The sequence below is a fragment of the Diceros bicornis genome, chromosome 13 (assembly GCF_020826845.1).
Source record: "Diceros bicornis minor isolate mBicDic1 chromosome 13, mDicBic1.mat.cur, whole genome shotgun sequence".
NCBI lineage: Eukaryota > Metazoa > Chordata > Mammalia > Perissodactyla > Rhinocerotidae > Diceros > Diceros bicornis.
In genome coordinates, this window is record NC_080752.1 from 49,907,192 (window position 1) to 49,979,280 (window position 72,089).

A 72,089-nucleotide genomic window follows, 5' to 3' on the forward strand; every position below is an offset into this window, starting at 1 on the left:
GACAGAGAACCAGTTCATTCCTGGTGAGGCTTGGATGCAGAATAACAAGTTTACCAATGATTATATACTTACCGAGCACTTACTTGCCAGGCCCTGTTCTAAATGCTTTACATTATCTCATGGAATCCTCATAACCTCCCCCAGGGAATAGGTATAATTTTGACCATCTTATAAATGGGAAAACCATGAAGCAGGATTGCCTATGCTTTAGTAGTGGTACTCAACTGAGGCAAGCATCAGCATCACCTATGGAGCTTTAAAATGGATGCCTTAGAAAGATACTCAGGAATCTAGCCAAAAGCCCAAAGCCATGCATATTTATAGTGGTGCTGGAGGTTGAACCAGCTGTGGTGATGTGAATCATCTTTCCTCCCATTTATTCAATGATTAGCTTTCTCCTTATGGTATAAAGCATTTACCACTGGTGTATCAGAAAGTGTATGACAGGGGCCGGCCCTGTGGCCTAGTGCCTAAGTTCAGTGCACTCTGCTTCGGTGGCCCAGGTTCGGTTCCTGGGCCTGGACCTACATCGCTCGTCGGTGGCCATGCTGTGGCGGAGACCCACATGCAAGATAGAGGAAGACTGGCACAGATGTTAGCTCAGGGTGAATCTTCCTCAAGCAAAAAGAGGAAGATTGGAAACAGATGTTAGCTTAGGGCAAATCTTCCTCAGCAAAAAAAAAAAAAAAAAAAGGGTATGACATTCAAATCTGATGTTAACTCAATACTGTTAATATGAACGTTCTAGATAGGTAGTGTCTTAGAGAGTTGATATATTTCACTTCAGATAAACCAAAAACCTATCTGTATGTGATATTAAGAGTAGCACAGATTTAGATAAAGTAGGGCTTATCTTATTTAAGACCAAATGGTGCTCGAAGTATGGTTCTCAGACCAGCAGCAGCAGCAGCAGCAATTGGAAATGTTAGAAATACAAAATCTCAGGCCATACCCCAAACATGCAGAAACTATAGGGGTAGGACCCAGCACGCTGTGTTTCAGTAAGTCCTCCAGGGGACCAGGATGCATGCTCAAGTCTGAGGACCACTGCTCCAAAGAAGCTTCAATCCAGTGATTCTCTATCATGACTGAAGAGAAGAATTACTTGAGAAGCTTTAAAAAAATATTCCTATGTTTAGGCCCCAAACCTACTTAGTTAGAATCTGGGAGTGAATGTAGCCTAATCATTTACACTAAAATAGAAAACTCCCCAGGTGATTTTTTTTTTTTTTTGTGAGGAAGATCAGCCCTGAGCTAACATCCATGCCAATCCTCCTCCTTTTGCTGAGGCAGACCAGCTCTGAGCTAACATCTATTGCCAATCCTCCTCCTTTTTTTTCCCCCCAAAGCCCCAGTAGATAGTTGTATGTCATGGTTGCACATCCTTCTAGTTGCTGTATGTGGGACGCGGCCTCAGCATGGCCGGAGAAGCGGTGCGTCGGTGCATGCCCGGGACCCGAACCCTGGCCGCCAGTAGCGGATCGCGCACACTTAACCACTAAGCCACGGGGCGGGCCCTCTCCAGGTGATTCTGATACAGATATCTGGTTAGGAACCACTGTTTTAGTGGCACCAATCAAAAAACGTCTCTTCATTTCCAAAAAGCCAGATTAGGAAGTAAAACAGATATCTGGTTAACTGCCTCTAGTACATCGATTCAATGGAGTATCATGCAACTGTCAACAATAAGGTAGCCATATAGGTACTGATATAAAACAATCTCTAATAGAGTGTTAAATGAAATAAGCAATATGTAGAATTTAAAAATATCTTTAAAAAGGGAGGAGTATGTGCATGTACACACCCATACACATGCCCGTTCTTTATACAGTAACATCGTGTCTCTTAAAGGATAGATAAGAAATTAGTAGCTGAAGTTTCCTCTAGGAGGGGAAGCAGGTGATCAAATTATAGGGACAGGAGAAACATTTTTTACTATGTGTTATTGTACTGTTCACATTTTTTACTAAGTGCATGGCATTGCCATTCAAATTAACTAATTGATTTAAAAAATTTTAAGTTTAGGGGCAAAAAGAACCACTGCTTTAGAGGGAATGAGACATTAGCAAGCAAGATATATGAAACAGCTAGATGGGAAGGAAGCTGGGTAGCGAAATAGAATGTGGGGCTGTCAGCTGCTAAAGGGCAATTACAGCATTAATGAAGGGAAAGGGGCGGGAGGAAAGACAGTCCTGTAAAAAAGTCCAATGCAGACAATCCTCCCTCCTAATGTGGGAGGTGTCCTTGAGGTGACATTAGGTAAACCAAGACTCAAACCAGAGAGCTCAATTTGTCCATATTCAGCTTTATTTTGAATTAACCATCTATCAAGAGTGCAGGTCAAAAGAGTAGAAAAACATAAAGGAGCCCATCAAAAAAAGTTTCCTGGCAAGGGGTAGGGAGGGCATAATGTTAGGAGCCCTGTTTAGGAAAAGAAATGTTGTCCAGCTCATGAATGCCATTTTTGTCAATGATTCGAACACTGAAGGCTGGCAGATTCAGGATGAAGCGCTTCTGGAGCTGCAGAGAGACATGAAGGAAATCAGTCAACAAATATTTACTGAGCATTAACTAGGGGCCAGGCTGTGTTCTAGGCACTGGGCATACCAGCAGATAAGAGCTTACATTCTATTGGGGGTAGTTGGTTCTAGGACACTGGGGAAAGCCCAAACTGCAGCTGGCAGCTGACTGCAATATAGTAAGCATGAACTGGGAGATGCAGCTGGGAGCTTGTCTCTGGTCAGTTAGCAGATGAAAGAATGAGACAATCCAATGCTCCAAGGCTCTATTCCCCACAGTCTGCTACCCATCAGCCTGGTAAACAGACTTCTCTTTCAAAATGTCTCAAGGTAATAAGCCAAACAAAGGAGTGACTGCCCTAGGAATAAGCTTTGGACCAAAGCAACGCGCTCTTAAGTCTCAATAGTTTGCTCCAGTCACCCACCCACATTATAAAAACCGTGTGTGAGTGTGTGTGTTTGTGTGTGTAGCCGGAGGGGCAGTGGGAAGGATGTCAGTAGAACTGCTCTTGGAACCACCTCTGCTTCTGTCTCCTCCAATCCAAGCTGACTAGTCATTAAAGTAATATCTCTGCACTCTCATAAGACTCTGCTTGAGAGGCTGTTGCAAAGGAGCTGTGATCTACATGCATGGAAGCAGACAGCCCCACTAACCTGGCTGGAGACCACCGAGGAACACAGCTGGAGGAAATCTTTGCTTCCGTGGCTACCGTTCCTGGACACCTCACTTAGTCTCCAGAGAGAACGCACAAAGCTCTCTACCTGCTCCCTTAGGAGCATATCTCAGAAATGTCCACCTCCCCAGGCTTAAGCCCTCCCTCCCTTGCTATTTCCCATCTCCTTTACAGCTGAGGACTGGGCAGCAACAACCTATTCCATTCCAGAATCCTCTCTGGCTGATGACTCCTATGTCCAGAAACAAGCTCCAAGATCAAGAAAAGGTGACAACAGGAAATATGGGTTTCTAAAATGATTGTCTTTAGGATCCCTGGGTAATAAAGTCTCAAAGCACTTGATATTCCAGTGGCTTCTTCCTGACAGCCCCTTGTAACACTTGGGGCTGCTGGACTAATACGGCCTCTCAGCTGAACGGTAAGAAAAGCACATGAGTTTATTCTCAGTTTCTGCTTTAGAAAGGGGACTTACAAACAAGAGGAAGAAGGGCGCACTGTGGACTGAAAATGACAGGCCTGTGTAAGAGGCAAACTGACATTACATCCAGTGCTCCCACCTGCTCTCATTCTCCTCCTCTCACTAGACCATGAATTCAAGTTCATCCTTACGCCACAAGAACAGTTAAAGAATGAAAACAGACCTGCTTTCTTTTCCTCCTCATTCTCCATTTATATCCCAAAGCCTTAGACTATTAGGAGTAGTGCTGAAATGGGTGAGTCGTGTTCCTGGTCTCCTAAACTAAAGGCTACTCTCTCCTTCTGCCCAAAGCTTCCCAGTTGCTTTCTATGGCCTCCTGAGTTCTCTTTCTCTCGAGGACTCATGCACTGTTAAGGGAACAGTCAGTATGGCAACTCTAGGTGGCACAAGAATAGAGCAGGTATAAAGGCTAGGGCAGTAGTTCTTAAGGTATGGCCCAGCTACCACCTGCAGCAAAATCACCTGGGACTGCTAGTTCAAATATTCTCAGGCTCTATACCAGTACAACTGAATCAGAATCTCAGGAGGGGAGGGGGCGGGCATGAATCTGCCTTTTTCTTTTTTTAACAAGTTCCCCAGATGACCCTTATACATGCTAAAATTTGAGAACCACTAGTCTGGATGAACCAAAAAGAAAAGTAATCAAATTGTTAAAATTGACATTGATGAGGAGGTGACCCAGGAGAGAAAAAATAAGCTTGTTACCCACCAAACTCTATCCCTGGTAGCAACTTCACATCTGGTTAATGGGTATTTATTACACCTTCTGGCAAGGATTAGAAAAAATCCAACCAAGGAACTGGAACAATATTGGCAAATAGAGAGATGAAACATTCCTTTCAGGATCCCACGGGAGCTACTCACCTCCTCCAGACATTTCCTAAGAAGCTCCACTGCCCTGTCACGTGAGATAGCTGAAAGAGAACACAGAGGCCAAGCACTCAAGGTGCTGCCATTAAGTCCAACTCTCCGCCGCAACTGCTGGTTAAGTTTGAAACTTCTTCTGGTCAGCGTGCCATACAAATGAAAAAGGCAAAAAAATGCCTAGCCTTCTAGCTTGCAACAAACGTATTCCATATGCAGGGTGCCCCAGACCCAATGCTCTGGCAGCCACAAGCCATTGAAAATTGATTTGCTATAGAGAAGGGTAAGCATGACGGAATTCCGCCTCCCATGGCCAGGGCCTGCCTCTTTTTTATAGCCCATCCCTCCCCAACCCCCGCTTTAGGCCAGGGCTTAAATCAGCTCCATCTGCCCTAGCCAGCTGCGAAATCAGGGACAGGGAGGACAGGGCCAGAGTTTTAGCCTCACTGCCCCAGCTGGGTCTCAGTTTAACAATGGAAAGAGAATTCATAGGATGGGGCTGAGACACTCATAAAACAGGAGTCAAAGGAATAGTGCCTGGGCATGACAAACTGAGATGACATATTATGCAGTTAGGCTTCAGGGGTGGTTGGTGGTCATTTTGGTGGGCAAATAAGCTGTATTACTGACAGACGCCAAATCAAGAAACAGTCACTAGGAGGCTAGGCTAATTCTTTTCAGGATGTGGCCTGGAGCTCTGGTGTGTCTGAGGCTGAACGAGAGGGCAGCACCAAAAAAGGAATGAGCAAGCCAGATTTTTACTATACTGACCAGGAAGAATGGAATGTAAGGAAAGAAGTGGTTATCCGTGCTGCATCTATAGCCTGTGAAAGCTAAGAATCTCAAATGCCTATTGCTCACAGTAGCTCAAGTTGAGGTTGGGACTGGGGTCAGAAGACAGAACTTCGCACAAAAGCATCCCTGTCTTAGAAGCTTTGCCAAGCTGACAGTTTATTGACAAGTAGAGGGCCAGCTTCTTCTTGCAGGAGGGGGCAGCCATTAGGTAATAAGAACCCAGGGAAGGGCACAGGCTTGTGGCCTTCAAAAGCTTTGACATCTAAACAAAGAAATCTTCAGTTGTCACGCTGGGGACCTGTCCATCCTCACAAGCTCAAAACAAACACACAAACCACTTGGTTTACTTGTTCATTCTCTAAAACTTAGATGCTAATAAGCATCTAGGCAGGGCAAAATGAGTAAAAAAAACTGAACTTCTGTAACTGAAGAATTATAGTTTTACTTACTACTCCAGCCCCCCTTTAAAACAAAACAAAACCCAGCTCTGGACGTATGCTCCTTTTGTCTGGCAAAAGAGGGACTTTTATCAGCTTTTCAATAACCCTACTGACCCACAGGAGCTTCCAGAGGATACCTACATGTGCTTCTTAGGATCCATCCTCTCTTCAAGCCCTGGCCACCCAACTCCAAGGGGTAGTGCACAAAACCAGGAAGCAGCTGAGGACAGGGCTCTACTACTCCCTACCTAGAGTGCTGGAACTTACTTGGTGTGTAGTATCGGTCCAGGATACTGAGAGTCAGGAAGGCACCATAGCCGTGGGCTGCAAAAGGGGCCTTGGCCAAGGCTGCCAGGTAGTCCATGTAGTAGAGCGCCGGACCCTCATGCTCATCATAGCCAGCCAGGAGGAGGTTGACATGATATGGGGTCTAGAAAAGAAAGACAGGGCAAAACGATGGTCAAAGCAGTAACACCAACATCTCTTCCCATGGCAAATGGGAGCATCCCCACTCTTGATGAATAAGAAAACAGCAGCAGCTAAGTAAATCAAGATGAAAGTAAAAATTTAGAGAAATCTAAAGAACCTAGAGGGTGGTTAGAGGTAAAGGGAGGTCGGCTTGTTTTCTCTGAACAGAAGAGCTTCTGGAACACTTTAAGGTATATGAAAAAGCTGCTTTCTTCTTCTTCTTCTTTTTTTTTTTGTGAGGAAGATCAGCCCTGAGCTAACATCCATGCAATCCTCCTCTTTTTGCTGAGGAAGACCGGCTCTGAGCTAATATCTATTGCCAATCCTCCTCCTTTTTTTTTAACCCAAAGCCCCAGTAGATAGTTCCTTCTAGTTGCTGTATGTGGGACGCGGCCTCAGCATGGCCGGAGAAGTGGTGCATCCGTGCGCGCCCGGGATCAGAACCCAGGCTGCCAGTAGCGGAGCGCACGCACTTAACCGCTAAGCCACGGGGCTGGCCCTGCTTTCTTCTTAAAGCCTATGGACAAGAACCTGTTACAATAGGCCAGCCTGGTGGCGTAGTGGTTAAGTTCAGTGCACTCTGCTTTAGTGGCCTGGGGTTCACGAGTTCAGATCCCAGGCGCAGAACTACACCATTCATCAGGCCATGCTGTGGCAGCAACCCACATGCAAAATGGAGGAAGACTGTCAGATATTAGCTCAGGGCCAGTCTTCCTCAAGCAAAAAGAGGAGGACTGGCAACAGATGTTAGCTCAAGGCCAACCTTCCTCACCAAGAAAAAAAAAAAGAACCTATTACAAAAGCATTTCAAAGGCAAAGCATGGGTGCTCTTGTGTCTTTCCTAATTACTGAAACCAACCAACATAATTCTGTGAGTGTCAGGCCACAGACTAAAGACAGCAGCAGTTCCAACCACATCATCCAAAATAAACAGGCTCAGGGGCCGGCCCTGTGGCGTAGCAGTTAAGTGTGCGTGCTTCGCTACTGGCGGCCCAGGTTCAGATCCCGGGCACGCACCGACGCACCACTTGGCAAGCCATGCTGTGGCGGCGTCCCATACAAAGTGGAGGAAGATGGGCACAGATGTTAGCTCAGGGCTGATCTTCCTCACAAAAAAAAAAACACCTCAACTTGAGGCTGACCCGGTGGCGCAAGTGGTTAAGTGCACACGCTCCGCTGCGGTGGCCCGGGGTTCGCTGGGTGGGACCTGGACAGGCACCGACGCACTGCTTGGCAAGCCATGCTGTGGTGGCATCCCATATAACATGGAGGAAGATGGGCACGGATGTTAGCTCAGGGCCAGTCGTCCTCAGCAAAAAAAGAGGAGGATTGGCAGATGTTAGCACAGGGCTGATCTCCTCAGAAAAAATAAATAAATAAGTAAATAAACAAACAGGCTCAGTCTGGGCACCTGGACCAAAATCTCAAGTGGTAAACTGTATGTCCCACTATTAAAGAAACAACTATTGGGGTGGGGAAAGATAGCAGGTCTCAAATATTTAAGTCAAATCACTGAACTTTTTTTTTTTTTTTTTAAAGATTTAATTTTATTTATTTATTTTCCCCCCAAAGCCCCAGTAGATAGTTGTATGTCATAGCTGCACATCCTTCTAGTTGCTGTATGTGGGACCCGGCCTCAGCATGGCCAGAGAAGCGGTGTGTCGGTGCACGCCCGGGATCCGAACCCCGGCCGCCAGCAGCGGAGCGCACGCACTTAACCGCTAAGCCACGGGGCCGACCCAACTGAACTTTTAATATAGACAGTAACACTGGAAGTCCATAAATAGAAACATAGTAATGCTAGATGAACTGTAGATTTAGGTGAAATGCTAACATTTTCTAAGATAACTAAGAAGTCATTCTTATCAATGAGACAAAAAGTAACTGTAACTTGGATTTATAGGTGTCCTTTCTTTGTATTACCTGCAAGTCTAAAAATGCAAGTTTCTACAAACAACCTTGACAAAGTCACCTTACTCTTCATGTCCAAATGGATGATTATTTTTTTCTACACCAGCTAGGCCATTTAACGTGTTCAATTCAGTCTGTGTATGTGCCAGGCATCAGTGGTGAGACTCCCATTTTACATGGCTTCCTTTTTCTCTGCAAAATGTGTTTTTCCTTTTGCATTTGCCTCAGTGGGTAGTGAGCAGGCCTTCCCCATGGTTATGTGCCCATCCCTAAACTTATGTATTCAATTAAAGGCACATTAAATGAAACTGAATACATATATGCACCCTATTATGCAGCATAAATAACAGCTAATGGTCCTAAAAGTGATATCATCCTTTGAACACTGATTAACATGAACACTTGGCAGCCTGAAGAAACTCATATCAGAGGAACAAATGAAAATATTACATACATACTTGGAATTCCAAGCTAGCTGTGCTAAGTAACATCTCCTGAAGATTACAGAGTAGCCCTAACCTGCAAACAAGTTTCTGCTTTGGGGATAAGATGGTCGAGAGTCTCAGAGGAGTAAGAATTGACAAGCAGTAGTCAATTCTTCTGAGAAAATAATTACCTGCCTATGACATTTCCCAGGGGGTAGCGTGCTATACTCTGCCAGGCCCTGGAATTCTCTGCTGCATTCTGTGACTATGTTCTTAGTAAGTCTGACCTTAAGCAACACATTTAACCCCTATGAGCTTCTGTTCCCTTGTGTATAAAACTGGGTTAATTAATCCTTCCCCTTTCTGTCTTCTAAGGAGTATGGTAAGAAAAAATAATATAGGTGAGGCATCCCAAATTCTGGAAGAAAAGATGCTACCTAAATTCCTAGTATATTAGCTACACCCTAGTCTCCTTTTGATAGCTTACCACTTTAAACAACAACAAAACTGTTTAAATTAAAGATAAAAAATATATAACTAATGGCATGTTTTTTGTGTGTGTGAGGAAGACCAGCCCTGACCTAACATCCGATGCCAATCCTCCTCTTTTTGCTGGGGAAGACTGGCCCGGGGCTAACATCCGTGCCCATCTTCCTCTACTTTATATGGGATGTCGCCACAGCATGGCTTGACAAGTGGTGCGTCGCTGCACGCCCGGGATCCGAACCTATGAACCCTGGGGCTGCCAAAGTGGAGCACGCACACTTAATCACTACACCACCAGGTCGGCCCCTAATAGCATTTTTTAAAGTGTGAAAACAGTACTGTAAAATCAGGCAGACAGAATATCTTGGTGTTCTTACAGTTAAAAATTAGAATAGCAAAAAGGAGAGAGAGACAGAGACACAGAGAGAAACACAGCAAGGGGATTCTAACTTGTTTCCCTCCCCAAGAGATTTAATAATATAGTCTATTACCTATCACAAAATAAGTTCTTCCTTTTGCTAAGAGGGTAACTCTACTCTTCTTCATTCACTGCCAAAACACTCACTGTATGGTTAACCAAAACACTTTTATCAAATTGCAATGGTATATTAAGGATCCATCCAGATACCCAAAGAGGCCTTACCAGCAGAACCCAGATATGTTCTGTCTCCAATGAGGATCTTGCCCATACTATGAGATTAAACTGTGTTTAAAACAATTAATGTGATTTTAAAAGCCACCACCAAAAGATGTTACATGAAACTATGCTAATAGAACTCCAAAAGCAAACTGTATTTCTTACTTGGTCTATATAATATCATTTATTTATGCTTAGGCATCTGACACACCCACTCATCAAAGCTGGTATCAGAAGCTACAACACGTGGTAAATAGGAAGATAACTCAAATTATTGTGTGACTCTGAATTACCAACTTTTGCAAGTGTGAGATGCTTAAGCATAAATAAATGGTGTTATCTAGACTAATTAAATCAATACATCTGTGTAACAACTTGCAGTTTCTTAAATTCTTCTGACAATGCTTCATCAAAGATGTCTGGTTTACACTAGTTTTTTAAAAATTTCAAATAAAGTCTTACGTACTGTCATTTTCTCACTCCTCTAAGACTTATGGCATTCAAAATGACAAAGCCATAGTTATGAATTTCTTGACTGTTACATTCCCTCATATTCTTGATTCATTAGTGTTTTCCTGGAATGAGACAAATTCCAAGCCATTCAATTTTGTGCTATTCTTACAGCATACACAAGTGTGACTGTTCGTGGTGTGTTTAGGGAAATACTTAGTAAGACACAATCCACCTATTCAAATATTTATACCAATTATAAGCTCCATGAAGGCAGGACTATATGTGGCTTGTTCAATGATGTACAAGCATGTAGTATATGCTCAATAAATATTTGTTGAATGAATGAGTAATAATTATACCAGAAAGCATTACATATGTTTTAATATATATACAGCTAACTCCTTATATCACGAGAAGAAAGACTAAGAAAACCACTAAACAAATGTTAGAAAGTGATAGTCCTACTTCTGAAAACTGGTTCAAGTTTAAATCGATTGCCAGCATCTCTTTGAATGCATATATATTATTTCTTTTTGCTGGATTCCTGGGTCCTTCTCTTTCTACTTCCTTTTAGACATGGATTGCTAAGTAAAGGAAACTTTAGGATACAGGTCAGGCATTTAGAATTGAACGAAGGAGAGAATAACAGCATAAAGAAATATCTGAGGAAAAAACAGCTGGGCTATACTGCAGAGTTAGACTTGAGTGTGAAATCTGGCTCTATTACCAGATGTGTGGCTTTAGAAAAGTTGGTCACAACTTCTCTGAATTTTAATGTTCTCATTGAAAACATGGGATAATACCTACTACAAAAGGGCTGCAGTGAAGATTCAAAGAGATAAGGCATATAAATGATAAGCATAGTGCCTAAAACATAGTAAAGGCTGGATAAATGCTAAAATTATCACTAGAAAAACAATCATCTACGAATTTCATAGTGTCCATGAAACAAACATGGCAAGTACTCAGGAGAAGCCCATCTACTCCTGGCACTAAAATACAAGATAAATTCCTCATCTATGTCTTTATAAAAGGATACAGAGGGATGTTTATAAAAAGTGCCCAGTATACTGCCTGACACACAGTAGAAATACAGTAAATGATAGTTTCCTCCTCTCTCCTTCCTGGACTCTCTTCAGAGTCCCTAAAGGTGATGGAGTTCATCGTCAAAAACATTCACAAGCATTGACACTTACAGCATATCTGCTTCACAGTCAATGCCCCCTAACCTATCTTGAGACTGACATAGGCATGGAGACAGAGAGATTTTCTGGAAACCTGAAAAAACAAAAACAAATCCTACATCCAGATTTGGAGAGTAAATTACCATTTATTAAGTAGCTTCACGCTGTTTCCGCCCTTACAGATATGTCCCTCCTGAAGGTTAAGCCTCACTTTCGAGCTACTTTTTCATCAGTTCCCTTCCTTCCCATGATCAGTATTACATGTGAGAATATGCCAATGATTGGGGAAATGGGAACACTAATCAATCATGACAGAGTAGCCAGAAATCCTCTATCTTTTACAAGTAATCCTTAGTCTGTGCATGACATAATCTAGTTTGTGCTTGTCTCCACTATTCCAATTGTTTAACTAGCAAGTCTAGGTAATAAAGTTATGAGGTCCCCAAGGCGAAGAACTGTATCTTACATGTCTAGGCATCTTCCACAGCAAAGGCTAGGACTGACTATATGTATAATTTTGAATTAACCTAAACATACAAATGACCAGTAAAGGAATCCAAACATTTAGCTGAGACACTCTCTGCCCAATGGCCCTGAGAATCACCATCAATGGTTTGCAGTGCAAATACCAACATGCTTAGGTTTAAAGTTGTACCCAAATGATATATATATAACATTTTTTTAATGAACAATCCTGGGAACTCAAAATGTATTTTAGCTTCTAAAATAAAGTACCATCAAAATTTTGCCTCTTTTTACAAGTGGGAGAAAAAAAAAAAAAACTAGACAAATGTAGTATCTTTTTCTCCCTTAAAAAATACATGATATAAGCTTGTTTTTAAGGTAGAGAGCTTTAAGTCATTTTGAGATTTCCTCATCTATATAACAGGGATAAAACAGTATCCATCATTACAGGGTTATGGCAAGGTTTAAATAAATAAACATAAAGTGCTCAATGCAATGCTTGTCACATAGTAATAACAGATTAGTTATTATCATCATCATTACCATCACCACCATCATTTTTAGGATCTGACTACATTATTTACAAATCTAACTAGATAAGAAGATCAAGAAGATGTACCACAGAGAGCCAATAAAATTATCCACCTGTTTTTGGTTGCTAAAAGGGATAAAATTTAAGCCAGGGGAATGAGCCAATAAGCACATCTCTTACTTACTTTTCCCTGGGATTGAAATGGACATCGTAAGTACCTCCGGGCCCTGCAGAATTGAGCTCGGTTCCCTTGTACATTTGGGAGTAAGGGGTGTACATGGCACACACATGCAAACTTTCCTTAAGTTAGATGGAGTGTTTCCCTCCCTCCAACTTTTGTGCATACAAGTCCTTGAATATTCCCTTTCTCATGAAAAAGAAACACTGTAGTGATTAAGAGTGTGAAATTCCATAAATTTTACAGCTAAAGAGAACAGTTGTGATAAATACACTGAAACAACAAAATCAGCGACGAGAGTCTGGGCGGTGACAAGCAGCGGTGTGACATCTGGCGGAAGCCAAAGTCACAGCAAGGGGGAGAGATGTGGGCGTGAGGAAGCATCCTGCCGAGCGGGGACACAGAAAAAGAGAGGAATTGACAGTCTTCCTTTGGAGCCAGGCCAGCCTTTGCCACCTCTAATTGAAAAGGACAATGTCGCTATGAGTGAGGTGCCATGGAGAACAGTGCAGGTTCTTTTGCGACGTGCAGCACCTTGGAATATTAAGCAGTATGTGAAGCATACTTCCATTCCTGGAGGGTCAGTAATTTGGAAGGAGATGCAGAACCACCAACGGGACAAAGGAGTTGGTCTAGTGATGACAAGGTTTTAATAAATGAACTTCTAAACACACTAAACAGAGAATGAGTTTTGAAGAGAACAGTGCTTGCTATTTCTTTTAGTCCAGCCAGTTGTCAAAGCGGCCTAAAATTCCATCTTTGGCACTGACTATCTCACAAGAATGCTGTTTATAGAGTTAGAAGGGATCTAAAAGCTCAACTAGTTTATATAACATCCCTTCTACAAACGTGGGAACTCAAGTTCAAAGAGGGGACAGTGACTTGCCCTAAACCACCCAGCTAATTGGCATTAGAGTCAGGACCAGGCTTCCTGATGCCAAGTCTTGTGTGCTTTTCTAGGAAACCGTGCTGCCTCCACAAAATGGAAATTAGTGTGAAAATATGATTCACTATGTAAATGCCAGTTTCACACTCAAATATTTCAGAATGTATTATTTTGCATACCACATCTATTGTCCTCTATTTCATATATCACATCTTATATGACGAATAATATTTCAAGTTTTAAAAGGGCAGATTTAATTTATTTATTAATTTTTAATTAACAAATCAATTATTATCTTCTTACACTGGTGCTCTGAACTCGGAATCAGGAGCTTGTTTCCAATAACCAACAGAATTTACTAGCTATCTGCTTTGGGTGGGTTTGGTGGTATAACTTTAAAATTTCAATGTCAATTTTGCCGTTTTAATTAAAGAAGGACTTTGTACCTATATCGGAATTGCAACGTTCACTATTTCAAACACCTAAAAAAAAATCTCAAAGATTTCAGCAATGTCCAACTGTCCTCATGACCTAACTACCTTTTCTAGCTCTATAAGATTATGATTTTAGGATAGGGATGAGGCTGGGGAAGAACTCTCTATCCCTAATGCCTAAGCAATACAGAATTATTTGTACCTTGACTTTAATCCTCTTTGACATAGTCCTTTTTAAGGAAACTCATCACTCTTTTTCTAATAACAATGGTGACTATGCCTTAAGTATAAATGTACACAGTTTGTAAAAGGCTTCAACCAAATCCTCTGAGAGTTCTCTGAGACTACAACACAGGATAATCATGAAATGGGCTGATATTCTAACCAACTTCACCTGTGCATTTGGAATGTGAATATATCATAAATTCGAAAAATGTTATTTGGCATTTACTATGTGAGAAGCATTGTGCGAGGTGATGAAGATGGAAGCCTGGATCTGGAAGGAGCTCACAAGGTAGACAAGGTTAGGAAGGATTCCAGATAGAGGAAAAGGTAAAGAAACGTAGGATCATGAAATGTTTGGGTATTGGTGAATATGGACATGTATACGGAGTGAGTTATGTGATTTCAGCAGGAAGCAGAGAGGACTTGGGATGATAGGAACTTGGACGATACTATCATTGGCTTCCTAGACCAACGAATACGAACTTCACCAAGTAAAGCATGGAGGAGCCAGTGAAAATCACTCCCGTTCTCCTGCTGATTCAAGCCTTTTTCATGTCTTAGATAATTGCAGAAGCAGGAGGGGTGGAGGGGGAGATATGGAATGTGAGATGCATTTAGAAGGTAGAACTGATAGGAATTTATAACCACTAGAATAGAAGATGAGTTAAGAGGACTCTCAATAAGGGGAAAGGTGGTAGAGTAAATGTAAAAAACTCAGTTTAGACCCAGTGCTTAAGTTGTGCTGTCCAAAGGCAGCTGGAAAGAGAAAACAGTGTGCAGCCAAAATTATGAGACTGAATGAAGAGCACGCCAGTTAGGAGGTTATATTTACACAAACACACATTCCTATGCTCACATGTGGAAGACAGTGGAGAAAACAATTACAATAGGACACTATGACAGAGGCATTCCTAGGTTGCCATGAGAGCACAAAGAAGCTGAGGGTAACGTAAGTGAGTGGGAAGCACAGAGAAAGTTCTCCTGAAAAATGCTGAACTGAGTCTTAACCAACAATTAAGAGTTAGTCATTTGGAGACGTGGAAGTACATTCAGGGGAGAATGACAAGCAAAGTGGTGAAGTAGGCAACAGCAGAGACAGAAGAGAGGACACACAGCAGGCTAGGGGAAGTGCAAGTGATTCAGCGTGAAGTAGAGAATGTGAGTAAGAAAGGAGTGAGAGGCAGGTCTGGGGAGAGAGCAGGGGAAGAAGAGAAAGAAGAGAGAGGCTAATCTCTAAGACTGTGAACTTCTAAGTTTAAGAGAGCAGTTCTGGGGAGCTAAGAAGAAACTGGACTTTTTCTCCTTCATGATCACAAGCTGGAACCAGTCCTGTTATATATTGTTGCTACTCAGAGGAAAAAAAGAGAGAGAGATGAAGTTGGAAGTTGAAAACAGTTTCCTCTTAATCCTGTGACTGAAAACAGTATCAGTTTAAACAGATCAGAATCAGAGCTTCAAAACAGGGAAGTTAAATTAAACTGACTGCCTGACTTTCCTCACTCTCTCGTTTCAGATATATTTATCTTTTGTAGCACAAAAAAACAAACCAGCCCATGTTTATAAATTCTCACACTAACTTGAGAAATAAGGAAACAAGAATGCCTCAAAACAAAGCAAACCTTTGATTTTCAAAAGCCCAAGACAAAACAAAAGAAACATTAACTCTAGGTCATTCTCTAAAAGTGTATTTGGTATAACTGATGCTGGCAGGTGCAAAATCATAATTGTCTTCATTTTCCTTTAATAATGATTAGCTCAGGTACAAATGTTTTTGCTTAACACACTGGCAAAAATTCTTATAATGGTTGAGTTCTTGAACTTAAGCTCAGGAATGTTACTGCATTTACAACCAACATTTTAAACTTTAAAACAAAACATCTTTAAAATTATCTGAAAAAACTATGATTTTTTTTCTTTTTTTGGTGAGGAAGATCAGCCCTGAGTTAATATCCATTGCCAATCTTCCTCTTTTTGCTGAGGAAGACTAGCCCTGAGCTAACATCTGTGCCCATTTTCCTCCACTTTGTATACGGGACGCCGCCACAGCGTGGCCTGACGAGCAGTGCGCGGGTCCACGCCTGGAATCCAAACCCACAAACCCCAGGTGACCTAAGCAGGGCACGCAAACTTAACCACTAGGCTACCGGGCCAGGCCTTGAGAAAACTATGCTTTTAAACACTATAAGATAGGCATTTATTTTTGTGAAAAAAAGCAATGAAGACTGGAGATCAAATGTGGCTTTATAACTTTACATTTGTGTTACCTGAGATAGTCATTGGGCCCTGGAGCCTCAAGTGCCCCCTTTGAATGTGGGGGATAGTACTGCTTGCCTGACAGTTGTGAGGAATGACAAGTGCTCATTTGTGTTAAAGTTCCTGGAAGAAGGCCTAGAAAGTAGTAGATGCCCAATAAATGTCAACTGAATCTGAATTTTAGAAGCAAAAGAATTAAATATTGTGTATATTTCAATTTTTATAAAAATTAGATTTTAAAGTTCCCCTTCAATAATTCCCAAATTTCTGTTCATTTTACTTCTCTAAAGCCACCACTAACCCCAAGTTTGAATGGTTCTCCTATTACAGTTGTAATCTTATCATAATTAGAAGTTTAGAAATTTAATGAGTTGAAATGCGACATGGCACAGATGCCTTATTATACCAACTAGTTAACACGGTATTTGTTTCCTACATTAATTTTACTTGCTAATCAAAAATACTGCTTTCTCCCAAATAACATCAAACTAAAATTGCTGATTGTGCAATGGTGAAACCAACACCACCATGTCTGCAACAAGGCCAATTGAATTCTTTTTTTCATGAGCTGGCAGTTCCCAGGGAAAATTTAAGACTCCATATACCTTTAAGTCAGTTCTCAAAAAATACAAGTGCAGAAGCCATGCTTTGTACACCACAAAGCCTACATTAAGTTGCACATGTTAAGCATGACCATGAATATCTATGAATGTTGAACATCAGACCTGATTCATCTCCCTGAGTTAAAAAATAGAGTTTGCTGGAAAAGACTATGTAGGACTATATACAATATGTTTTTGGATGTGCACAGCAACTAGATATAGAATATTAAGAAAATCCTGGGGAAAAGACTATTTAGCCCTTCTATTAGAATACAGCACTCTCCATTAGCAGCCTAGGTCCAACACAAGTTATTCCTACCGGTTTAATAGACATGAAAGCTTCTCATTGGTCTCCCTGCTTCCTTCTTCTTTCTCCAAATGCTCCACCAAAGAGCAGCCAATGGTCTAATCAAATCTCATCTGATCGTGCTTATCTCCTCTTAGCCAACAAGATTCTGGAGAGTCCCGCTGCTTTTAGCGTAAAGCTTTTTCATCAAAGTCTTCATAACATGGACTACACCTTTCTAGTTTCAATCTCTTACCATTCCCCTAAAACTCTCAGCCATATTTAACAAACTACTTTAGATTGTGGATTTTATATATTATATGTAGAAAAATCCATATAAAGACATTTACCTATATTTGTTTTTCAATCAGTAGAGCCCTAATTTGCATACAGTACCTCACTAGTTAAAACAGATAAAAAATTAGGAGTAGGAGGCTCAGAGAACTATTTGTCCCTGCCCTGAACATCACTAGGAAACCACTGTGCCTAACCTAATATACTCTCTTGCACACCTCCTTTGCCTTAACGATAACTGGTCCTTCAAGGCACAGGTTACGCTCTGTTCCCAGAGCACTCATCTATCTGGCTATTGTAGTACTTGTCACTCTGCAGTACAATTGACTGTTTACTTCTCTATTTCTCCATCTGAAGGCACAGACTGCGCTTTCCACCTGTTTCCTCAGCCCCAAGGACAATGCAGGCTGTAGATTTGCTGAATGAATGACTACCAGCACCTACGAAACTTCTCAGCTCCAGGAGGCATCAGAAACAGAAATGTGGAATTCTGGTGGGTTATTTCAGTTTATAAAGATTCAGAGATTATTATTTCTTCTCCTTTCTCTTTTACTTTCCAAGCTAGTTAATCCTATTTGCTCTATTGTCTACACTCAAAAGTAATGGTAAACCTGAACTTATTTTTCTCATTTTTAACTTTTCAAAACATGTGTTATGCTTTCCTGCCCTTTTACTCTTTTTATTTTCTTAAACATTTTTGTGAAATACACACATATAAAAGCGCATAAAATAGGGCCGGCCCTGAGGCGTAGCGGTTAAGTGTGCGTGCTCCGCTGCTGGCGGTCCGGGTTCGGATCCCGGGTGTGCACCAATGCACCACTTGTCAGGCCATGCTGTGGCAGCGTCCCATATAAAGTAGAGGAAGCTGGGCACGGATGTTAGCCCAGGGCCAGTCTTCCTCAGCAAAAAGAGGAGGATTGGCAGATGTTAGCTCAGGGCTGATCTTCCTCACACACACACACACGAAAAAAAAGTGCATAAAATATACATGTATAGCTTAATGAATAAAGCGAATACACATGTAACTACCTCCCAGGTCAAACAAAGACTTCCCATCATCCTTCATTATAGATAACTTTTCTTGGGGAGAGAACAAAGAAAACCTCAAGAAGTTTTTGGGATCAGCCACTGAATTCATATCCCTGCACGATCCTGGGCCAAGGCATGTAAAAACAGGCACCAAGATGCCAGGGTATATGTGTATTTGTATCTGTAAGTGTGTGTGAGGGCATACCCACATAGACCAAGGCGCTGGTTTAAAGCAATCTTAATGGTAAACAATTTTCAAAATAAAAGCATCTTTTTACTAAGCAGACACAGTATTCTGGTGCTCCCAGCTTAAATCAAACCTTTAAAGGAAATCACATAATTTTCAAGATGCATGTTTCAAAACCATACAAATTTAGACCAATTACCTATATTGCTTCAGCCCCATTGTGGGTAAGAAAGATGCTTTAAGTGAAAAGTTGGCATTATGGGGTTGCACAATCCCAGCCACCCAATAGGCTCATTCCATTCAACCAGAACTGGGGTTCTCTCCGCTCACAGCAGGCATCCAACAGGGTAGCACATACATGCTCTCTGAGTGAGAAAGCAACACCTTCTCACATACAACCCCCTGGAGAGAGATGGGGAAGGGGAGGGGGTAGGACTTTACACCTGCAAACTCCTAACTCTATCAGCACTAGGGCTGGGAAAAACAGCACATATTTAAAAAAAGGAAAAAAAAGGTTTCCTGATAAAGCCAGTAACTTTCAAAGAAGCATCTTCTTAAGCCATTTTTTCTTAGGAGACTAGTAAGTGTAATGATTCAACCTCTAACTCTTTATCTTCCTAACGGACTTAGTCAAGCCCTAATGACTGTATAAGCAAACTGCTTAAAAGGGCAGCTGTCAGAATTCTTATTCTTCTTGGTAGAAAAACACTATAAGCACAGAGTGTTGTCATATTAATTAAGGCATCTCAACTTCAAGGTACATCTGTCCCTGGGCCTTTGGATAATCAAAGTGACCACTAAAAATAGAACAGCGGTATCTCCAATGGGGCAGACACGAGCCACCCCCAATCCTAAGAGACTCCTGTGAGAGGCAACCTGGGATGCACATGTGTTTTGCAGTACCACTGAATATCCATCCAAATGTAGCCATGTTTTCAGTTTTTACTTTATGTCCTATTAAGGCTAGGAGACAAAAATAATTAATAGACATATAACTCTTGGCCCACAGTGAAAATCCAGTTAGCTGACTAGGTCCAGTGGGGAAGAAAACTGCTCTCCAGGTCTAAAGGAACTGCTACTTACACTGAAATTTCAAGAGTTTCACGATGAACATCTTGATTTTTTTTTTTTTCCCAATTTCCCCATCACCAAAAATAAGCCAGCTCTGTCTGTCAAGATGCCCAGGCTGTGTGGCAGTGGTGTCAAAGGCTGCCATTTGCTCCAAGGCACTGCCATCTGCAGCAGCACAACATTTTGTCTCCGGAAAATAAACACATCTGCCTTTGCCAGTGTCCTCCCACTGAGTCGCCCATCTGGAGCAGGTGAGCTGGAAGGCAAGCCTGGGCATGGGTGAGATGGGGCCAAGCAGAGGAGATGAGGCCTCAAGGGAGATGGCACATGGAGGAAGAAGGCAGTACTGTGTCATGTCACATCCTGCTAACCACATTCGCCAAAAAGCATGTGAAATTACCCTTGTTAGTGATATTTTAATCATATGTAACAAATGGTTGGTCGTGTTTAGGGGACAAGACTTGCAAAGTCAAGGCTTCACCTGGACCATCTGTTCACAAGGTCACATGACCTCACTGATACCAATAAACAGATGATGTCTTTGTGCCAGCCACCAAAGGCATGAGGACAACAACTCTAGTGGTCAGAATAGAAGGCTCAAAGCAACAAGATTCTTCTAGGACAGGAACACACTAAACATGACTACTATTAATCAGACCAAACACACTCACATTCAGGCCAGAGTGCTGGGACAAGTCATGGCCACTTCTGGAAATGACTAATACCTGAAATTCTTTCCCACTTATTCTTTCCCTTTCATTGAAAAAATAAACTTGAGTCTGTTTATAGTCTTGACACCAGATCTTTAAATCATACTATTTGGGGGCTGGAAGAAATCATAAAAATTATTCAATCAAATTCTCTCTTTCTCCCAAGGCTTTTCAACTAGCTCACAGGAAAGCTAGTGCTAAACCTCTTGGAGCAGAGCTCTTCCGACCATCCCACTAGTTTTCAAATTTGGTGAGAAGTGAACACTTTTTTCAAATAAAATCTTGCATGGATTCCTAATATATAAAATAGATAAAAGTTGAGTTGATCTATAGGAAGCAGAGCTAAAGTTTTGCCACACTGGTCTTCTTTGGTGAGTTTCCTGAGGCAGCTTCATGGAATAAAGCTTAAAAACTACTACATCAGGCTGGATGATATTTTTCGAACTCATTATTTCTATTGTTTACTTGCTAAGCATTTAAAGTATAGCTCTATAAAAAGATAAATTACCAAAGGCTCACCATGCACTTCAGAAAAGGTTCTATGAAAACACTTTGGCCAGTGAGTAGCAATAGTAAAGCCCTGACGATTACACACCATGGAGGAAAGCATTCTACTCTAAGCTTTGCCACAAACTCCACATTACTCAAGGATATCAGATTTGGCTGGTTCACATCTCAGTCTCCACATATATAAAATGGAGATCTTGGTGGACAACAACAGATGACTTTAGGGCATTCAGATGGGCTACACCAAATATGCCACATAATTCATTCAAGCAAGAAATAGCCCCATTATTTATCACTCTTCCTTCTATAGCCCATTAATCAAATCATAAGGAGAATTTAAACAAGTACTGTGCAAACTAGGCCTATAAGTCATTACAAAATTTTCAAAATAATCCTGTTAAAAATCCAAATAGCAGTTCCTTAATGATGGAATTACTGATCAACTACTTACTATTTTCCAGGGACGTTATCATTCACTCACCAGCCCTGGTGGTCTAGTGGTTAAGATTCGGCGCTCTCACTGCTGCCGCCCAGGTTTGTTTCCTGGTCAGGGAACCACACCATCCGTCTGTCGGTTGTGATACTGTGGAGGCTCCATGTTGCTGTGATGCTGAAAGCTATGCCACCAGGATTTCAAATACCAGCAGGGTCACCCATGGTGGACAGGTTTCAGCAGAGTTCCAGACTAAGACAAACTAGGAAGAAGGACCTGGCCATCCACTTCTGAAAAACCTGGCCATGAAAACCCTATGAAATGGCGCATTGTCTGATACAGCACCAGACGGTGAGAGGATGGTGAAAAAAGACGGGGCAGGGTTCAGCTCTGCTGTACACAGGGTCACTAGGAGTCAGAATCGACTCGACAGCACTAACAACAATCATTCACCCATTCAAAATATATTTTATTGGGTTAATTCTCAGTTCTCCTAATTTGCCACATCTCATCACTCCTTCCCTCTTAACAGACAAAGAAAGTGAGGCTCAGCAAACAGAAGTAACTTATTCAAGATTACACAAACTAGTATATACCAGAGAAAAGACTGGAACTCTGGTATATCTGACTCTAAAACCCATGCTCAAAGAAGTCTCATAAATATTTGAAATTGGGGAGTAAAACCCATAGCAAAAGCCTAATAAACCCTTTTTCTGCTCCTTGGGGTATAACCAGGAGCAAACCAACTTAAATGTATACATGCATTCAAGTAAAAACTAAAATGAAATCTCTTGCTTTTCTCCCCAATCTGTGTGTCTTTTTTCATCTCCTGCTCTTTACTTCTTACATGAGAAATAACATCCGTTCATGAAGAATACTTTAGGGGCTGGCCAGGTAGCACAGCAGTTGAGTCTGCGCGCTCCGTTGCAGCGGCTGAGAGTTCTCAGGTTCAGATCCCGGGCATGGACCTACACACCGCTTATCAAGCCATGCTGTGGTGGCGTCCCATATAAAGTAGAGGAAGATGGGCACAGATGTTAGCACAGGGCCAATCTTCCCCAGCAAAAAATAGAAGGACTGGCAACAGATGTTAGCTCAGGGCTAATCTTTCTCAAAAAAAAAAAAATTCCCTTCCAGCATATAAATGTACAATAACATTTCAGTGGTCCATGTGGACCTAACTGGATGACATTTATTCAGTAAGTATTTATTGTTATAACTTATCTATAAAATCCTATGTGGAGATCGTGACATTTTAATAGAACTGAACATTTTATGCTTCCCCAAATGCACAAACATACATGTACATTAGTCCAATAACGAATAAAGGAAACAGAATGAAAAGAGTATAGTATCTGAAGTTAGAATAATACCTCAGCCTTTTATAGGCTATATATGTGCCTTTGGTATACTTGGACACATAAGAGAAATACTTAACCTCTCTATTAACCAGCCCTAGCATCCCTATAAATAAATTGAGGATAATATTCATCTTATGTGTCATAATAAGCATTAAATAACATCACATATATAACTATCTAGAATAGCACTGTCCAAGAGAACTTCCTATGATGAGGAAAATGTTCTATATCTGCAATGTCCAATAATGGTAGCCATTAGCCACACGTGGGTATTGAGCACTTGATATGTGACTAACGTGACTGAGGAACCAAATTTTTTTAAGGAAACAAAAGTTTATTTCTCATTCAAAGTCCAGGAGATTCTCACCCAGGAACTGAATTTTAAATTTTATTTAATTTTAATTATTTTAAATTTAAATAGCTACATACGACTAGCGTCTACCATACTGGACTGGGTTGATCTAGAAAAAAGCCTAGTACATAACAGATGATCAATATTGTTTACTTCTATTTTCCCTATGAATATCAGTAATTTTTTATATCCCACTCTTTACTAGCAGATCAGGTCAAGTAAAATAGCACGACAAAGAATCTCCCATAAGAAACTAACTTATAGCTATTAAATTGCTTCTTCAACCAAAAAGCAATAATAGCATAATAACAAAAGTGATTCATTAATTAGTTATATGTGCCATACACTGAGCTAACAGCTTTGCATGATTACCTCATTTAATCTTTATACTAATTCTATGAAGTAGGTACTATTTTTTTCTAAGTAGGGAAATTTAGCTTAGAATTTGTCCAAAAACATATAGCTAGCAAGTCAGTGAGCAAAGATTTAAACCTAGACAGACTAAATCCAGAGACTGTGCTAAACCACCATGCTAAATTGCCTACATCTTAAAGTACCAGTTCACATAAGATTCATTATATGCTCTGGGATAAATAAATGTCCTCCAAACCAAATACCACGTATACACACACACGGCAAACTGGAAATCAAACAATTTGAGCCACGGACACAAAATTATGCATGGTAACTGGCTGACCCAAAATAAGTCTCACATGCCAACCGGTGTAACTGTGTAAATGTACTAAATCTAGTGACTTGCACTCATTAAAAAGACTGAAAAACCACCATCGCCTTTCTCCTCAGAATCAAATGACTAAAACATAAATTCATATTTTAGAACTAACAACCTATTTTGATAGGAGGGTGGACACCCAGGGATTAGACCTAGAAGCACAAGGCAGAGGTAGTCAATATTTACTAGAGCCCCATGTCCCTGTCTACAAGGGATATTTATGTGTTAAGACATCAAACATTTCTCCTAGGAGATTAACTGGATTCATTATACTGGCACAAAGCACACTGCCACTCTTATCTCAATTCTAAAAGGAGCTTAATTCATTTAATGTCTGTAGCATCTCTGACAAAGTGTTTACTGTGCCCAAAGCTGGAATTCTTATTCCGGTTCTGCCTGACGAGTGAGAGGAATATTTTACATAGCAAGCCACAGCATACTCTTTACTGAATGTCACAGGAACTTCTGGGTGGCATGAGGGGTCATATCTGACCCATTTTCCTCTCTCAGGGAGGAGTGAACCAGAAAAGGCCATTGACCTTTTACCCAGATCAAAACAATATACATAAATTTGTCTCCTCCCAATCCACCTCGTCTCTAGTTTCTCTTCAAACTTCATGATCCTTCATATTGCACAAGCCCCTTGGTCAAAGCTAGCACTGAGGAAAAGGGATTCTACTTATTCAGATGTTCTCGAACTAGTATTATTAGGTACCAGAAAATAAACTGCTTTAAAGATTTGCAATAAGTAACTAAGAAAAACATAACACTGTACTTGTTTAGATTTCTGTCGTAACTCAGCTTAAGCAAATGCAGATGAAACTAAAACCATAATAAAAATATAAACAGCACCTCTGTTCTAGAAACACTACTGAAAAACCAAGGAGCTGACGCAAGGCAGAACAGTCAAAGTAATTACGGCACCATTAGCGTAGCTTTGCCTGACCTGCTGTGACCCGGAGCTAGTCCTTTTGCCACTTTATGCCTTTCATTCCATATCAGTGATAGAGAATTAACTACTATATCTCAGTGGAATAGTGAGGAGATTAAATTATTAAGCAAAATGCTTTGGGCAAAAGTCATATGAATGTTAAATATTATGATTTACAAGCATTCATTTCCTAGCACTCCTGTGGGGTTAGGAAGTTATCTTGATTTCATAGATGAGTAAACAGGCACGGGGGTAAGGTCACATGGTAAGGCTCCATTTACTTAGTCCCTGTGGGAAGGGAATAATACACACCTTCAGCAATCATATGAACTTTCCTGGTACATCCTACACAATTTTTAATACATTCAATCCTTAACTTAATGTTGCATTTTAACATGCTGTCAATGGAACAAAGACAGCTCCAAGATAGCAACAAGGACAGAATATGTGAGGAGGAATAATTTTGTGTACTTTGGAGAGAACAGTCATAGAAAGACATAATCTCAAGATGAAATTTGCATTATTATTTTCAAGGTTTCACCTCCACTGCCATGTAGGGACTTTCAGCCACAGGAATTAAGAAACATGGTTTGCTATGAAAACACTGAAAAAAATTTAAAAAGGCTGTCACATGCCTTCATGTTGGTGTGCCTCATCCAAATTCTCTGGGAATGTGCATTTGCTGGGCTTTACTCAGCAACTATGCAAAAAGAGAAAACAAACCCAAAGAGACTGAAGAAGGATGAATAGCAATGGAAAGGGCTCAGAAAGGCCAAAAAGGGCAAAAGTACTACTCACGCATAATAGGAATATAAAAGAAACACAGAAGATTTTTCTGCTCTTACCTAAGGCTGCCTGCTATATTGCTTACCCGACTCCGAAGATAGTCAGCCAGGTTTCGGCGTGTGAAATTAGCCGCTGCTGTGGGAGACAATTCATAACCTGGTACAAGAGATAACAGTCATACTTAAGTGAAGCAGAAGGAATAACAGTACCCCAATCATTCCACAATCCTGTTCGTGCAGCCTACCACCCATTGTACACTCAGAGCATATAAAGTACACAGAATGAGGAATACAATCCTCCTTCTTGTCCCTTTCCCCATTCAACAGTCGTGAAATAGCTGGTCAGTACTGACAGTAATTCCTGGCCACAAAACAGAACCAAGGTAACTATTCTACGGTGAGATCAAATTCACAGCCTTGCTTAAGTTATTCATTCATCAACAGACTGTGGTTTCCTCTGTAGAAGGAAAGGGGTACAAATACACAGATGTTGGAAAAAAAAGAGGTCTTGAGATGCCAATTTTTTCAATTTGTTTAAAAAGGATATTGGCAAAAGAGAGGCTGGAAGTTAGGACAGCCTCAGAGTCATACTTTATAAGGTTTTCTTTTAAAAAAAAAGTAATTTTATTAAGAAGTATAATATGATTTTTAAAAGTACAAGCCACAGAAAAAGAATGTTTCCATCACTAACTAGAAAATTTTTAAAACTAGAGTATCTCAAAAATAAAACCTTTGAAAAAAGTTTTAATGCCAACAAAAGAACAGCCCAGAGGAGTGGCATCACGTGTGCATCTAACAGTGCACTCATTTTGCAAATTAACCCCCCAGTAAAATGGAACTAGTGCCAGAAGACACAACAATGACCCACAACTCAGTGGACCCACGGAGAAAACGACAATTTAAAAAGACAGACAGCATGTGGTTAAGTTAGTCCCAACAACAGTTCAAACACCAGTGTCATACCAGGTAAGATTTAGATTAAAAGTCTAACAAATATTTATTTAACAGCTACTATGTTTCAGGGTCTATGCTAGGAGCTTTCACATATATTATTGAATTTCACCCTCACAACAAGTCTATTAGTACATATTAAATCATAATGGAAGCAACTCTGGACAAGCAGGAATATTTTTAACTCTCCATCCAATCCCCTGAACACCACTAAGGATCTGACAGTTTTCTTAAAGGCAGAAAAATCTGATGCCTGACCATCTGCATATAGATTTTTCTTTCTTTCCCTTATTTTAGCTCAGTTCTTGAACTTTAATATGCAGAAGAATTATTGTGTAGGGTTGGTTACATACACAAAACTATACTTGACAGGTAACCTATGGGGTTTTAAGGACAATTTTAAACATACGTGATTCTTGTTTACGCACTGACTTTAGACCCTAAAACCCATGTAACAAGTAACTCTCTTGACTCTTGTTTACTCTTCCTCCCTCTCCCAGGACAGGGGAGTAAAGTATTGCTGTACCTACTGTACTTCAGAAACATTATTGGCATCCTTCACCTGCCATGTAAGCAAAAAGTAGAACCATTAAAAAATAATTCTTGAAATACTCTGAACTTGCTTAAACCTAAGTACCAAGTACTTTAGGTTCCTGAACAGAGCAGGAGCCTTGTTCATCTTTGAATTCTCTGTGGTACCAGACAGAGTGCTTAACATAGATGAGGCCCTCAAAAATACTTATGGAATTGAATGTACGATGCTAAATTTGCTGCCTAAAAAACTGTATGAATGGATCATATCTAGTCATTTTACACGTACAATTATATTCAAATTAACTTCCTTCACAGCTCCGCATTATACCAGTGTGTATAACAGTGTTTTATTAAACTGTGAAGTAAGTTTCTTTCTGCTAGAGCATCACTGTAAACTCTCCCGGATTAGAGGGCTGGTGGCTAGTATTATTTGATAGGGAGGCTTTCCTAGTGGATAAGACTATCTCTCTGGGGCTATCTCAGGGAGAGCTCACAAAAATCTTAATTATCTCCCTAGAAAACAACCTACTAGTGAGGCAAGGCAGAACTCTTTTATGATACAGTAAATCTCCTACAATTACACAGTTACGTTAACAAACCATTTTCATACATATTGTCCATTAATATTTCGATAATCCCATTTTAGAGATAAGGAAAATAAAGGCCCAGACAGAATAGGTGACTTGTCACACACAAAAAAATAGTAAAACCAAGTTTAATTTAGGTCTTTTAGCTCTGAGATTCAGATATACTTTAGCTCAAATCACATCCTCTGAAATATCTAACACTTAAAAAGTCTGATATTACCATGCTCATCTACAAGATGGTGTTAGTTTTATCCCGCAAGTATCAGTGTTTTAACGGTTCTCTTCTCTGCTCCAGGATTCTTATAGAAAAATCTTTAGGATCAGAAGGAGGATCTAGACAAGGTTTTAAAAATAGGAAGACTCAAATAAAAATATGACTACATCGGTCCGCTCATGTGTAGAAGTGCTAGTAGAGAATATTCTTTTTCAGTACAAATTTAAAGATAAACCAAAAAACGCTACATTCTAACTATTACCCACCATTTCGCATCTTATAAAGTTGCACATTTTTCTGAATGTATTCTGCAAACTGTACAGTGTCTCCAGCCTCTCCAACACATAGGAGTAAGATTTTTTCACTCATCTTAAACATCTTGTCATGATCTGCTCAAAGAAAAAAACACCCACTGTTAGAAATTACTTTATCAGAAATTTATTGCTTTTATATAGAGAGTCATAAACAGGTTTATTAATTACTATACAGAATAATTTTACTAATCACTGTTTTTAGAAGGCTTTAATGGGCAACTGTATTAATTACTCTTTTTCACTCTCCATGTTAAATCCATCAGCATATTAATGTCAATTTCAGTTAGAGAACACATAAGAAAGCTGATAACTGAAAATGTTAAAAACATTTAAAGGCATTTGAAATGCAAAGAACAGAACAATCAAATAAACTGAAGGAATCAAGCCAATGGCCATTATCTTTAGGTTCATGATTACAAAGTCCTGAAATGTCTCTATAAATACAAGTGTTGATTATATTTATACACATACAAAAGCGTGTATGAAAAGCACAGGTGCTACAATTAAAATTAAGGAGGCACCTCCAGAAAGAACAAAAAATTAACTGAAAATATAAATCACCTTAAAAAGTAAACCAACTCCATTTACAAAGCAAAGAGAAAATTAAAATGACTGCCAAAGCAAAAATCATAACGAATATCATAACACTAAGTTTTTAAAAAAATACCTCAAAAACCCCAATATGCTAATCTTATCTAGCTGAACCAGAGTCATTCAGATTAGACAGATAAATAAATATTCAGACAGCAATTAGTGCCTAAAGAAGAAAAATCCATATTCAGTCTGTAGCTTCAGAAAAAGCCTATCTCCCTATCTTACTCTCACTTTCACTTTTCATTTTTCAAATAGTGCTGAATAATCTTCCCTGGGAGACATGTTTCCTGTTTAAACGCTTCTGAAATGTCAAAATCGCTTAATAGGATTTAAAGAACAAAATGCTACAGTCAAATACTTTACAAGTGTTTGAGTTGTAGATACCAGTAACACGGCTTCTTAGACTTTGAGGGAAAAAAACACAAAAAATGTGCCTGTGGACAGTATCAAATTGCCCTGAAACTCCTAAACAAACACACTTTTATGTGTTATAGGCTACAGGAGATTTAAAGACTATTAGTTTGCAAACTTGTTTATAAAAGAAAAAAATTCACTTATAGATATATTATCTATGCAAAGAAAAAGGATCAGATGCCGCTGGCATCTAAGTTCTTGCCAGTGGCAAGAGTATGGGCAATTTTTATCTCCTTTTTGCTTCTCAGTATTTCCTAAAATGTCTATACTTACTATGCATCATTTTGGTAAGAAAACATTAAAAATGCTGTTCTTATTTTGAGGGGAAAAAGCTTGTTTACAAAGAATTTATGTCACCATTTAGAAGAAACACTAAAATTCAAGGTAGTAAAACTGTTCAATTTTGAAATGAACTCAATACAACACGTAAAGTGTTTTTTAAACATCTATTACATGTCCAGTGAGTTGTCAAGGGGGATATAAAAACAAGAGTGACAGATGCTAACGGTTCCCTGAGTTGTACAGAAAAAAGCCTATGTGGCTCTAGGGAATTTCCGATCCTTGACAAAGAATTCACAAGATCCACATACATGAAACAAATGGACAATAAAATGAACATCAGTGTACTGTGGAGAGCCAAGTGGACTAGAACCCGACAAACCGTGGTTATAATCTGGGCTCAGCCCTCTGAACTTGGGCAAATGATTTGCCCTCTCTAAGCCCCAGTTTCCAAGTATGTAAAATGGTAATACTATCACTTACTCTTGCCTAACTTATAGGTAGGGAAAACTGTACATGTACAATATTATTATACTCAGAGTTAGACAATGGAGTTCAGATTATACATGCTAGAGGAATTCAGAAAAAAGAATTCTGTGTAGGCTGAAGTACTGAGGAATTTAAAAGAAATTCTATATAAGCCAGGAGACAAGAGACATGAAATGCAGCTCATAACCAAACTGAAGAGTTGTGCCACTTCAATAAGCAAGCAATCTCTGGGAAATATCTTCTCTATGCTATCAAAATATCTTACAAAGTGACAAACCAAAAAACTGATTGGAAGTATCATTCTCATTTTATACTTAGAGAAAACGAATTCCAAAAGGTTACCCATTTTCAGCATTCCTGCCTATCCTACACAAGTTCCTTCATGAAATGAAAGATACGAAAAAGTCCTCATACAATTTCAAAGCTGCTATAATAAAATTTTTTACACCGGGAAAGACTATAGGGAAAATTAGAGAGAGCTGAGTGCAATTATTTCCAACCATCTTTGAAGAACTAACTCAAATTCATCTTTCTTCCACATCACAGTGACCTTTCTTTTAGGATTTACTCCTGAAATCATTAATTTAAAACTAACCTAGGGGGCCGGCCCCGTGGCGTAGTGGTTAAGCGGCGTGCTCCACTGCTGGGGGCCCGGGTTCGGATCCTGGGCGCGCACAGATGCACCACTTGTCAGGCCATGCTGTGGTGGCGTCCCACATAAAGTGGAGGAAGATGGGCACGGATGTTAGCTCAGGGCCAGTCTTCCTCAGCAAAAAGAGGAGGATTGGCATGGATGTTAGCTCAGGGCTGATCTTCCTCACAAAAATAAATAAATAAATAAAAATAAATAAAAACTAAAACTAACCTAGTACTTACTAGTGATACTTCTTTTATCATACAAAACCATCTTGTCGTATTTATTTGTTTTCTTAATGTCTTAGACCTTTCTATGGATTATATCTAATACGTTGCATCCTCTATAACAGCTAGAAGTACATTCTACTCTTCGAAGTGATTTCAGATACATTATTGTGATGACACAGAACACCTGTAGAGATACTGACTTGGTTATTGCTCTACCTAGATACTACTTCATGCTCAAATCACTTCCATGTCAAAGGCTTTAGTATTCAAAATAATGGACAGATTTACTCTCAAAACAAATTTACTCCTTTGGAAAGCATGGTTTACAAATAGAACTCCTACAAACTAATCATGGAATTTCATAAAGTAATTTGACTTGAAGAACAATCCACATCATAGATGTTTAACAAACCACTTTTAGGTCTCTCTTTCTTCTTCATAATTTTATTTATTTATTTATTTTTTCCCCCAAAGCCCCAGTAGATAGTTGTATGTCATAGCTGCACGTCCTTCTAGTTGCTGTATGTGGGACGCAGTCTCAGCATGGCCGGAGAAGGGGTGCGTCGGTGCACGCCCGGATCCGAACCCGGGCCGCCAGCAGCGGAGCGCGTGCACTTAACCGCTAAGCCACAGGGCCGGCCCTCTCTTTCTTCTTCAGAAAGAAGAGAACTCAAGCAAAGTCCCTCAATTCTTCCCATCTTCCCAAGTGATGACAGCCTGACCATCAGACGCCTGTCCCTTACACAGGCAGTGGTGGATACTTTTTTGCCTTTGTTCACATACTTCAGGAAATCCCAGATTTGATCATTTTTCTTTTCCTTAAACCCAAAATGAACTGTTATCTGCCCTGTAAACTTCCCCTAATCTCTACAACTAGAAAGAATCTCTTCGTCTGGATTGCCTAAAAACAATCTCTGCTTCCTGTGCATTATCTGATAAATTTCATTGTACTTTTCACATGCAGCATCATTTTCCAGCTTGTGTTATAAGTATTTGTACACGAGTCCCTTATTAAATTGTAACTTCTTTTAAGATACGAGCCACATCTTATTCTTCTTTGCATCCCTTCTGCACCTAGCACAGAAGTGCCCAAAACCTATTTGTCAAGTGAACACGAAATCATCTGAGCCAAAGCATAATACTTTTTCAACAGCAGCATGTCTACCACCAATTATGAAAACACAATCTTAGATTCTGCAGATCAACAAGCAAAATCTTTTTAAAATTATTTGGGGCCAGCCCAGTGGCAGAGCAGTTAAGTTCACGTGCTCAGGTTTGGCAGCTCGGGGTTCGCAGGTTTGGATCCTGGGCGCGGACCAACGCACCGCTTGTCGAGCCGTGCTGTGGCGGCATCCCATGTAAAGTAGAGGAAGATGGGCACGGATGTTAGCCCAGGGCCGGTCTTCCTCAGCAAAAAGAGGAGGGTTGGCAATGGATGTTAGCTCAGGGCTAATCCTCCTCACAAAAAGAAATTTAAAAAGATTATTTATTGAGAACTGACTATAGGGAGACAGTACAGTATAGTCGTTATGGGCAAAAGATACGTAGTCAAATTGCATAGGTTCAAAGAACCTGGATTCTGCCACTTGGCGCCTTAAGCAAGTTCCTTAACCTCTACACCTCAGAACTATCACCTGTAAAGTAGCAATGTAATAGCGCCTATCTCAAAAGGTTAAATGAATTAATGTAAATCGCTTAAAATAGCACCTGTACTTAGTATTTCTATTACTTAGAAATTCACTTAGAATTTAGTATTAGTATTTCTACTTAGTATTTATTAGTATTAGTACTTAGTATTTCTACTACTTAGTACTTACTAAGTACTTCTATTTAAGTAGTTGGTATTTCTACTACTAAGTATTTGTCACTGTGCTAAGCATTTGCACAAAACTTTTTCTCTCAAACCTCCCAACAAGCTTGGGAGGCTGGTATTACTAACCCGATTTAACAGATGAGGAAATCTGGGAACTGCGAAATAACTTGTACAAAGTCACAAAGCAAGTAAGTGACAGGGCTCCAGTCCCCTAACTCCACTAACTACTTAAATATAAGGAAAACTTGCCAACCAGTGCCCTGGAAAAGGAGAATCAGAGCTGAGACTCGGGAAGACACAGGCAGCACAAGGGAAATGCCAGGTTTCTAGTCCCACAGTCTCATTCTCCCCAGGCTCCCACCTTATGCCGCCAGCAAACTAATCTCAGTAGTAGCGACCACAGGAAACTTATCAGCGATTTGCGAGTCTCTAGGGAGCCTGGAGCCCGGCAGGCGCTTAAACACTTGAAAACTGAATTCCTTAGGCAACTCTCGCCCAGCAAGCATTTGGCGAAGGCCAGAGCACAGCACTGACCCAGGAACCCTGGGGGAAGTGAATGTCTAGCCCTACGCTTGTCTGCCTGTCTCCTAGTTCCAAAAAACAAGCAAGTGCTGATCAGGGCAGACGGGCTTCCACCTCCCTGGTACTCACCCAACACCCCACGAACTCCCTCCGACTGCCCCTACACCCAGGCCCGGCAGGGCCTCCCCTACTTCCTCTCACCGTCCTTCATCTGGACAATATTGCTAGCGGCCACCCGGTCGGAGGCGACAAGGACATAGTCGGGGCCCTGGATGCCGATGAGGTACTCCATGGTGGCAGGAAGCCGGCGGCTGCAGCTTCGACAGAGCGTGAGATTCGCCGGCTCCTCGGCCTCACCAGTGAGACAGCACCACCGAGCGAGGCGTCGCGCAATGCAGGCCGCGCGACGGCCCGGGCCACCGGCGCTCTCGGATGACGTAAACCGTCGCGAGACGTTGGAAAGTGGGCGTGGCGTTGGGTGTATTACACTCTGTGCTCGCCTGTTGGCCTGTCCTAGATTTTTTGCAATCCCGGGTGTAAAGGCGGCTGATGTTATGTAGCGCCCAGTTTCTTTATTTATAAATTGAGAGCTTAAAACTCGCTTGAGGATGAAATTACGCACTATATATGAAGTGCCGAGCCCACGCGGGTGCCAAAAAGGCGTGCATGCCTTGATGGCCGTTTCCCTTCGTTGCTCTGTAAAATATCGCCATAAACTCCTTCTCTGCAAGCCAGATTAGAAAGAGAAAAATAAACTTTAAAAATAAACTTAAAAAAAAAAAAAGACAGGAGCCCTATTTACATGTTTCACAAAAATAGAGATCTAAGCATAAAGACTAAAATCATAAAAGACCTATTTACAGATGTTCCGACCTCAAATTATATGCAGTTGTTACCTTTGGTAAAAATGATTTGAAGGGAGGACTCACTTTTTATTTTATATGCATCTGTATTGTTTGAATGTTTCGCAATGCTCATGTATTACACATTTTTTTAAATAGGAAAAAGCACAACCATCCCTTTATATCCTGCATCCATTCTGGGAAAAACTGAAATATTCCATGATTGGTTTCTGTCATCCACGATTGAATCTTCATACTAGCCATTCTAGCTTCCTCAGAAACAGAAAACCAGATGCAGTTGTATCTCCAAGCACAACTATTCAATTCACTTGCTTTTGCAGAAATGCATAGTCCTTACTCTGTTCTGAATGTTTCTTCCAGCTCTCTGTCCATAAAGGAACATAGAGCCTGAGGAGTTTGGGGCAGCTCATTTATCTTGGGAGGGATGCCAGGAGCAAGTGAGGTCATTAAGTCAACCATCCCAGTATGAACACAGATGCATCCATCATCCTAGAAAGATCCTTTTCTTAAACACCACTGGGGAAGAAGTCCCTTAAGTCTCTCTCTCTCCCTCCCACTCTCCCTCTCTCTCCCTCTCTTGCATTGTATGTGTTTGTGTGTTTTTTAAGTGCAAAAAATACATAGTTATACTATACACACACACACAAATAATACAGAAGAACTGAAGAGTTAAATCTCTCTCCTGCTCCCACCAGAGGTAACCTACCCACCAGATGCCTGTATTCTTCCAGACCTTTTTTCCTTTGGACATACCAATATTCATTCATTCATTCACAAAGGCTGCAGAATTCTGAATTGGGAAATCCAATTTAAAAAAAGGACTGTCCCAGGGGCTGGCCTGGTGGCATAGCAGTTAAGTACGCACGCTCCCCTTTGGAGGCCCGGGGTCCACAGGTTCAGATCCCGGGCCCCCATGGATGCACCGCTTGTCAAGCCATGCTGTGGCGGCGTCCCATATAAAGTAGAGGAAGATGGGCATGCATGTTAGCCCAGGGCCAATCTTCCCCAGAAAAAAGAGAAGGATTGGCATCAGATGTTGGCTCAGGGCTAATCTTCCTCACACACACACACACAAAAAGGACCACCCCCCACCGTACCCCCCCCCCCGACACACACAAAAGGACCCAAGGATCTTTCAAGCTGGCTCTTCCCTCTTCCTCCCCAGGACTCTTTTGAAATCCCCTGTAGCTGTCACACTCGAGATGCTCTAACTTCTTGTTAGTGTAGAAGAAAGTGGATTTTCAAGACCTAACCTGTTCTATCTCACTGAGAATAGAGGGACTCCCTCCTCCAACTAAAGTCTTAGAATAACTGAGTCTTAGAATTAGAAAAAATGTCTGTGGAGGTTCCAGAAACAGCATGGTATAGCCAACTTGCTCTGTAAAGGGCAAGATAGTAAATATTTTTGGCTTTGCGGGCCAAACGGTATCCATCACAACTACTCAACAATGCCATTGCAGTACAAAAGCAGCCATAGCCAATACTAAATGAGTGAACATGGCTATATTCCAATAAAACTTTATTTACAAGACCGGGGAGGGGAGGGGGGAGGTGGATTTGGCTCATTTGGCCATAGTTTGCAGATCCCTGATGTAGTGGGAGGCCTGTAAATCAACACTTAACTCTGGTCCCAGCCCTACGTTTTCCAACCTTGGTGCAAAATTCATTGAGCTTCAATTTCCTTATTTATAAAAGGGACATTCAAAAGGGAAATTTGCTTTGTATCTCTCTTGAGATGGAAAGGAGTTGCAGGTTTGGTTGTTTCCATGAGTATAAGGACCCATACCCTGCTCCTTCATGGGGAGTTTGGTAGGACCTTAAAGAAGAATGACTGCAGTGTGCCTAGGAAACATGGCCATAATATGGGAGGCTACCAGCCTTTCCAAGACTCCCAAGCCCAAGCTTGACATGGAAGCATCAGCACAAGCCCACACTCAAAAAAATCCTGTGAGCTTAGACAATAGGGTCGAGATAATGGTAGACTGGATATCAGTGGGCCACCTCTAAATATTCAGAAATGTTAATGCATTGGATACTATTGATGCCCTGCCCATATCCCCTTTACCTAACTGTGGTAGCTGCTATCCCCAGCTGCTGTAAATGTTGGTTGATAACAAGTGACAACTATCCCTTTATTCAGACAATTTCTTTCAACCATCTGGGAGGCATCCTTGCCTGGGAGGCTATGCACAGTCAGCCAATGACTGACTGACACAGGGCTAAAAGATCAATTTCCTTAATTTATAGTGGGATAAAACTTGTCCTCCCAAGTTTCCCCGTGGATCAGTCTAAAGCGAGTCTCCAGCGAAGACCACATTCTTGCTTAGCTTTCTCCCCCTACCTGATCTTCTTTTTTTTTTTTGCTGAGGAAGATCAGCCCTGAGCTAACATCCATGCCAATCTTCCTCTTTTTGCTGAGGAAGACTGGCCCTGGGCTAACATCTGTGCCTATATTCCTCCACACTTTATATGGGACACCGCCACAGCATGGCCTGACAAGCAGTGCATCGGTGCGCACCCGGGATCCGAACCCCGGCCACCAGCAGTGGAGCATGCACACTTAACCGCTACACCACGGAGGCCGGCCCGGATCTTACTTCTGTTACTCCCTTTCTCCTGAGAGTACTCCCCCAATAAATGACTTGAATAATCATTTTGGTTTGCTTCTAGGAAACCAAACTAAAATATTTGGTACCAGGGGCCGGCCCCGTGGCATAGCAGCTAAGTGTGCATGCTCTGCTGCTGGTGGCCCAGGTTCGGATCCCGGGTGCGCACAGATGCACCGCTTGTCAAGCCATGCTAGGGTGGCATCCCACATAAAGTGGAGGAAGATGGGCACAGATGTTAGCCCAGGGCCAGTCTTCCTCAGCAAAAAGCGGAAGATTGGCACGGATGTTAGCTCAGGGCTGATCTTCCTCACAGGCAAAAAATAAATAAATAAAAAAGTAAAATATTTGGTACCAAAAGTGATCCCAGAAAGCAGTCTCCAAGGGATTCTGGAGTGGGATCACTCACCAGCTGGATGACAATGAGGACGCCAACACTGGTGGTAGAAGGAATAGTCACAGCCTCAGAGCTTATAACAGTGCAATTGCTTAGACTTTCCCCTGTGTTGAACTAGGATGGGCTACATCAAAGACATTTTCAGTCACAGACAAGCTGAAAAAATTCATCACTAGAAGACCTACACTACAAGAAATATTAAAGGATCTCCTTCAAGTGGAAAGGAAATTGTACCAGATGAAATCTTCAATCTACACAAAGGAATGAAGAGCTCTGGAAATGGTAACTATGTGGACAAAAAAAAAGGCTTTGATTCTTATGATTCAAATGTCTTTAAGAGATCATTGACTGTTTAAAGAAAAAATAATAAAAATGTGTCATGGGGTTTATAGCATATTAGAAGTAAAATGTAGGGCAACAAAAGCACAAAGCCACGAGGGGAGAAATTGGAAGATACTGCTGTAAAAGTTCTTATATTATATGCAAGGTAGTATAATATTGCTCGAAATTAGACAATGATAAGTAAAAGATTTAAGTAATAAACCCCAAACAAACACTAAAATAACACACGGTTATAGTTAATAAGCCAACAAAGGACATAAAATGGAATAAAATACTCAATCTAGGGCTGGCCCCGTGGCTTAGTGGTTAAGTGCGCGGCTCCGCTGCTGGCAGCCTGGGTTCAGATCCCCGGCGCGCACCGACGCGCCGCATCTCCGGCCATGCTGAGGCCGCGTCCCACCTACAGCAACTAGAAGGCTGTGCAACTATGATGTACGAATATCTACTGGGGCTTTGGGGGGAACAAATAAATAAATAAAATCTTTAAAAAAAATACTCAATCTAAAAGGAGACAAAAAGAAGAAGAAAAAGGGAAGAAAAAAACATACGGAGGGGGCCGGCCAGTGGCTTAGTGGTTAAGTTTGCATGCTCTGCTTCAGCAGCCCGGGGTTCGGTTCCCAGGCGCGGACATGTGCACTGCTTATCAAGCCATGCTGTGGCAGGCGTCCCACATGCAAAAGTAGACGATAGACGAAGATGGGCACAGATGCTAGCCCAGGGCCAATCTTCCTTAGCAAAAAGAGGAGGATTGGCAACAGATGTTAGCTCAGGGCTAATCTTCCTCACCAAAAAAAAAAAAAACACCAAAAACTATACAGGACAAATAGAAAAATAGCCATATGGTAGATTTAAATACAATGATACCAATTATCACATAAATGTAAATGATCCAGATACTCCAATTGAAATCCAGAAATTGTCAGATTAAATAAAAAAGCAAGACCCAACTATATGCTGTATACAAGATACCCACTTTAAATGTAAAGACTCAAAAGACTTGTACATGAATGTTCATAACAGCTTTATTTGTAATAGCCAAAAACTGGAAAAGATGGAGGAACGGAGTCACGCCCATCAACAGGTGAATGAACAGCACGTTGTTATATATCCAGACAATGGAATACTACTCAATAATAAAAATGAATGAGCTACTCATGCACACAACAACATAAAAAACTCAAAATAATTATGCTGAATGAAAAAATAGGCAAAAAGAGTACACACTGTATGATTCCATTTATATAAAATTCTAGAAATGCAAACTAATCTACAGTGAGAGAAAGGAGATATGTGTTGCCTGGAGATGGAGGGGGCAGGCAAGGATGGGACGAAAAGATGCAATGGGCATGAGGAAATTTTGGAGGGTGATAAATATGTTAATTATCTTGATTGTGGTTATAGCTTCACAGATGTATACATATTTCAAAAATCATCAGACTGTATGTGCACTTTATTGTATGTTAATTATATCTCGATAGCTATTTTAAAACAATATTTCACCCTGGGGGTGTGTGACAGAAATTGGTGCCACCTTCAAATATTTGAATGATGCCGTGGTGGTTGTCCCATCATAACTCCGCTTAATTCACCAATCTGGCCCATGCAAAGACTGGAAGGATTATAGCAGTTGACAGTGGATTATTCTCCACTTAACCGAGTAATAGCCTCCACTGCATCTGTTGTGTTGGATCTAGTATCTTTACTAGAGCAGAATAATGCAACTTTGGGTACATGGTTTGCAGTTATTGATGCTTTCTACATCATTCAAGAAAGAGAATCAAAACCAGTTTGCATTCACATGGAATAAACAACATTCATAGTATCATCTCTGAGTTACATTAATTTTCCCACAATAACTATCCCAGTCTCTTATAGAATCCAATTCCTTAACCAGAAGCCAAATCAATCCAAATGACTAAAATGTGGCCCTCTCTAGGCGTGTCAAATTGCTAAAAATAGAAGAGTTAATATATGCTCTGATAGCTAATATGGTTAATGTCTTGATGCTACTCAAAGAAATTGCTGTCATAAAGGTACAGATCCACAGTACAAGAGATAATATAGAAGCTAAGGGAAATTTTTTAGCAGATATTCATGCTAACAAGCTGACGTGTCTAAAGAAACTTAGGCAAGACCTCTTAAAGAACAGAAAAACAAATTCCTGGAAAGGTTCAAAGATTATATCACAGGTGCACAAAATCCGGCCCCCAACTTCCTAGTTCACATCAGTTACACCAAAGCAAAATGGAACAATTTACATCAAAGAAAAAGAAAACACAACCTGGCTATCTAAAGCAGACTCAAGGAGTTGTTTGAACATGTTTTCTTGGTCAGGCCTGAGAAATCTTGGGTCACATTTCTAGAGTGCCTTCCAGACTCTTTTTATTAGCTTTGGCTGTGTAAAGATCAAAAAGGGAAACAGAATTTGAAAGTTCCTACATTATTCTGAAAAGATTGACTGTTTTTCTGAGGTCATGATATCAAGCGAGACTGTATTTTAAACCTGTCTAATAGATAAATGAGAGTTCTATACCCTTGGTAACAAATAATCACCAGAACGAGTTTTAAACCCTTTTCGTCCATCAACATCGATTGATATAATCAACAAATTACATCAGTTAACATGCTTTTGCAAGCCAACCACTCAGTGACAGCTCCTTGTTTCTAAAAGTCAGCCAGTCAAGATTTGACTCATTCTAATGAACATACTTCTGAATGCCAACCAACGAAGTCTCACCCAAGTGACCATACTTCTAAAGATTATGTCAACCCACTCATGCCTCTGAAAATCCACCAATCTCCGAATTCCATGCTTTCTCAAAACTTTAAGATCTGCAGTCTGCTCTTCTTGGAGAAACTGTGCCTGATCAGCATATACTTAAGTAAGCAATAAATTAAGCTTTGTATTTTTTGTTTTACATGTTGAATGGTGGTCTCATCTATTGACGTGTGGAAAGTTGCTAGCTTTGAGTGGGTCCAGAGCAAGAAAGGGCTCTGCAGCAGCATCAGGTTGCAATATAAGCAGCCTTGCTACTTGGACCGTTTGACCCACCTGATTGCATGTAACTAGAGGTGTCTTTGGTAAAGAAATATGCCATATGGAACTTCTGGTAATCCACAAAGAGAGAGTTGTAGCTCAGATGTCTAGGATCCTAGAGCAAGGGCATACCATCTTGGTATAAACCAAGTGTCTGATCATACGACACCAAATGACCATGTAGCTTGAACTTCCCATTATGGGCTGGGTTCTGTTAAACCCACCAGGTTATAAGGTCAAGTGGGCCCAGCAGTAATACATCATAAAATGGGAGTGGTACATCTGAGATCAAGATCAAGTGTAAGCAGGCCCAGAGGGCACAAATAAACTGTACAAACTGTTTGGCAGAGGTAATTGATCCTAATCATCATGAGGAGATAGGGCTCCTCCTATAATGAGGGCATAAAGGAATATGTCTGGCACTCAGGTGATCCACTGGGGTATCTCTTGGCACTCCTCTGCCCAGTTGAACTGTAAATGGGCAATTACAGCAACCAAGGCCTGATAAGTGTCTGGTGACCAGGAGACCAAACTCCTTAGAAATGAGAGTGTGGATGTATATCAAATCATCACATTGTACACCTTAAACTTACACAATATTATATGTCAGTTGTATCTCAATAAAGCTGGGAAAATACAATAAATGAGTATGTGGGTGTAAATTTTACACTTACAGGCAAGCCAAAGGGGAGAGAGATCTCAAATGAGTGGTGAGAGAGGGAGTTGGTGGGTGTCAGTTACAGTTCATGGACAAAATGCAGCAACAGGGGCCATAGTTCATTCCACTAACCCTCCTCTTGTAAATTTTCTTGGAAATTGTGACCAACCAGTATGCTGGAGAAGCTAAGCCACGACAGAATGAATTTCATGTGAGAAGCAAGTGGAGCTGATTGGTGCAACGGGTGGACTGTAGAGGATCAATCAGTGCACACACATCCCAGCTATGATGGTTGACAACAACTCACAGCTGCTGTATTAGTCAGCTTGGGATATCATAACAAAGTATCATAGACTGAGTGGCTTAAACAACAGAAATTTATTTTCTCACACTTCTGGAGGCTAGAAAGTCCAAGATCAAGGTTCTGACAAGGTTCAGTTCCTGGTGAAAGCTTTCTTCAGGCTTACAGAGGGCTGACTTCTCACTGTGTCCTCACGTAGCCTTTCCTTAGTGTGTGCGCATATCTCTTCTTCTTCTTGTAAGGCCTCTCATCCCGTCATGAGGGCCAAATCCTTTTGATCTAATCTAATCCTAATTACCTCCCAAAGGCCCCAATTTCAAATATCATCACACTGGAGGTTAGGGCTTCAACATATGAATTTTGGGGGACACAAACATTCAGCCCATAGCAGCTACCCTCTCTTCTGAAGAATTATTATCCTCCTCACCTGAGAGGCTGCCCCCCACCTTGAGCAATAACTAACTGACACAGGGATGCAAAAGCCTGGCTCTTTTGCCTCAACAGCGAACTAATTCTGAGGTCCAATTTGTGCTCCAGAGCTTTCTTGTAGAATCAGCTGAAAGCACATTATTGCTAGCTTTTTATTTCCTGTCCCATCCTGTTTCTCTCACACTCTTCCTCCAGAAGTGACTTCCCCAATAAATCACTTGAACAAGAATCCCAGTCTCAGACTTTGCTTCTAGGGAACCGAATCCAAGGCAGTGTACATTGCTCAGAATTTGTGTGTAACTTTAGGGAGAGGGAAAGTCCCCAAAAACATTTCTGAAATTGAATTTCTTGTTAATCAGAGTGAGTGAGGGCTTAAAAAATATTTATCTAATGTAGAAAAATGTACCACTTCTTACACATGAGTGTTGTAGAGTAAAATTTACACCCATTACAGGTATATATCTTCTTGTCATATGGTTTACACCATTCCCTTTCCAGTAGATGAATTTATTTTGAATAAGGTACATCTTTCCATTGCCAGATGCAAGTCAGCGCTTTTAAAACAGTCCACAACTTGAGAGGAAGCAGTCTCCTGCTAGCAAGGCACCATATGCCATAACCATGGTTAATTGAATGACCCTCTGCTTCCTCAAGCTTCCGTGTCTCCCGCGTCATTTGCTTCTGCCAATCATATCCATTCACTTGGCATGTTCTGACTGAACCCTCAGGGACTACAGCTTCACCTTTGGCCCTGCCTTTGCTGGTCATGATGGTCAACGACTGATATTCATTAGTTGTCCTCGCCTTCACCTCTCAATGCTGCCTTGCCTCCTTGATTCCATCTGACATACGCTAGCTGCTCCTCTGGAACAGGCCCTGATTCTCTCAAGGTTTTGGTCTTATTAGGTCCACTTTGCATAAAACACTCTCTTCTATATTCAAGTCAGGTGTCCCATTCTTCCCAGCCTTGGTAGTACCTCTGAGGTTGTCCACCCCTTGTTGGATAAATATTTCAAGTACTTTTTCTTCACCCATATTCTGTTGATGATTAGACACCTGAAGTCATAAGCAGCTTTTCTAACTCCTCTTTATAGGTGTTTTTCTGTATGTATCACCAGCCTCCTCTTTTCTACAAAGCATTTTTCTATGTCACATCTCTTGCCTTCATGGTATCTATTTTACTTAAGTCTGGCTGTTCATCTTTCCTCATCACATTTCTATTTAGCACCTTCTGCATCAGGTCAGGAAGCTTTCTTCCAAACACGTTTTTTTTTTGTGTGTGTGTGTGTGTGTGTGTGTGTGTGTGTGTGTGAGGAAGATCAGCCCTGAGCTAACATCCATGCTAATCCTCCTCTTTTTGCTGAGGAAGACCAGCTCTGAGCTAACATCTATTGCCAATCCTCCTCCTTTTTTTTCCCCCCAAAGCCCCAGTAGATAGTTGTATGTCATAGTTGCACATCCTTCTAGTTGCTGTATGTGGGACGCGGCCTCAGCATGGCCGGAGAAGCAGTGCGTCGGTGCGCCTCTGGGATCTGAACCCGGGCCGCCAGTAGCGGAGCGCGCACACTTAACCGCTAAGCCATGGGGCCAGCCCTAAACACATGTTTTTTAGATGTCCATAAAATGGTCTCTATGCTAATCAGCGATGTTTGTCATATTTCAGAAAACTCGATTCCTCCAACTTGGATAAACAGTGTAACATGGTAGTTAAAAGCCTGGATTTGGCAATAAAACAAGCCTGAGTTTGAATCCTGGCTCTACCACCTGCTAGCTGGGAGACCTTGACCAAGATGTTCAACTTTTTCAGTCTCAGTTTTATTTTCTATAAAACAGGGGGATGAATGTGATAGTACTACCTCATGGAGTTGTTGTGAGGATGAAATGAGATAAAACAAAGTGCTTAGCCTAGTGCCTGGCATACAGTATGTATTTAATAAATTATATTATTATTATTATTTATCATTCACTATCTTCAAAGGCAGCTGTTTGAGCCCAGAGCTATCCAATAGTTACGCACAGGGCAAGTCAATGCCCAGTGAGAACTGTCCATCAGAGCCAACCACCACTGAGGGAGGTGGATGTACCAGGGCTGTACCAGCAGGAAGTTCATTACAGAAGAGGTTGGGCCAGAGCGGAGTCAGGCCAGACGGAACGCAGGGTACCAAACTAAAGCGTAGAAGGGGGAAGGAAACACATCAAAACCTCAAATGGAGAGCAAGGGTAGGGGAGAAGACCAGGGATAGATGAGGGTGTATTTGGGGTAACCAGAGAAAGATTAAAGTACAAATGGATGAACTGTGCAGATTTGGAATGAATGCCCCGAAGGGTAATATCCTTCCCAGCTCAAGGTAACCTGAAGTGATAGAAACAGAGTCTTAGAGAAAAAGAGCCAGGACAGATAAGTATCTTCTCAAATTTCAAATTCTCTCTCCTGCTTCCCCACTGAGAAAAAAAAGTTTCGCTTCCAGTTAGAAGGCTCTGGAATGGTGCCAATTCTGGGGAAGAGGTTAAATTGCAAATCAGGGCCCTAGAGGTTTGACAAACTCTATGACTGGGTCTTGCACTCCAGGCTTTAGCTTCTCTACCCAGAAAAGAAGACTTCTATTTGGGAATGGGGAAAAATCTCCCATTTCCCCCTATCTGCCTGGAGTGTGTGATTGGCCTAAAACACAAACACTAGGGCTGGTTGGTGTTTTCGGCAGCAGGCTCCAGCATCCCAGAGGCTGTCAGACAAAAGACGTCTTCGTGCTTCTTGCATTACCCCCAAGGACCAGGGCAGCACATCTGCTGATGGCCAAAAACACAGCTCTTCCTGTAGGTCCCACAGGACCTGACACAGCCCCAATAGAATCAAAGCAGTCCCTGATCAGAGACCTGTTATTGTCTTGTACTGTCTAAAACTGACTGCACCAAGCACATCACTTGCAAACAGTTGCTATTTACCATCTATAATTGTTTCGATCTTTTGTCCAGAGGCAAGAGAGTGGACCTAGTGACTTTTAGAGAATTCCAGTGGCCCCAAAAGCCTATAATCATTCAATATAGTGATTCTGGGATCCTTTAGGAAAAGTCATAGAGGACTTAGGAGGATTCTGCACAAACATCAGAAGTATCACTTGTGCCATCTGACTTCTGGTCCCCAAGGAGATTATACAGATCCAGGAAGCCCGGTGTGCCTCCTCCCAGGGCTTGGGACTATAAAGGAATACAGGATCATGCTAAGCCCCGCCTTACCTGTCCCCTTCCCATTCTCACCCCAAATCCAACTTCCACCTGGAACCTACCCCTAACTACCCCATCACCTACTCAGGCCCTGATCCAATGAAAGTTGAAGAGTCCTCTTGCTTAGGGACCCTTAATCGGGTGGTTCCTGCTCCATAGCACCCTTCCTCTATATCCTTGATCCCCAATATATCTAGAGATTTGGACTACAGAGACAGAAGGAAGATGCAAATGTGCTCTGACCCCAGCCACCTAGAACTGATGTTTGGATTGCTGAGACTCTGAGCTGAAAGCCTCTCTTGAACATGGTCCTCCTTGCTGCTTCTCTTCTAAGAGCATTTGCTTCCCTGATGTTTCTCCTGCCATGAGGAAATGTGGCAGGCCAGCTTGCTGCTGGCAGCTGCCACATTGTAGCATAACACCAACACTAATGGCAGAAATAATCACAGTGACAACAACGGCTTGGTCTACATGCAGAAGGTACTTGTCATCTCCCCAGGAGCCTCCTGGCCTGGGGCTCAACTGTGATGATGTACCTGGCCCCTGGCCCACACTGTCACAGTCACACACCAGATCCATCTGAATGGTTGACATTATCATTACTGTCATCACTGCTCTTGATAACTATTCATTTATTCTGCAAAACACATTTACTGAGGACAAACTGCATGCCAGGTACTGGGCAAGATTCTAAAGGAGTTACAAAGATTAACACCTTCAAGGAAGGGTCCACAGGGAGAGAGAGATCAACAAATTCCAATATAGGATTACTCTCACTATTGGAAATAGATTCCCAGTGCCTAGAAGAATAATAGGCCGTAGTGAGTGCTCGATAAATGTATTTCAGTGAATATCGAACGAGTAAGTGAATGGATGAATGGATGAATAAATCAGTGAATGAATATACAAAGGGCTATGGGATCAGAGAGTGGGGAAAAGAGTAAGTTTGCTGGAAAGAAGTCAAGGAAGGCTTCCAGAGGAAGTGACATTTAAGCTGAACTCTGAAAGCTGAAAAGGCAGCACAGTGTACTGATTGAGGGCATGGAGTTTAAATCCAGATTGAGAGCATGGAGTTTAAATCCAGAGTGCCTGCATTTGAATACCAACTCTGTGTGGTTTGGGGCATGTTACTTAACATCTCTGTACCTCGGTTTCCCCATCTGTAAAATGAGTTAGTAATAGTACCTCCCTTATGGGGTTGTAAAGACTTCATGAGTTAATATTTGTAAAGTGCTTAGAACACAGCACATAGTACTACCTAAGTGTTTGATAAATAAAAACAACTGGCTAGGAACTCATCAGGCTGACAGGGTAGAAAGTTAAGGATGTGAAGAAGAGTATTCCAAACAATGTAATGGTATTGAGGTTTCCAGCAGGACGGGATCCTCAAGAGATGGTGGGAAGGCAGTGGGGGCAGAGGAGTTTGCCAGAGGATCTTGAATATGAGGGTAAGGAGTGTGGTGAGCCATTACTTTTTTTTAATAAACTTTTTATTTTGTTATAATTTTAGATTTACAGGAAAGTTGCAAAGTAGTGCTGAGAGTTCTAAGATATCCTTCACTCCATTTCCCCTAATGATAACATCTTAAAGGGAACCATTGCTTTCAAAGCAAGAGCATGACACACTCAGGTGTGTATTTTATTTATTTGGAAAAGTTGTTGTAGCCGTCGTGAGAAGAAAGAATTAGAGGGAGAGGGTCTTGGCCCCAGCATGGCCCCCAACCAATGAGGGGGTTGTTAGCATCATCCAGTGGGAAATGATGCAGGCAGAACAGGGTCTTACAAGGAGGGCATGGATATGAGAAAACTTCTGAATCAGAGTATCTGGCTATGGACGCTCTGGAAAAGAAAGAACCAAGAGTAGAGTGAGGAGATGCAGGCCCTGGGCTGGGCAGCCCTCGGTTTGAGTCATTTGCCAAGCAGCTATCCACGTGAGTGACCTAGCGTCCCTCGCCAGGCATCTCCCTGGAAGGCTCAGCAGGCTGGCGAGTCTGGAGGAGTTCAAATGGCTGTGCAGAGCCCGAGGAGGGCCAGGCAGTGGCCAGGGCTCCTTTCCAGTACCCTGGGCCCATGTTCTGTGCGCTACTCTGGCACCAGAGGTGGCTAAGGAGGATCTCTATTCTTAGTGACTGGTTAGATCCACTCAGCTTCCTGGCCCTCATCTGGAAACATGGGCCTAGAAGAGACCAGGGCAACTGATGCAGATTCATCCCTGGCTTAGGATATTATTCATTTGTACTGAGAGGCAGTACGATGTAATAGTTAAGTGCATGGATGATGGCACAAAGCAGACTGGGTTCAAATCCCAGCTCTACCCCTTACCAACTGTGTAATCTTGGGCAGGTTACTTAACTTCTCTGTGCCTCAATTTTCTAATCTGTAAAACTGAGATAATAATAGTATTCCCTCATAAGGATAATGTAAGAATTAATTGAGTTAATTAATATATGAAGAGAGTCTATTGTAGCTCCTAGGACATAGATTCCATGTATGTGTTTAAATTGTTTGATTAGTGTGCTTAAATTAAATGTGTTTTGATTATTTAATACTGCTGCTATTTCCGTTTTATGTGTGAGAAAAAGTGAGCCCAACAGAATGCAAGCTCCATAGGAGCAGAGACTTTATTGCTCCCATTGTATCCCCAGTACGCAGTATGGTACCTGGAACATAGTAGTTATTTGATATTTACTAAATACTTTTTGAATGAATGAATAAGTGGTACTCTACCTCCAGGGTACATGCTGTGTTTGGATGCTAATTCAGAAGCACTTTGGAAGACCTGTTCCATGGCCAAACAGCTTCTAATTCAGTGTTTGGTAATTGTTCCACTTAAAGTGTCAATATTAACACTAGGTGGTTAAAAAAAAAGTGAAAGCAGCAGTTGCACACTTGAGATCTATTGTAGGCAGAGAGCTATTTGGCTGCAAGGAACAGAAACACACTCAAGCCAGCTTAATAGGGGGTTGTTTATATTAGAAGGACACAGGGGAAACTCACTGAACCCCATGCCAAGAAGTACAGTCGATACAGTACTTCCAGGAGAAGGAGGGCTCCTTCTTATGGAAGAGGATATGCACAGGAAGAATATAAAGGGCAACTCTAAAGCACGGTCCTCTTTCCTAAAATTAAATAAAACTAATGAATACTGACAAAATATCTCTTAATATGGGTGGGATTTCCTTGTTGAGAGGAGGCGATAAACGCAGAAATTTACCCAGAGTCCTAGAAACACACTTTTCTCAGGCACTCCACCTGGCATGGTTGAGTCCAGCTCCTGCCTGCTGGTTTCTGCTGCTTCTAAGCTCAGTTTCCAGAACTCGCAGGCCCTCACCAGAAGGTCTGACCACGTCAGGAGAACAAAGGCTCAAGAGCTATTTTTGGCTACTTAACCTGAGAGAGGAGAAAACCCCTCCTACTCCCATGCCAACAGAACTTCCCTCCCTGAATTGTCAGACCTCAAGGATAGGGCTTGAGGTGAAAGGAGAGGGCCAGATTTGGAGAAAGAATCTATTTTTCTAGAAGAAGCAGCCTGTGCTTTATATTAGCTACATTTTGCAGTGTTTCCCAATTTTATACTCTCTAGATATAATTGGGATCCTCACAGAGACCCTGCAGAGCTGAAATTTTTATCCCCATTACACAGTTGAGAAAATTGAGGTTAGAAGAAGTGAAGTGACTTGTCCAAGGTCACACATTAGCTGCTGATCTGAGACTGGAACCCAGGTCTGTTGGACTCCCAGCCCAGAGTTCCACTGGACTACTCTGCCTGGCAATGGTTTGGGGAGCAGATTGTATCTGGGGAGAATACAGAGAAGGCCAAATCTTGCAGGTGGCCAGAGGTGCAGAGAGTTAACCAGCTCCTCAACCACTCAAGGATGGATTGCCTGAGGAGGCTGGTTGGGGACTGTGGAGAATGAGGAATCGATCTGGCATTCCATGTGAAAATGGATTGTATCCCCAGCCTGCGTGTGTCAATGGAGCTGATTAGCACTTGTGTGAGTCTCTAGCCATTGATTGGCAGGTGAGAATCGTTCTGGGAGCAGCAGGGAGCCAGTCCTCTCCCACCTCCATCCCCACCAGCTCCCTCCCTCTACAGAGGTTTCCTTCCCCTCCTTGCCACCTAAAGTCTCCAAACCTCCTCCAACTCCCAGGCCTAATAGGTGCTCTGAGCTCCTATATCTGCTCTTGACCAAAAGAGGAGGACGTGGCTGGTACCCACCTCATTCAGTCATGCTAGGTGCTGATGGCCTTGCCAAAAAGCACTGTTTGCTTGGAGGGTCCAGTGTGAGTGAATGGGTGCAGGGTTCAGCTTGGAGTTTACATGCAATGGGAAAAGCAAGGGCTCTGCCACATATTGGCTGTGTGACCTTGAGCAAATCATTTGCCCCTCTGGGCTCCAGTTTCCCTATGTTTATGCATATTGGTTAATTTTATGTGTCAACCTGAGTGGGCTAAGGGATGTCCAGATAGCTGGTAAAACATTTTTGAGTGTGTCTGATAGGGTGTTTCCAGAAGAGATTAGCATTTGAATCATTAGACTCAATAAAGAAGATCCACCTTCACCAGTGTGGGTGGGCATCATTCAATCTATTGATGGGCCCACATAGAACAAAAGGACAGAGGAAGGGTAAATTCTGTCTCTCTCTTCTTGAGCTCGGACATCCAGTTTCTTCTGCCCTTGGACATCGAGCTCCTGATTCTCAGGCTTTGGATTCAGGCTGAATTGTACTACCAGTTTTCCTGGTGCTCCAGGTTGCGAATGGCATATTGTGGGACTTCTCAGCATCTGTAACCACATGAGCCAATTACTATAATAAATCTCCTCTTATATATGTTTATATATATATCCTATTGGTTCTGTTCTCTGGAGAACCCTGACTAATTCAGTATAATATTAAAAACATCTTTCTCACTAGACTGTTTGGATTACATAAGGAAGTATGTGTGTAAAAGTATTTTTGCAGTCCCTGGCACATAGTAGGAACTAAAAATGCTAGTTGGAAATTGACTCTCCACTCTTCTCAAGAGGCACCCACTCTGGGAAGCCCTCTCTGGTTGATCCCACTTCTAACTCTCTTTTCATCATGGAGTGTCATGTGCAAGTGACAGCAAGAACCTCAGTGTTTTCCCTGACCTGGAGAAATTCCACCTCCAAGTAAGCTCAGCTATAGTATTAGATTGTCTTTGAGGGAGTGAACTGTCAAGTTCCAGCAAGGAAACCAGACAGGTTCAGATTTATCAGACCCACAAGGTTCATCTGGACTTAGAGATTCTATCCCAAGCTTGTTACATTGTATCTAGGGTTACCCTGTGCATTCTTGTGCCTGTCAGGCTGTGATCACTTCTATTACCCCCAAATGTAACTAGTCTATGTGGCCAGCTCTTTTGTTAGTTTTCTCTCCTGTCCTTCCAATGCTGGAGCTCTGCCCAGTTGGTAGTAGCCTTGATTCCCTCCTTGATCTTGCCAGACTTCTCCCTAGGGGCCTGGACTTTTCTACTGATGGCTGGCCTTCTGCCCCAAGTGGTTTAGGCCTTCTGTCACCAAAGCTTGGCTTCAGCCTTGCCTGAGTTGGGCACTGCAGGACCACCAATGGTCTCTGATGCTACAGCCAGAGGGGAGCATCTTCCTGAGTCTCCAAATTTGGAAAGTGTGACTATGAGTTATAAGCTCTGATATTGACCCGTAAGGCTGTAGTGGCAAATCAGATTGTAGTCAGAACCACGGACAGACTTCACAGTGTGCAGGGTGCCCGAGGTTGAGGACAAGTTCAGTGGCTGAACTCCACGCTGAAGCAGTGAATATGGGCACACAGTCAGCACCATGGACAGACACCACTGGCTGGGTTATCCTGGAAGAGCAGTCTTTAACACCCTGGATTAGTCAAGATTCTTCTGATTACAAGAAGTGGAAACCTACTTTAAACTAGCCTAAGCTAGTGTTTAAATGAGCTGGATGAGTGAGATGAGGCCTATAGTGGACTAAATGCCAAGACTTGTGGCAACGAGCAGTGGGAAGTTATAGGTGTACCCTCCTTTATCTTAAAACGAGATGTGGTTTCTTTAACAGGACTAGGATTATCAATTTACCTATTTCTTCTTGAGGAAGTCAAGGAAATTGTATTTTTATCCAAGATGTCAAATTTGTTGGTATAAAGCTGTTCATGATATCCACTTATTATTCTTTTAATTTTTGTAGGATATGTAGTGATAATCTCTCTCTGGTTCCTGATATTGATATTAGTAATTTGTGTCTCTCCATTTTTCCTCATTAGCCTGACTAAAGGTTTATAAATTTCATTGATTTTTCATTATTCCTGTCCCTGCCTCCGTTGTGCCAGTTTAGAACATTATCATTTCATTGTGGCAGCCTCCTAAGAAGCCTTTATGTCTCAGTCTCCTACTCCAGTACACTCTGCATACTGCTGCCAAATGAAGCTTCCTAAAAGGCCTCTTTCATCGGAAGACTTTCAATGGCCTTGCATTGATTTTGAATAATTTCCAGGCCCTTTCACTTGACATTCTAGGCCCTCCTCCATCATCTGACAAGCATTCACATCTCCAGAGTCATCACCCACTCCTCCCCTGCACAAATCCTCATCTTTTCTGGCCAAGGAGATCCGTTTGTCATTCCCATTAAATCTAGGTGACTACTCAGCTCTGTGCTTCTAAAACACTTCAGCAGTTGGCTGGCTGAGGGAAAACACCAGACTTGGAGTCTGAAGGCCAAGGTTGGAAATACTGGTTATCCCATTTATGGGCTAGATGGCCTACTATCTTCATCTGGAAAATGGGGTGATAATGCTTGCCTTGCAGAGTCATTCTTAATTCATTCAGCAAGCACTTGTTGAAGGAATATGCCCTGAGGCTTACCTGCATATGCAGGTGCGTGTGTGCACACATGTGCACATGCACGATGGAAAGCAATGCTGATGCTGCAGCACGAAGGGATATGCCCTGAAGACAAATACAAAAAATAATAATAGCATTTACTGAGTGGTCATTATATTTGTTTTGTTTGTTTGTTTGTTTTATAATTTTATTTATTTATTTTTTCCCCCAAAGCCCCAGTAGATAGTTGTATGCCATAGCTGCACGTCCTTCCACGTTGTACGTGGGACGCGGCCTCAGCATGGCCGGACAAGCGGTGCGTCGGTGCGCGCCCGGGATCCGAACCCGGGCTGCCAGTAGCGGAGCGCATGCACTTAACCGCTAAGCCACGGGGCCATCCCTATATTTGTTTATTGAGTGACTACTATACTAGGCTCCAGGGATATAGCAGTGAGCAGACAGACAAAACTTCCTGCCCTCTTGGAGTTTACATTTAATCCCTACCTTCTAATCCTACATTTAATCTTCTGGAAATCTGAATTTTAGGTGGCATTCCTTTTTAAAAATTTTTTTTTTAATTTAAATTGTGGTAAAATACGCATAACATAAAATTTACTATCTTAACCATTTTAAGTGTACGGTTCAGTGGTATTAAGTACATTCATGTTGTTGTGTAACCATCACCACCATCCAGCTCCAGAACTCTTTTCATCTTGCAAAACTGAAACTCCATACCCATTAAACAATAACTCCCCATTCCCCTCTCTCCCAGCCTCTGGCAGCCACCATTCTACTTTCTGCCTCTGAACCTGACTATTCTAGGTACCTTATCTAAGTGGAGTCACATAGTATTTGTCCTTTTATGACTGGCTTATTTCACTTAGCATAATGTCCTCAAAGTTCATCCATGTTGTAGCATGTGTCAAAATTTTCTTCCTTTTTTTAAAGAATACATTCACTGAATCAAAGGCTGCATACCTTGTTCTTTTTTTTTTGAGGAAGATTGGCCCTGAGCTAACATCTGTTGCCAGTGTTCCTCCTTTTTTCCTTTTTTCTCCCCAATGCCCCAGTAGATAGTTGTATGTCATAGTTGTACATCCTTCTAGTTGCTCTACTTGGGACGCCGCCTCAGCATGGCTTGATGAGCGGTGTATATGTCTGCACCCAGGATCCGAACTGGCAAACCCCAGGCACAGAAGCGGAGCATGCAAAATTAACTGCTACATCACTGGGCCGGTCCCAAGATTTTATTCCTTTTTAAGGCTGAACGATATTCTATTGTATGTTTCTTTCTTTATAAGCAAATCAATACATGTACACGGTTTTAAAAAGTCAACTAGTACTGCAAGTCTTATCACAAAAAACAGTAGTCCATACCCCACCTCCAAGTCTCACTCCTCAAGGCAACCACTTAAAATCATTTTAGCTGTGTCTACTAGTATTTACCTCTGAATATCTAAACAATATGCTTTTCTGCTAGTTCTTATCTGTTATGAAAGATGATAATTTAATTATCTTATAGCACTCCTCTCCCTTACCTCTTCCTCTTGTATCCTTCTAATATAATTATATAACAATTTTTGAGTAAATCAATATTCAAGGTTTGCCCTATTGATTGTACACATATGGCTCACTGCTGAAACTGATATTGCATTACGTTTCTTGTACAGATTTTTTTTGTCTTCCCTTGTGTTAATGGCCTTTTTTTTTTCTTTCTCCCATTTTCTCAGTTTTCCATATTCTAATCGTGAATTCTTCCCAAAGCCTTCAATAGAATGTAAAAGCCTTCTAAATGCTAATATCCATATGGAAAAACAAATCAGGTAATCTATTAATTCCACTTTTTTTTATTTTTGCCCTGAAGGCATCCCTCCTGGAGGCTTCCATCTTCCTGCTCAACGTGTCCTTATTCTCTGGGCCTTCTGCACACCAGTTGTTCAAGGGGTTCCCTTTGTAATTTTTCTGGGCTGGATCCCCTTTTCCTGGATCCCATGTCTTTTTCTTTCTTGGTTCAGTCCTTCATTTTGATGGAGCACATCCTTTAGTAGCTTCCTAAGAAAGAATAAATTTTTTTCCTGAGAAATAAAATTTTTGAGACCTTGAATTTCAGAAAATTCTTTATTCCCTCATAGTTGATTTATAGCTTGACTGGTATAGAAATTCTTTAGAATTTTGAATTCATTGCTCCAATCTGGCTGTTGAGAAGTCCATTTACTATTCCTGATTCTATGTTACCCTTTGTATGCATCCTGTCCTCTCTGTGTGGAAACTTTTAAGATTTTATCTGTATCCTTGCCCATCTTAAAGTTCGTGCTAATGAGACTTGGTGTGGGCCTATTTTCAATTATTATATTTGTTACACTTTTGGTAGGCCTTTTCTTTCTAGAAACTCATGTCTTTTAGCTCTGAGAAATTTTCTTCTATTATTTCTGTGAATCTCTTCTCTCCATGTTATCTGATCTCTCTTTTAATATACAAAGGTCTCTTCTCTGCTCAGTTTCTCCTGTGAAGAATCCACCAGTCTCCACTTGAGAGGGTGTGCACCTGACCACAAGCATTCTAGAAATCATGTCTCATGGGCCCTAGAGTCTTACTGTTAACATTCTCCTTTAATGCCCTTCTTTTCATTATGACATTTCTCCCCTGACATCCTCTATGCCCAGTGTTCCTGGCTGGAGCTTTTCTGGTTCACTTTTTATACAGAATAAAACTTTCAGTCCCTGCCAGGGTATAGAAGACGTAGTCTGCTGTCTGCATAAGGGTTCTGCTTCTTACACAGACTTTCAACCCATCCCCTTGTTCTTAGCCCCATGCCTCACTCCCACCTCCTGCAGTAACTGCTGCCTCTAATATCTGTTCTTTCCCTGGTCCTGGGTCTCCAATTGGCTGACTCCTCTCTGGCATCCTTTGTTGTAGCACTTGGAATGCAGCTATCCCAGCTCTGCCAACTCTTCTACCCACTTGCCATCTTCCAAAAATGTGTTGACATCTGTGGTCCACCATTGTCTCTTTTATATTCCTTTACTTTTATTTTAGTGAGGTTTGTTGAGGGAGCAGATATAAATGCATGTATTCCATCTGCCAGAAATCCAAAGACTGCACTCTTAATTACTATGCTATATTGCCTCTCAAATGAGACAGTACCTCTAGGATCCTACAGCCCAATGAGGATGAAATGAGGTTACACATGTGAACATAATTTGTAAGCTCTAAAGAGCTATGTGAATGAGAGAGTCTATGTTAAATTCTCCTACCAGAGTGCCCTCCTTCCTTCTCTCTGCTCTCTGATTCCTCTCCATCGCCAAGGTACAGCTCAAGCTTTTCCCCTCCTGGAGGCCTTCCCTGATCAACCCAGCTAACTCAGCTAAGGATGTCTCTGAGCCCTGAACTACCATGAGATTTTCTTTGTATCTCCCTTGGCCCTAAGCAATGCTGCCTTATTCGATTATGGGCACAGAGCCACTGGCCAAGACACACTCACACTCCCAGACTGCAGGGCACAACTCTGTGTACAGCGGTAGTACTGTCCTGTCCCATGTGTTGCACTAGGGCAGAAATCCAGTCCCTCTGGATTCTCCTCTGTCTTTCATAGACCCTTCGTCTTGGAGACCTGCAAAGCTGAGGCTGATTTGGCTGGAAATAGCCAACACAAGCAGCTGGGTGGGAGAATGGTCAAGGAGAAAAAGACAGACAATGAGGAGGTCATGTTGCTCTGGTCTGCCTCCACCTTGCTGCAGATTGTCCTAGAGCTTAGCGTCCCACTCCGTCACTTCTCTTCTGTCTAGAGCTGTGTCATCCAATATGGGAGCCATTAGGTGTGTGTGGCTGTTAAACACCTGAAATATGACTAGTCCGAATTGAGATGAACTGTAAATGTAAAATACACACCAGAATTTAAAGACTTAGTATAAAAAATGTAAAATATCTCATGAATAAATGTTTTTATATTAATTATATGCTGAAATGATAGCCTTTTGGATATATTGGATTAAATAAAATATATTATTAAAATTAATTCCATCTGTTTCTTTTTGCTTTCTTTAATTACATTTGTGACTCTCATTTTATTTCTATTGGAAACACTAGTCTGCAGCCTGTCCTGATCCCAGACTGCTTGGCTGGGCCCTGATCCCTCTCTTGGATCTTGTCATCCCTGTCCACAAAAATGGGACCCTTGTCCCTGTTGGGGTCCCTTGCTGAACGGTATAATGAATGGAATAATGCTGTATGCACCTGATGTGGACATCATCTTCTACCTGGACTCCTTCCCACTGTTTCTTCTCGTTTGGGGACCAGAGCACTTCCTCTCCTCCTCCCCAGCATCCATTCTGCTTAAAGTCCCAGCAGATGCTGGTTCTCTGGCCTAGACACAGGCCCAGAACTTTCCAGGAGGCCCCCAATAGGCTGGGCCCACACTATCTGCTAGGGTAAGGACAGGTGACCACAAATACCATGTCTTTTTTCTTATTTTTCCTTCTTCTGTCTTATCGGCCCTCTCCCCCTCCGCCCCACCTTCTCCTCTTTTTTAAAAGTCTAATTCTGAGCAGCCGGCTCTGTTCAGCCTGACTGGTTTGTTATGGCTTATAATCTGCGCCAGGATTAATTAGCTAATTACTGACAAACGTCCGCTGGCAAGATTCTGCTCCAGCTTGTCAGCTTGAAGTGTTTAATTATTTTAATCATTTACTTTCATCTTCAAAATTTATGCTGCCAAGAGAGCTGCAGGGCATCTTTTAATTATGGTTTGGGGTTTCTGCTGGGCTGTGTTCTGTTTCTGGTGATAGAGAACATTATTTTTTACTAGTCTTCTACCAAGCCCTGAACACCTTCTACTCCCAGGGCCTGGCATCAAGCTTCCTGGATGAGAGGAGAGGAGCAAGCCCAGATCATCTCTGGACACTCCCTCTTATGTATTCCCAGAACATGACATGCATGGGAACTTGATGGGAATTTGCATCTTGTGAGTACCTATTGTGTGCTGGACATCGTGCTAGATGTTTATATTATCTCACACTTGTGAGCATTGTGAGCACAAAGAGTATGGAAACAGCCTGAGAGCTGGACAGAGTGGCCTGGGGTGATCAGTCGTGAGCATAAAAGTAAGAAATGGGTTTATTTATGTATTTATCTATGGTATAATTTAGTTACAGTAAAGTGAGATCATCTTAAATATAAAGCTTGGTGGTGTCACATATGTGTACACCCACCCAGATCGAGGTACCCTAGAGACTCTGTTATGCCTCCTCCCAGTCAATACCTCCTAAAGGGAGCCACTTCTGACTTCTATCACCATAGATTCGTGTTGTCTAGTCTTCACTTTCATAGAAATGGAATGATATGGCATGCCCTCTTTTATGCGTGACTTCTTTCACTCAGCACTTTCTCTGTGAGAGGAAAGGTTCTTTCCTATATATCATATTCCCTGGCCAAGGCTTTGGTTTGGGTCCAGCTGAAAGATTCAACCCAAGTCCTTAGAGAGACTTTGGCCTGGTTTCCTTTCTTATTAGCATTGTCCTGAAAACGAGTTTGGATGTGATTTTCCTCCTCCATTTCCTCTACTTCTCAACTTCCTCCTCTTTTCTCTCCTCTTCCTCCTCCCCTCCTCCTCTTCCCCTGGCCAGAGATATATCTATCACCATGTCCTATTAGGAAGTTGTTTCTGAGCTTTAGTTCATGCTATTCTGGATGAAAAGGCTTAGGTGTTTCCTAAAGACACATGGTGTTCAGAGTGGGTTGGGAAAGGCAAAAGATTGTCCCTTTTATGGGTTGAATTCTGCCCTCCAGGAAAGATATAACGGAGTCCTAGCCCCCAGTACCTCAGAATGTGACTTTATCTGGAGATAGGGTCTCTACAAAGGAAATCCAGTTAGAATGATGTCATTAGAGTAGGTCCTAATCCTATATGACTGGTGTCCTTATAAAAAGAGGAAATTAGAACACAGACACACGCACAAGGAGAATGCCATGTGAAGATGAAGATAGAGATGGGAGTGATACTTCTCCAAGCTAAGGAATGCCAAAGGTTGCCAGCAAACCACCAGAAGCTAGGAGAGAAGCCCAGAACAAATTCTCCCTCACAGCCCTCAGAAGGAACCAACCCTGCTGACACCTTGAGCTCAAAATTCTAGCCTCCAGAACTGTAAGAGAATAAATTTCTGTTGTTAAGGCCACTTAGTTGTGATACTTTGTTACAGTAACCCTAGCAAACTAATCTACCCACAAAGGGAGGTCTGGTCAGTCTTTCCGAATCTGTGTCATGGGACCAACAGCAACATCTGCAGGATCCTCTGGGCTGAAGCCACCAAGGGTTTACTCAGCCCCCGGCTGGGAGTGACTGAGGTGACAGCTCAGAGCTGGGAGACTAAGGAAAGGAGAAAGATCAACTTAATGAGCTTGGCAACGCCATTAATGAGACACCAGGCAACAACCAGAGAGCTTCTGAGACAGCCTACACCAGGGCAAGACAAGCCAAAAGATGCCACAAACCAGGCCACGCCAGGGTCTATCATGATGTGATCTGTCCTCTTGATGCTTTCCTTCCACAGGGCCCAGAATGTGGGTGGGTGACACAGAGAATCCTTGCCCAGTGGCTGAGATGGCTTGGGACTCCCCTCCCCTTCTCTAGACCCTGCACATGGCTCGCACTTTCTAACACATAGTTCATACCTGAGTCCACCCTCATACACTCATGTACCTAGCTGTGCCAGGCCTGGTGAAGGAACTCTACTCAATATGTTTCCCTCCTCCACTCCCGCCCACCTTTGAAGTTCCATCTGGAACAGTTTGTTTCATAGGAACGCAACTGAGCATCTTGCTAGCCTGTCTGGCAAATGCATAGGGAACCTCCACCCCCAAATCCTACAAAACCCTCTTTCCCTGGTATTTGGTATTCCATGCTACAAATCCCCCACCTCTCACTCCAGCTCCTTCCTCTGTGTACAGTCAGAGAGCCCAGACCAACTCAGGCTCCCGTGTGTTGACAAAAGGGAACCCCTTTGTCCTTTGACATGGGCAGATGTGGGTGTGTCGACAGTGAGATTAACCACATTTATCCTCATTCCCAATTCCAGACTCACATATACCCTTTCCAACACACTACCTGGCACATAGTAGACATCATTAATGTACGTGGATTTTTATTGAATATTCCATCCTATGTTCTTCACAACGTTGGGAGGATCAAATGAAAAGCATATCTAAATGCTCCGTAAAACTATGAATGATACAATTATTAGGTATTATTATTGATAAACAGGCTCACATACACACACATGTAAGCCCATGAACACACACAGAAGCTCTCATACATCCACCTTGCACACACAGATTCACATGTAAGCTCACCCTCTTTGGCTAGGGCATATATGTTCACAAGCATCCATGAATCCACTAAGATACACTCACACATTCCCCTGTAGACCTACACAAATATGTATGAGCTAACACACACAGTCCACCACATTCCCATACAGACCCACACACATCCAAGTTCATAGGCACACCCTCACAGACAAGCACACTCACACACACCTATTAGGCTCACATATGTGCAAGTACGTGCACGCGCACACACACACACACTCACAGAGGCCCACAGGCCTGCACAAAATTAAGCTAAGAGTCTTCCGGCGCCAGGAGGGCTGAGTTGATTCAACGTCCATGAGCCAGGGAGGATGCCTTGGTTAGCAAATGATTTCACCAACCTGCAGTTTTGCTCCAAGACATTCATATTAGCAGATAATCAGTCTGGCTGGGGCCAAGGCGAGGAGGCAGAGACACAGAGAGAGAGAGAGAGAGAGAGAGAGAGAGAGAGAGGGAGAGAGGAGCAGGTTTGGAAGAACAGAACTCTTCCCTCCCCCTCCTTGTTTATCTCTCTGCAGATGCCCAAGGCCCCTCACACCCAAGCCCCTGAGCGGGATCTAGGGATCCTCTGAGCCGTAGTTCCTGTCATTGGAGACCCCTCATGTGCCAGGCCAAAGCCACAGTCATCAAATATATCTCACAGGATGTCTGCACAAACTCAGCTGCCCCAGGCCTCTTTCTCCTCTCCTGGTTTCACTGCTGCATCCCCAGCAGGTGAGCAGTGTGTAGATGGGTCCCCACTTGGGTGATGAAAAACTTGAGAGGAAGGGAAGGAAGAACTTTATCAAGGATTGGCACGTGTTTGTTGTTCTTTCATGAGGGCTTCAGCCTTGCACGCAGGCTTTTCACAAGCCCCAACCAGTTCCTGGCCATTCCCCCAAACAGCTGCTTCAATCTCCCTTACCAAGCCCACATCTCCACCACCTCCTGGCTTCACTCTCAGCATATAATCTCACCTCCTTCTTCACAGAGAACCTAAATAGATTAGGGACCATCAGAAGCAGACTCTTCTAACTTCCTGAACACCCCCCAGTAGAAACTTACTTGCATTCGTTCTCATCCTTACGTCCTCCTGTCTCAGAAGTGTCCACAGCTAATTGCTCACTGATGCTCTGCATCCCACACCTCCCACTTCTTCTGGAACCTTTCCATCAACTATTCCCCCATATCCTGTATCTTCAGTCTCTTGCTTTCTACTAGACCCTTCCCTTCATATATAAATACGCTCATATCTCTCCCATCTTAAAAAATAAAGTTATTTTTCTACACAACATTTCCTTCTGCCACTCTGTCTCTCTCCTTCCACTCACTGCCAATTTTCTTAAAACAGTTGTCTCTACTCTCTCCTCCTCTTACCACCCCTGCATTTCCCAAATCATGACAGTGTCTTCTGCACACCACTCCACCCCCACCCCGCCACACACAGCTGCCTACCAAAGGAACCGGCCATCTCTTTTGAGCTAGACCCAACGTCCACTTCCCAGTCCCTGTGGTTGGGGCCTCTTGGCAGCGTTGGATACTGCTGACCGTTCCCTCCTTGGAACTCCCTCCCCCGGTTGTCTTCTCTCTTGTCTTCCTCTTACTTCTCTGGCCACTCCTTATTGGCCTCTTCTTCCTCTGCCGTGTTCTTAGACTTCCCATGTGCCATCAATATTAATTCTGTAGCTTCTGCCTCCTAAAGATCTCTGAAGGAAGAGAAATCTATTTCTCTTCTTCCCAACTGAGACTCTCAGCTTTAACCTGAATTCAAACAACACCTCCCTAACTGGGTTCCCTGGATCCACTCTTGCCCTTTCTAACTTGCTATCTACACCTCATCTAAGTGATCCTTTAAAACATAAATCTGACTATATCCTTTTGCTGCATAAAATCCCTCATCAGGCTCTCATTGCCTATAGGATGAAATCCAAACTCTGACAAGGGGTTTAACAAGCCCTCTGTGTTCAGACCCCACCCTCCTCTGGAACCTCATCTCTCACATCTATCCCCTTGCCTTCCACTTGCCTTTTCAGCTCCTCAAATACAGCATGCTATCTCTTGCCTTTAGGCACTTAAACATGGTATTATCTCTGCCTAGAATACCACCCCCTACCCTCGCTCCCCCCCTTTACCTAAATAACTTGTCCTTCAGAGCTCAACTCAGCCATTGGCTCCTCCTTAAATTCCTCCCCACCTCATCCATCCATTTTTCATTTATTTAGTGAGGTACCTGCATGTAAACTTTAAGAGTCTCCAGGAGAATGCTCAGTCCACCCATGGACCTGCTAGGGAAGGAAGGAAAGTGGGGGGAGAGGATTGTAGAGTCCTAATGATTTGATAGAAAGTGAAGCTACTGAGAAAGCAAGGGTTCACTGAACACAGAATGACAATGCACAGAAAAATATAAAGTCAATAATGAGAACCATGGGATTTCTCCCACATATGTTTTAGTTAAAATTTTCTCTCTGGCCATGATGAACTTACAAAGGGCCTGGCAGGGAACTCTACACTGACCAGGAAAATGGACTTAATAACAAGTCATGTTTATTGGGCACTGCAGGCACTAGACAAAGCGTATAATGTACATTATGTAGCACAACCCTTGTGACAAGATAAGTATTACTATTCCCATTTTGCAGATAGGGAAAATAAATTCAGAAAGGTTAAGTGATTTGTCCAAAGTCTTACAGCAAATTTGTGACAGAATCAAAGATCAGACCTAAGTCTGTTTGAACCCAAAGCCAAGCTCTTGATCTTGACATTCTTCTGCCCTTTATTACTACTGGGGTGGGTTTAGAGGGAGGTTCGAATGCTCCAAGGAGATGGGGAGCCCATCAGTATTTCCCACACTTAATGTCCCATGGCACCCATCCTCTGTGTGCTGACAGTTTGACAACTTACACAGCAGCTGGTTCACTCGGAGGAGATCTCTGTTACTTAAAATAGCACAAAGGGAGAGCAGCACACAAACCATGTCAGCGGGTAATTAATGTAATGGAAGCCCAGGCATGCAGGAATGCTCAGGCTCTACCTGCCAGAACCCAGCTTCACTCATTGCCCCCAGCCCAAAGTTGCCACTTGGTTCCTTTGGCCATGAGCTGCTACCTGCCTACCTACCTCCATGGATGAGGGAGGACCTGTCCTCTGGGGCCAGAACCTGGGCGGTTACTCTTACTGGGCTCTGGTCCCCTCAACCTCTTCTTAACTATCCATCTCTCCCAGGAGATCCAGGAGGACAGGATGGGCCAGAGATAAGCCATCCAGGGCCCAGGGCTTTGGGACATCATCTCTGAGGAAGTGTTAGTCTCTGCCTGCCCGTGCTCCATCTAGTGGTGGACGGAGCTGCCTTATCTCCCAGGGCAGGGGTCTTGAAGTTGCCTGCCTCAGTATCCAGTGCAATGGGATGAACTGTATCCAGTGTTTTGGGATGAACTGAAGCCAGCCCCACCATTGCCTCTGCCCAGGGCTTGGGCTTGCTTCCCTGCTGGACCTACGGCCTGGTCCTGAAGCTCACTGCTCTGCTGGGATCCTGACCTCCTTTCTGTCTCTCCTCTCATTTCATTATCACCTACCCCCAGCAGGTACACTGCAAAAGGATATTTCTCCCTCATGCAGATGAACAAACTGAAGTTCAGAGCAGCACAGTAGCTTGTCCAAGGACAACAGAAGTTTTCCTTTCCCTGTTCAGGAGCCATGCTCTTCTAGGATTCCAGCCATGGGTTCAGCTATACCTTGCTTTTCTGTTTTTAATAAACTTTTTATTTTTGGAATAACTTTAGATTTACTGAAACGTTACAAAGATAGGACAGAGAGTTCCTGTATACCCCTCACCCAATTTCCCCATTGTTAACATTTTATATTGCCATGGTACATTTGTCAATACTGAGAAACTGACATTGTGTTGCCTGGCTTTGAATCAAGCACTTTTTTCTCCCTGGGAAATGAGCCCTAAATTGCTCTCTTCTCCATCCAGAGTACCAATGAAGAGTGTGAATGGTCGCGATGTGACCTCTTCGGTGCCAGTCTAGCCCCCCTGCATCCCTACCTTGCCCAACCCCCACCCCACCCCCAAATAAAGCAGAAGGACCATCAGGGAGGAACAGCTGTAGGACCCAGAGGCTCAAACTCCCAGGCAGTGTCCTTCAGGTGCCCCACTCATCAAGCCCCTCTTTCCACAAGCCCCCAAACTGGCACACAAACTGCCTGCTAATCCTTCACTAACTCTACCATTAATCCTTATGGACACCCACCCAATGTCAACTCCATCCTCAAAGCTCTCAATCAAGTTCAGTTCAGCAAATATTTATTGATAACACAGAAACAAATCCAATCCAGTCCCTGGCCTTGAGCAGCTCCTGATCTTTTGGGGTAAATAGATGCCTCCGTCTATGATTAAAAGAGCACATGGTAAGTGAAGCAGTGTAGCACAGTGGTTAAGCGCTTGAGGTTTTTAATCAGAAAGCTATGTGACTTTGGGTAAGTGACATGAGTTTCCATGCATATCAGTTTTCTCAACTCTAAAATAAAAATAAGAGTAGAACTTACTTCATAAGGTGTTTATGATCATCTAGTTTTTTAAAAAAGTAAATACCTATCATTTATTAAGTAGTTACTATCTGCCAGGCACTGTGCCAATTGTTTTGCCTTGTTTAAGTCAAGGCCTACAAGTAAGTTTACTTGCCTTTATAGTCAAGTCCAAGGATAATGGTGGTCTGAATCAAGGCAATGACTTGGGGAAGGAGAAATGGATTTAAGAAACATTTTGAAAGTCAGTGACATATTGGATTCAGGGAGACTGGGTTGAGCATGATGTCCAGACGTGTAGCTTGAGCCCCTGAGTAGGTACTGGTACCATTTATTGTGAGAGGGAGTCTGGAGGAGGAGCAAGTTTGGAGAACATGGGGAATTTAGTTTCAGCGTGATGCTTTGAAAGAATCTTTGGGACATTCAAATAGAGGTGTCCATCAGATAGTTGCATATATGAATGCAAAGTCAAGAACAGAGATAGAGTCTTTGGAGATATCAGTTCATAGATGATAGCGGAAAGCATTTGTGTAGAAATGAATGACCAAGCAGAGTCAAAAAAGAGAAAAAAAAAGGACAGAATTCAAGGGAACAGTAATATTTAAGAGATCAATAGAGAAGGAGAAGCTTGTAAAGGAGACGGAAAAAAATTTTTTAATATTTGGAAAAAAAATTTTTGATATTGGAAACGTTTTTAACATTATTGTTCCTTGCATCCTATACCTTCTTTCTGGATTATTTAATGTCTTTCTTGCTGAAGTGCTTCCTTTCATAATTCTTTTAGCAAGATCTATCTTCATCTTTTTTTTTCCCCCCAAAGCCCCAGTAGATAGTTGTATGTCATAGCTGCACAGCCTTCTAGTTGCTGTATGTGGGACGCAGCCTCAGCATGGCCAGAGAAGCGGTGCGTCGGTGCGCGCACGGGATCCGAACCCGGGCCGCCAGCAGCAGAGCGCGCGCACTTGACCACTAAGCCACGGCGCCAGCCCTCTATCTTCATCTTTATGTGACTGAAATAACTTTATTTTGCCCTCACCTTTCTGTGATAGGTCAGCTGGATATAGAACTCTAAGTAGACAGCTATTTTCTCTCACACGTCTTTTGTGTGTGTGAGGCAGATCAGCCCTGAGCTAAGATACGATGCCAATCCTCCTCTTTTTTGCTGAGGGAGATTGGCCCTGGGCTAACATCTGTGCCCATCTTCCTCTACTTTATATGGGACGCCGCCACAACATGGCTTTTGTGCATGCCCAGGATCCAAACCAACAAACCCCGGGCCACCAAAGCGGAGCACACACACTTGACCCCTGCGCTACTGGGCCAGCCCCCTCCTTTCACACTTTGAGGATACTATTCCATTGCCTTCTAGCATCTGTTTTTGCTGTTGAGAATTCTGCTGTTGGTCTGATTGCCATGCCTTTTTATGTAATATATCTTATCTTCTCTTTTTGGTGGCTTTTAAGATTTTTTATTTTTCCTTAATATTCTGTAGTTTCACCGTGATGTACTAGGTATGACTGTATATTAATTTATCCTGCTTGGGACACCATGTTTATTTTCAATCTGAAAATTCATGTCATTCATTAATTCTAAAGAATTATTAGCCATTATCTCTCCTAATATTGTCTTTTCCTCGTTCTCTCTGTTCTCTCCTTCTGGAATTTCTCTTAGACATATTTTGAAGCTTACCATCCTATTCTTTGAGTCTCTTAACTTTTACGCCCAGTCTCTTAACTTATACCCCTCCTTGTGCTATATCCTGGGTTATTTTCACTTATATATATATATATTAGAATTCAACGATTCTCTCTTCAGTTATATCTAGTCAACTGTTTAACTCATCCATTGAATTATTTTTTTCAAAGACTACCATATTTTATTTCAAATTTACCTGCTATTTTTATGTCTTATTTTTATAATGCCTTATGTATTTTATTATTTTCTTTCTCTCTTTGAACACTTTTTTATGTTTATTTTATTTATTTATCTATTTATTTATTTTTTGTGAGGAAGATCGGCCCTCAGCTAACATCTGCCAATCCTCCTCTTTTTTTGCTGAGGAAGACTGGCCCTGGGCTAACATCCATGCCCATCTTCCTCTACTTTATATGGGATGCCACCACAGCATGGATTGCCAAGCGGTGCGTCGGTGTATGCCTGGGATCCGAACTTGCAAACCCCGGGCCACTGCAACGGAGTGCGAGCACTAACCGCTGTGTCCCCGGGCCGGTCCCTCTCTTTGAACATTTTAAACCCTATTAGATGACTCTATTATCTATGTTTTGCAGATTCTCTCTTATGTATGTGATTTTTTCACTTGTTTTGTAATTTTAATTTGTGAACATATCTTCTGGGGAATTTTCTTTCATAGGATTCTATAAATGCCCTGAGTTGTGCAGTAGATCATGGATTGCCCCTGGCCAATGTGGTTCACTGGCTCTGGATCAATTTTTATCTTGGGCTGGGGCTATTTTGAAGTTGGGGTTTCTATATCAGGAAGGTAGTGCAGAACTGTAGCCCTCTACTCACATACTGCTCAGGCCAGAGGTTCAGATTTCTCAGGGTTGACATGAATACCTCTCCTAGTCTGGACTGAGTGGCCCATTTCCACTTCTGTCCATATCCCCCAGGGCAATGGGCAGGTAGAGAGTTTTGTAAGTTGAAGTTAACAGACAGGACACTTCTTTCCTGCCTCCAGCTTTATGCAGGGAGCCCAGTTCTAGCCTGTAGTCTTGACTCGGGCCCCAGCATCTAGTGTTAAAAGCCCAGCCCCAAGGCTTAGATTTCAGCACCTTCATGTCCTACATAGCTTGAGCTCCCACTCACCACTGAGGGAATTCATAGTGTTGTTTTCACATTTGAAATTTTACCCTTATTGTGTAGCTCAGCTACACATTATTTTTAATAGGAAGGGAAAAAACCTAACACCTTCTATCCCACATTTCTATATGTTTGGATCAAAATGCCAGCTCAGTCTGACATCTTAAAGAAAAATGCTGGGAAGAAATTATTACAAAGTATGATAAGAACATAGAGACAATGATGGCCTAGAAGACAAAAAAGAAAAAAGTTTCAAGAAAGGGAATCAAGTATATCATATCAAATATTGCCCTGTGGACGAGTGAAATAAGAGCTGAATAGATATCATTAAATTTGAAGAGATGGAGGTCAGTGGTTACCCTGGGGAGAGCTATTTCATGGAGTAGTCGGGGATAGAGGCCTAACTGTAGTGAACTAAAGAGTGAAAGAGAAGCAACAGAGAGAGGGAGATAGGACCCCTCTTCCTGAAGTGGAACACTGAAGACAGGGGATTGAGCTGGTGGTAGTGGAACAAGGGGTACGAGGGAAGGCTGAGGGAAGAAAATAGTGGAGACAGAAGAGACAGAAGATGCAGGAAGGAAAAGATGCCTCACAAAGGCTAGAGAAGGCAGGGGTCAAACCCAAAGTTGTCCACAATGAGATATCATGTCACACCTGTCAGAATGGCTATTATCAAAAAGACAAGAAATAACAAGTGTTGGCGGGGATGTGGAGAAAAGGGAACCCTTGTGTGCTGTTGATGGGAATGTAAATTAGTGCAGCCACTATGGAAGACAGTATGGAGTTTCCTAAAAAAATTGGAAATAGAACTACCATACAATCCAACAATTCCACTTATGGATACGTATCTGAAGAAAATGAAAACACTAATTTGAAAAGATATATGCATCCCCATGTTCATTGCAGCATTATTTATAACAGCCAAGATATGGAAACAACCTAAACATATATACATACATGTACAAACAACGTATATACATCTAGACATGACGTACCACTACCCAGCCGTTAAAAAGAAAGGAATCTTGGGGCTGGCTGGTGGCGTAGTGGTTAAGTGCATGTGCTCTGCTTCGGCGGCCCGGGGTTCGCAGGTTCGGATCCCGGGCGTGTGCCAACCCACCACTTGTCAAGCCATGCTGTGGCGGCATCCCATATAAAGTGGATGAAGATGGGCACAGATGTTAGCCCAGGGCCAATCTTCCTCAGCAAAAAGAGGAGGATTGGCGATGGACATTAGCTCAAGTCTGATCTTCCTCACAAAAAAAAAAAAAAAGGAATCTTTCTTTTTGTGGGAAAAGGGATGGACCTTGAGGGCATTATGCTAAGTGAAATAAGTCAGACAGAGAAAGACAAATACCATATGATTTCACTAATATGTGGAATCTAAAAAACACAGCAAAAACCAAGCTCATAGATACGGGGAACAGATTGGTGGTTGCCAGAGGGTGGGGTATGTATGAAATGGATGAAGGGGAACAAAAGGTATAAACTTCCAGTTATAAAATAAATTAGTCAAGAGGATACAATGTACAGCATAGTGACTATAGTTAATAATACTGTTTTGCATATTTGAAAGTTGCTAAGAGAGTAAATCTTAAAAGTTCTCATCAGGGCCGGCCCAGTGGCTTAGCGGTTGGGTGCGCGCGCTCCGCTACTGGCGGCCTGGGTTCAGATCCCGGGCGCGCACCAAGGCACCCCTTCTCCGGCCATGCTGAGGCCGCGTCCCACATACAGCAACTAGAAGGATGTGCAACCATGACATACAACTATCTACTGGGGCTTTGGGGAAAAAAAAAGGAGGAGGATTGGCAATAGATGTTAGCTCAGAGCCGGTCTTCCTCAGCAAAAAGAGGAGGATTAGCACGGATGTTAGCTCAGGGCTGATCTTCCTCAAAAAAAAAAAAGTTCTCATCACAAGAAAACATTTTGTAACTATGTATTGTGACGGATGTTAACTGGACTTATTGTGGTGATCATTTTGCAATGTATACAGATATCGAAACATTATCTGTACACCTGAAACTAATATAATGTTACATGTCCATTATATCTCAAAAAAGAGAAACAAAAAAGTTTCCTGGAAGGAGAAATCAGAATCCAAGGGGAAAGAAGGATGGGGAGAGCACAGAGATCATTTGAGTTGGAGTGGAGGGGGGTGAATTGAGGGGGTTCACATCCATGGCTCTGTGGAGTCAGTAGCTTGGCCCTGGTTGAGGGAGGAGACGAGGAGGAGCAGAACAGGTAGGGGCTGGGGGAAGGTCTGTGCATGTGCGATGATGTAGGAACAGGAGATAGAGCATCACTGAGTGCCCCTTAAGAGCAGAAAGGCCACGAGAGTCCTTCCCACAACACTCAGTGGGCCAGCCTGGGGTGGTATTAGTCAGGCAGGTACTGCAGGAGGCCAAGTTTGAGGGAATTTGAGTGCTAGTGAGAAGACAGAGCCAGCACAAGTGGGGCTGGGTGGAGTAAGGGTTCAGAGAGAGAGAGAGAGAGAAGGGGGATAGGAACAAACCATCCTTGGGCAGAGAGTGGAAGCAAGAGTACAAGTATTGGGTGAAAATAAAAATTTCCAAAATTGGAGCTTGGAAAATGTTTCTTATATGTAAAGTGTTTTATAGTTCTGTTTGACTGGGACTTGATCAGTAAATGAAGAATGAACGAATGATAAGTAATATATCAAAGGAAAACAGAGAAAGAGAGAGAGACAGGCAGCTGGGCTAGGTGAACAGATGAGGATAAAATAGCTGGACTGACAGACTGACTCTCTCCTCCCTAAACTTGATCACTGTAGACTCAGTTACGTTCTCTGCATCCCTCCTCTTTTTCTTTCCTCGGTCTCCTCCTCCTATTATCTAGGAGCTCAGGGCCAAGGTTGGAGAGGGGCTGAGGGGTTATTTTGTGAAGGTCTGGTTCTGAGGGAAGGCCCTGGGGTGGGGCACTGGGGTGGGAGGGAGCAGCTTGGCAGGGACACTGGGCGGCCCATACGCAGTGAAGCTGAGAGGGGGAGGGGAGGGGAGAGAGACGGGAGATGGGACTGGGAGGGGCTAGAGAGGGGCCCCAGGCATGGAAGCTACAGAGGTGTCAGAGACAGAGACTTAATGACAAGCCTGGGGTTCCACCTGCACAGATGAGCAGGACGGGAGGGGGGAGCTCTGGGGAAATTGGAAAAGGGACACGTTCATTTTTCATCACACTTCTCTCTCCTTACACACACTTACACGTCTTTAATAAAGAGCCAGAGGCTTACTCTGTTCTGGCACTCACTCCATTTCCACAAAGGACCCCCTAGGAAAGAGGTTGTAAAGAGGGTCCTGGGGAAAGAATGGGGTTGCTTTCTCCCCTGGGCTTTGCCGCTGTCTCCACACCTGCCTAGGGGAGACCCAGCCAGCCACATTTCTGGTGAGCTGCGGGTGGGGTGGGCAAGGGCTGGAGAACTAAGAACAAGGTTGGGAGGCTGACTGGGTGCCCAGCACTGGAGCAGGCACACGGTCAGAACCCTCAGCCTCTAAAGCCCCAGCTCAGAAGAGGTCCAACTGTAGCCTGGGAAGGCTCCTCCGCGCCCCTCACTCCAACACACGAGGGTCACAGGAACCGAGGAGACTCACTAAGCCCAGAACCCTTAACTCCTGAGCTGGGTACTCCTTCCCTGACCCTGGACAGTGAAAGCAGGGCCAAGCTGAGCCACTGGGCCAGGGAGGGGCTGGGCTGTCTCAAAGGTCAGCATCTCGGGACCCAACTCCAGCCTTCATAGCCCACAATTCACATCTGTTCCAGGAGAGTGGATACATCTATGGAAGCTGTACAAACACCATTCTAACAGCCAGGGGCACCAGACACAGCTCCTGGCACTAGGGAGAAAGCCCTTCCTTCTGCTCTCACCTGCTTGAGGAGGGGTGGTCTTTGTGTCCAGTAAATACACACCTGCCCACACATTAACCAGAGACTCCCTAACGTAATTACCTGTGCCTTTGAGGCTATATTCAAATAGCATAAATCCCAGTCTCTATCCTGGGTGACAAAGCAGTCCATCCCCTCTCCCATGTATTTCTGAGGATTCTAGGAGGTGTTTATATGTTCCTCTAATTCACTGCCTGCTACTCAGGGAGCTCAGTACAGTTGTGCAGGTTGTAGACTGTACAGGGTCTACATTTAGGGTAGCATTTACATAGACCATGGTGATAATATATCCATCTTTGCGCTTCCTTCCAGTCACTACTGGTGGTCAAGTCCACTGACATGAATTCAGGTTCTTTTCCTTTTTCCAAAAGGCACAGATTACCCAAGTCAAAGAGATGAATCCTTCCAAAATCAGAATTTGAGTTATTTTGCAACACCTGATTCAAGCTGTCCACGCTTGCTACTTGTAGAGATTATTTTTTTTCCATGGGTATAAGCTAATTATTTTATTAGTTACCAACCATAAGCAATTCATTTTTCAATTATAACTTACAAAGCCCCAGATCGCCTACAGAGCTGGTTTAGTTCCTAAGCTCCGATGGCTGGTGCAGCTTGTATGCTACTCGCTGTCCATATGATGCTGCTGAGTATGGATTGCGTGAAGTCACGTAGGTCTAGTTGGTCCAGGCAGCAGTCAGTGATGGATGTGCTCTCACAGAGTGGAGCTTGAGGCAATCTCTTTTTGTGTTTGTTTGTTTTTGTGAGTGCAGTAAAATAAATGTAAAAAAATTCACCATCTTAACCATTTTTAAGTGCACACTTCTGCAGCATTAAGCACGTTCACATTGTTGTGTAACCATCACCACTAGCTATCTCTAGAATTCTCTTTTCATCTTACAAAACTGAAACTCCCTACCCGTTAAACAATAACTCCCCATAACCCTCCAACCCCCAGCCCCTGGAAACCACAATTCTATTTTTCGTCTCTATGACTTTGACTATTCTAGGTACCTTATGTAAGTGGAATCATATAATATTTGTTCTTTTGTGACTGGCTTATTTCATTTAGCATAATGTCCTCAAGGTTTATCCACGATGAAGCATATGTCAAAATTGCTTTCCTTTTTAAGGCTGAATAATATTCCATTGTATGTATATACCACATTTTGCTTATCTACTTCTTCGTCAATGGACACTTGGGTTGCTTCCACCTCTTGGCTACTGTGAATGATGCTGCTATGAATGTGTTTGAGTCCCTGCTTTCAATTCTTTTGGGCATTTACCAGGAGGTAAAATTTCTGGATCATATGGTAATTTATGTTTAATTTTTTGCAGAACTGCTGTACCGTTTTCCACCGTGGCTGCACCATTTTACATTCCCACCAGCAATGCACAAAGGTTCCAATTCTACATATCTTGGCCAACATTTGTTATTTTCTGTTTTTGTTTGCCAAATTCTGTCCAGGTCAGCCTCTGCTGACTGCAGGGCCTAGTACAGGGGAAGGTGGGACAGTCAGTGGCTAGGAGGAACTTTTGGCCCAGGCTTCATGTGCATGAAGAGCCTAAATTTTGTACTTTTATTTCCAATGAGATTGTACAGAGATTTGTTGTATTTTTGTATCACTATGAAAATAATTAGTTTATTCATGGAAGCATTTAAA

The 72,089-nt window shown here is 42.4% G+C and overlaps 1 protein-coding gene across 1 annotated transcript; it reads right to left on the bottom strand.

Annotated features, from left to right (window-relative positions):
* Positions 1–2,285: 2,285 nt before the first annotated feature.
* Positions 2,286–33,542, bottom strand: PSMB2 (proteasome 20S subunit beta 2). Its single transcript, XM_058553658.1, has 6 exons — positions 33,365–33,542; positions 28,141–28,263; positions 25,675–25,745; positions 6,038–6,200; positions 4,536–4,585; positions 2,286–2,520 (listed from the first exon to the last, which is right to left on the bottom strand). The coding sequence occupies exons 1-6, from the start codon at positions 33,453–33,455 to the stop codon at positions 2,413–2,415; spliced, it is 606 nt and encodes a 201-aa protein (XP_058409641.1). The 5' UTR covers positions 33,456–33,542; the 3' UTR covers positions 2,286–2,412.
* Between the last annotated feature and the right edge of the window lie 38,547 nt (positions 33,543–72,089).

Bases quoted from the DNA above. Each gene is read 5' to 3' on its own strand.
- PSMB2 (XM_058553658.1), bottom strand. From the start codon at position 33,455: ATGGAGTACCTCATCGGCATCCAGGGCCCCGACTATGTCCTTGTCGCC. The intron at 4,586-6,037 runs GTAAGTTCCAGC...GTTCTCTTTCAG, and splicing joins GGACCGATACTACACACCAA to CTATCTCACGTGACAGGGCA. The intron at 2,521-4,535 runs GTGAGTAGCTCC...GTCTCTCTGCAG, and splicing joins TTAGGAAATGTCTGGAGGAG to CTCCAGAAGCGCTTCATCCT.